Below are 71622 nucleotides of genomic sequence, written 5' to 3' on the forward strand. Positions count from 1 at the left end.
GCCCTAATGAAGTACTCTTTGAAGCACTGTTGAGATGTATTAGCATATCCAAACACAAAAGGATCATTTAGGGCCAGACTATTTGTATTCCTCAATTTAGTATTACAAAACAGACTTGGCAAGTGGCCATGTTCTGTGGGTTGTCAATTGCCTCTTGACCAGGTTCATTGCCTTGCATTTTGGAACTCTTATTTTTCATTGGTGACTCTCATTAATTGAGTAGTCACTCTTAAAAAATATACAGAATCTTCCATCAGCCAGGATTTGCTCATCAGCTCCCTTCATCGTTGAGTGAAATGGTTCTCACAAGTCGCGCATGGCCTATAAGAGCCATTTTCTGAGGAGGAAGGTGGAGACAAGCTTTGATACACTCATGGTTATATATTGAACCCCAGAATGCAAGTCCCAGATCTGGTCTCGCAGCTTGCCCTAAGGTATCTGATCTTTGCCAGGCTGGAAGGAGGGGTCCTATAATAGGCCTTGGGTTGGCATGAAGGAGGGGATGTTCACTCCCCGTCATGTTGTCTGCTGCAAAGTGCACATGAACTTGTGCATATTCATGAGAATTGGACTGGTCCCACACATCCCTGGTTATGTCCCTCACACAATCAATTAACTTTCCAATATACTCACTGCCCAGGCAAATTGAGGCAATGTCGCCACTGGTGACTATTGCCCCTGGAAGGCAGCACAATTGGGAGGGGGGGGGGGGGTCATCAGTTGAGAAGAATCCAATGTGGGACCCTAAGGTTTATACTGCCATGGTCTGCCCAATTTATGTTTTATTCATTCACAGGATGTGGGCATCGCTGGCTGGGTCAGCATTTATTGCCCATCCCTAATTGCCCTTGAGAAGGTGGTGGTGAGCTGCCTTCTTGAACCGCTGCAGTCCATGTGGTGTAGGTACACCCACAGTGCTGTTAGGGAGGGAGTTCCAGGATTTTGACCCAGTGACAGTGAAGGAACGGTGATATATTTCCAAGTCAGGATAATGAGTGACTTGGAGGGGAACTTCCAGGTGGTGGTGTTCCCATGTGTCTGCTGCCCTTGTCCTTCCAAATGGTAGCAATTGTGTGTTTGGAAGGTGCTGCCTAAGGACCCTTGGTGAGTTCCTGCAGTTTATCTTGTAGATGGTACACATTTCTGCTACTGTGCATCAGTGGTGAAGGGAGTGAATGTTTGTGGAAGGGGTGCCAATCAAGCGGGCTGCTGTGTTCTAGACGGTGTCAAGTATCTTGAGTGTTGCTGGAGCTGCACTCATCCAGTGGGGCAAGTGGGGAGTATTCCATCACACTCCTGACTTGTGCCTTGGAGATGGTGGACAGGCTTTGGGGAGTCAGGAGGTGAGTTACTCGCTGCAGGATTCCTGGCCTCTGCTCTTGTAGCCACAGTATTTATATGGCTAGTCCAGTTCAGTTTCTGGTCAATGGTAACCCCCAGGATGTTGATAGTGGGGGATTCAGTGATGGTAATGCCTTTGAATGTCAAGTGGCGATGGTTAGATTCTCTCTTGTTGGAGATGGTCATTGCCTGGCACTTGTGTGGCATGAATTTTTCTTGCCACTTGTCAGCCCAAGGATATTGTTCAGGTCTTGCTGTATTTGGACATGAACTGTCTTGTCTTTAAGGGGCGTTCGAGGGGGTGAAAGTGGAGAGGCAGTGGCTGTGTGTAATCTCTACTGTAATGACATTTATTGCACTCAATGTGATGAAATGGCCCCATGCAATAATGCACTTCACAAATGGGCCAGAAAAACAGAGATCGGGAGGTGGAGTCTCGTTTTGGTGTCGAAGGTCTCTTGCTGGCTGGCTGGGAAGCCTGCCAAACCACAAGCCAATCAGGGAGTGCCAAGACCACCAGTGGGCTTTCCCCTGGAAGTCTCACTTACTGACAGCTACCGGCCAATCAGAGACTGGCAGCTCTTGTGTTCAGCAGCATCACCCTGGAGGCCGATGCTGCTGCTAGAACAACAGGCACCAGAGGCCCAGGATCGCGGAAGTGACTCAGGCAAGTAATGGGGGAGGGGGAAAATTTGCAGGGTGGGGGTCACAAGGAGAAGGGTACGGGGAGGATGGCAGCAAAGGCAGGGAATGGCTCCTTTCCCATGTTCAGTCTTTTGATCAGGCACTGTGTCCCTGTGATTGAGAGGCTCCCCTCTCCCAGGAGGTGATAAGATGGTCACACAGTTTTACCTGTCATGCCCACCACATGGCGACAGGCCAGCCTGCAGCTGTGTTAATACCAGGGGCAGTGGGATGAGGCCTTTAACTGGACATTAATTGGCCACTTAATGGCCTCAATAGGTGGAGGGGTGGGAAGGTCGACCATGGGCCTTCTTGCCCAGAATTTAATTCTGGCAGAGGCAGGAAAGCAATGGGGTTCAGGTATGGCACCATCCCACCTAGGTCAATGTCTATGCCTCCAAACTCACCACCAGGGACAGTAGAAGGGAAATCATTCAGCTCATCTTACTTCATCCATCCTTAAGTAAAATCTACAGTCCCCCACACCTCCTCCCCTGAATCACACTGACTCCTATTGCCTCCTTCTTCAGTCTGTCACTCCAGTCCGTGTGTTGACCACTGTCAGTTTGAACCCATGACTTCCGTCCCACCCCCACAAGGTCTGCTGCAGATGAATCTCTTCCGTACTATTTAGTATTTGCACATTTGTATGTCGTCCTCCATCAGGTTCCTTTTTAGCCACACAATTGTTTATCTCGCTCTCCTGACTGCTTCTCCACCTCTCTTCTAAGGGGCTGGACTATTGGCGTGGTTTGAAGCTTTTTTTTTAACGTGTAAGCTCTGCCCCTTTTACGTAGAAATCGCAGTGGTTTTGACGTCAAATTACTCGCCTGTGCTTCAGTGTGGTAGTCTTTCTGTAACAGAGTGTTAGGATTTGAGGTAGGTCTGGCTTTTAATTCTGTTTAGTCTCGATATTCGCTGATTTTTTTTCGTTTAAGAGTGTCTGCTCGACACTCACTACTGGTTCCCGACTGTTGGGAAACATGGCTGGCCTTGGGGTCCCCCACCCCCACCAAAAAGCCACGTCCTTAAGTCATGGTGCTGGCCCCTGTTGTTTCTTCCCCAGACTTGCTTTTAAATGTTAACGATTTTTTTGAAAAAATTGAACATATGTATGTTTTTCCCCCTTTCAGAGAACCCCACTCGAGTGAAAAATGGCTGTAGAAGGAGGAATGAAGTGCGTCAAGTATCTGATATTCATATTTAACTTCTTGTTTTGGGTGAGTGAGTTTTATGTCACTTTCGCCGTTAATTTCCCCGAGTGTCTTTTTCAGTGTGTGGAAATAAGCAGGAATGGCGCGGTCTCGAAGGGGGTAAGTATCAGTAATCGATGCAACCGGACTACAGTTAAATTATTCTGTCAAAGTAGCAGGTTTGGCAAATGTCAGTCTATACTAGTGTTGGAACCGCGCAGAGAAAAGTTAATTAATATTGTTTCCCACTCCATTTGTAACAAAAGTGCAGCTATCGTCCTCGTTTTTAGAATGTTGGTTCGGCTTTTTTCTATTTGAAAAGTCTTATTTACTGCCACATGCAATTTTTTTTTGTCTCGATTAGCGCTTTCCTTGATTAATGTTAAACTCCGATGCACAATATTGAGTCCTTGAACAAAACATCGCTCGCCTGCCAAAACTGAGGCTCCCTTTAACCGAGGGACCAGCTACGTGGACAGTGATTTTTTAGTTTGGAAAGCACCCTGTGTGTGACTTTGGAAATCCAAGATATGTTAGAGGGCTTCGTCATCTAGTTGAGTTAGGGAGAGAGGAAGGAAATGAAGCGTGTGTAAAAGGTCGGGGAGGGGGTGGTGGGTTAGGAAATTGTGTGTGTGAGAGAGAACCAGATTGTGTGTGCCGAGATTGGAAAAACAGTTGTTTTGGGCGGAGAATTGGGTTTTTTGTCTGTGTTTTGTTTTTTTCTTGGTTGGGGGGTGGGGGGGGGGGGGGTGTCGAGAAAGGTAAAACAGGTAAAAAAAAAAAAATCTTTTCCTTGAGGAAAACTAGGATGATCTGTATGGAAGGATTAGGATTGTTTTGAGCCGAGAGCGGCTTTTTGAGCCGCTGAAGATTCCATGACTGAATTGAGTGGGAGTTGACTGATTTATTTGTACAAGCGAGATGTGTTGGGTTGCGGTAACCTTGCTTTATTTTCCGTGTCTCTTTCTCCTACCCCCCCCTCCCCCGCCCCGCCCGCAACTCCCAGTCCCACTTCCTGCACTACCCTTTTTTCAAAATTGAATGTTTACAAACAGGAATTTCAAGTTTTTCAAGCTGAAAATTCTCTGCAAGGGCCCGGAGGGGAGGGTAGTGGATTTGTTAATGCGGCTGATTGTTAAACTAATGCTAGAAATCCTTAGATCTGGCAGGATCTGTGGAGAGAATAATCAGAGTTAGCCTTTCGGGTCAATGACCGTTCATCAGAACTGTCTGGGGTTAGCCCCACTCCAACTGAGATGAATACGAAGCATAAAAATGACTCACTTTTTACATATATTTTGTAGCGTTGGGGTCCTGGGCTAGTATCACTTGATTATTCCATCACGCTGCTCAAGCAGTTCCTAGTTTGTTTTAATGTTGCTATTTAATCTCTCTCGCTGGTGAAATGTTTGTCATGTTGATAGTGAGAAGCATTATTTTCTCTCAAATGGATGCTTCTAGAATTGTGGTTGTGGGGGGAGGGAAGCCACAGGGATTGAGAGTTTAACTTTAAATCAGACAGCTTTTGGGTAAGGGGACAGTCCACTGTTTTACTGAGAGTCCCACGTGCTTACTCAAGTTTTGCCCTACTTGGCTCCAGAACCCCTCAAGGAAATGCTTCTTGAATGAGATCATGGGCTGTACCCTGATGTGGGAGGGACAGGGTGGAAATTGGGGGATGTACTGAGAAGAAATTTTTTTCTTTTTCATGGGATGCAGGTGTCGCTGGCAGGGCCAGCATTTGTTGCCCACCCCTAATTGCCCTTGAACAGAATGGCTTGCTAGACCATAGAGGGCTATGCAGGGTCAACTACATTGCTGTGGGTCTGGAGCCCCATGTTGGCCAGACCAGGTAAGGAGGGAAGATTTCCTTAATTGATCATAGTTGTCACAGTCACCATTACTGAGACTAGCTTTATATTCCAGATTTATTAATTTGAATTTAAATTCCACTGGCTGCCATGTTGGGATTTGAGTCAGAGGCCCTAAAAGTATAGCCTGGGCCTCTGGACTACTGGTCTACTGACATTACCACTACACTACCATCTCCCCAGTGTATCTGGGTGTAATGACTGCTAACTGGGAGGATTCTTAAATGTTTACTGTTATTGTGCCTGTGACGGGACACTTTTTGGCTATTATATATTGATCAATCTACAGCTACTGAGTATAATATATAATTGTTTGATAATACAGAACTTGAGTTGCTGGGGAAAAAAAAGGAGACTTTTTTTGTCAAAGCTTTTTGCCTTGCACTCATCAGGACAATTGCAAGAATACCAAAGGCAGGGGAAACAGCAATTTTTATACTATTCTATATGAGAAGAGAGTGTTGATTGGTTGGCAAGTGGACTCTGGTGGAGGCGTCGCCATGGCGAATGCACCAGTTGATGGTGATTGACAGTTAACTGCTAAGCATGGTTTGAAATCTGAGCCAGGCAGCTTGACTCTGGTTGAGACATTGCCCTAGGGAAGGGCAGGGAAACCACAAGGGTTGAGGGGAGGGAAACAACAGGGGTTGGTATAAATTTGTTGCTTTCCCCTGACACTGGTATTTTCTTATGAATTGTCCTGATGAGTGCAAGACAAAAATCTTTGACAAAAAAAAGTCTCTCTCCTTCAGCAATAAATTGTTTCCCCAGTTTACAGTTGGAAAATTCTTGCGAGCTATCCCGATGAGTGCCAGACGAATAGCTTTGATAGCATGCCTTTGTAACATGTATAACCCCACTCAGATGGTCTTGTGTTGAAAGATGGCCTCGTGACTTTTGACATCCTGTCTACTATGAAGTGTACCCACTGCCTTGCCAGACCCTGATTGAGAATGCATCAAATGACAACTTGCTTTACATTAAAGGCATGATTATAAATGCATTTCAAAGACTTTCACAGGAATGTTAGCAAACAAAATTTGACACTGGTCCATGTAATGAGATATTAGGACAGTTGCACAAAAGCTTGGTAGGTTTTTAAGAGGGGCAAGGTTTAGTGAGAGAATTCTTGAGTTTTTTTGTTCTCAACTTTGGCTGAACCAGCAATGGTGAAGGGGTTCAAAATTTGGGGTGCTCAAGGCCACAACTTGAAGTAGAGAGATCTAAGAGAGTTGTAGAGCTGAAGGAGTTTGGGATGGGGAGAACAAGGCCATGGAGGGATTTGAAAATGATGCCAAGGTTTTTAAAATCTAGGTGCTGCTTAATGTCGGTCAGCAAACACCGGGGTGATAGGTGAATGGGACTTAGTGTGAGTAAAGGTAGACAGAGTTTTGGATGAGCTGGGTTTTGAGAGTAGAATGTGGGCAATTGGCCTTGGAACAGAGTTGATGCATCTTTGTTTTCCACTTTCTCTCAAACCTCACCCTCTTAATACTCAAAAGATGGCATCTGGATTTTTAAGAGCGAACCATAAAGTTTCATTGTGCTCCGTCATCTTCAGATGAGTGCAGATGCTTATAGATTGGTGATCCATATGGCCAGCATTCGTTGAGATTGCCCAAGGCAGTTCAGTAGCACCTGCAATATAGTTTTTGCTTTGTGACTTAGCAAAGTAATGTAGAGCAACAACAAGGCAAAGGTGTGACATCGAGGCCCGTGCTTCGGGTTTAGCTAGTGTGAAGTTAACTCTTTAGTCAGCCGGTCTGCTGGGCAGCCTGTGTTAGTGAAGTGCAACTAGAACAGTTTGGTCTGACTGCAGCATATTTTTAAACTAAAAGTGCTAACTGAACTTGTGGTGAGTGCTACCAAAATAGTGAAAATGAGGCAATAGTGAAATCTGTTCTTCACACACAAGGGTGGTAGAGGTTTGGAACACACTTCAGCAAAAAGCAGTTGATGCTAAATTAATTGATTTTAACTCTGAAATGGATAGGATTTTAGTCACCGGTATTGAGGGGTATGGGCTAAGGGGTGTGTATATGGAGTTAGGTTGCAGATCGATCATGAGCTCATTAAATGGCAGAACAGGTTCGAGGAGCTAAATAGCCACTTCCTGTTCCTGCGTTCCACACCACCTGAGGCAGGCATTGCACTCTTCTGGGGTGAAGTTTGTGACTGGCTACTGGGGAAAGTTTCATCAAATTGAGAACCATTTTTTTTTTCTTTTGGAGGCTGCTTGCCACCCAGAAAGTCTGAACTGCAAGATTTTTGATACCTTGTAGCCTTGAGCCAGATGATTGAAGGCTGTAGTTCATTGCACCACATGGTGCTCTGTACTTTTTTTCTTCTTCCCCACTCCATCCATTCTGGTTATTCTCTCTCTTCTTTCCCCCCCCCCCCTCCCCAATTATTAATGCCAGCATTTGTAACACCAAAATGGAGCTCCCGAGGCCCTACCTGCACCACTTTTGGGCAGGTTGTTTCAGTGTACGTGCTTTAAGTATGTCAAGGCTCTTCCTTCGTGGGTAGGTTGACATTTTCCCGTAAGACGTTGCAGCATAGCTTCCCACCCTGTGTCATGGACCACTCTGCATGATGGGAAATGGGCTGCCATGTTCTTGCTGCCAGCCTAACTGTACATTGTTGAAATTGGTAGTTCTTATTAAAGCACTTTTTTAAACTCTTATATTTTTCTTTTACTTCCCTCCTGGCCCCCAGGCAATGATACTAGGCTTGTTAACTTTGATTTAAAGCTTCATCACATGACCTCCAACTGCCCCACCCAGTCATAGCATTCTTTTTCATCATCTCATTTTTCTAATTAATACAGAAGAATTTAGTGAGAAAAACATGACTTTTTAAATGCCACTATGCTGTTTAACCTGTATTGCTTACAGCCGTGTCCAGAAGATTAATCTCTCTGGAGGGTTGGCAACCTTGGGGCTGTTAAAGGGAGTATTTTTCCTGTGCTATTTTTTTTTAACTTGCATCAGCTTACTGAGAGAGACTTTTTAAAATCATTCATTCAAGGGACGTGGGCTTCGCTGGCTGGGCCAGCATTTATTGCCTATCCCTAGCTGCCCTTGAGAAGGTGGTGGTGAGCTGCCTTCTTGAACCGCTGCAGTCCATGGGGTGTAGGTACACCCACAGTGCTGTTAGGGAGGGAGTTCCAGGATTTTGATCCAGCGACAGTGAAGGAACAGCTGATATTTCCAAGTCTATTAAGCGCTGCCACTGTTTGTGGAATACTTCTTTCCGATTTCTCTTCGCAGAGATGATCGGAACAGCGATTAACTCGTTTTTATTTTTAATATTCTCATGGGGGCCAGGCCAGTGATTTTAATTAATGGAATTAATGTTTTTTTCTTGCTACTAAATAGTGCTTTATTTAAGATTGGCCACATTCTGAATGGTAGCCCAATTTTGCAATCTTGTAACTACTTTTCAAGCAATACCAACCCTCCCCCGACCCAACCTAATGAATTTGTGCGGTATTTCTTCATCTTCTTTCCTGTACTTGAGTTCTCTTCTATTTAGAAAATAACTGTCAATCATGAAGTGCCACATGCTGTACTGCTATATCATACCAGAAATGTCACAACAAGCATGCAAACCTATCACAACTATTAGTGTGGCTGCCAGAATGTGGTCTTGCACATGACCGACAGTGTCTTTTTAAAAAAATTTATTTATTCATGATATGTGCTGGCTAGGCCAGCATTTATTGCCCATCCCTAATTACCCTTGAGAAGGTGGTGGTGAACTGCCACCTTGAACTGCTGCAGTCCATGTGGTGTAGGTACACCCACAGTGCTGTTAGGGAATTCCAGGATTTTGAACCAGTGACAGTGAGGGAACGGCGCTATATTTCCAAGTCAGGATGGTGAGTGGCTTAGAGGGGAACTTGCAGGTGGTGGTGTTCCCATATAGCTTCTGCCCCTTGTCCTTCTAGGTGATGGAGGTTGCAGGTTTAGAAGGTCAAAGGAGCTTTGGTGAGTTCCTGCAGTGCATTTTGTAGATGGTACACACTGCTGCTACAGTGTGTCGGTGATGGAGGGAGTGAATGTTTAAGCTGGTGGGTGGGAGTCAGAAGGTGAGTTGCACTCTGCAGAATTCCCAGCCTCTGACCTGCTATTGCAGCCACAGTATTTATATGGCTAGTCCAGTTCAGTTTCTGGTCAATGCTAACCCCCAGGATGTTGATAGTTGGGGATTCAGTGATGGTAATACAATTGAATGTCAAGGGGCGAAGGTTAGATTCTCTTATTGGAGACGGTCATTGCCTGGCACTTGTGTGGCATGAATGTTACTTGCTGTTTATTGGCCTACGCCTGATTGTTGTCCAGGTCTGAAGATGGTAGCAAATGCTTCAGCCTAGTCTTTTGTACTGATTTGCTGGGCTCCTCCATCATTCAGGATGGGGATATTTGTGGAGCCTCCTCCTCCAGTGAGTTGTTTAATTGTCCACCACCGCTCACGACTGGATGTGGTAGTACTGCAGTGCTTAGATCTGATCTGTTGGTTGTGGGATCACTTAGCTCTGTCAGTGGTATGCTGCTTCCTCTGTTTAACATGCAAGTAGTCCCGAGTTGTAGTGTCACCAAGTTGACACCTCATTTTTGGGTATGCCTGCCCTCTTCTTTGAAGCAGGGCTGATCCCCTCGCTTGATAGTAATGGTAGAATGGGGGATATGCTGGGCCATGAGGCTACGGATTGTGGTTGAATACAGTTCTGCTGCTGCTGATGGCCCACAGTCCCTCATGGATGCCCAGTTTTGAATTGCTAGATCTGTTTGAAATCCATCCATTTAGCACGATGGGTATCCTCAATGTGAAGACGGGACTTTATCTCCACAAGGACTGTCTGTTGGTCATTCCTTCCAATACTGACATGGACAGATGCATTTATGGCAGGCAGGTTGGTGAGAACAATGTCAAGTAGATTTTTCCCTCATCATTCCCTTGCCACCTGCTGCAGACCCAGTCTGGCAAATATGTCCATTAGGGCTGGTCAGTAGTGGTGATGGATATTGAAGTCTCCCGCCCAGAGTACATTCTGTGCCTTTACCACCCTCAGTGCTTCCTCCAGCTACATCCAGCTTTGGTGAAGTTATTGCATGAACTGCCTTGAGCTCGCAATTTTATGTTGGTTGAGAGTAGGTGCTTTGAAGTCTAACCTGACTGCAATATTACTCTGGTAGCATTCTTTCCATGTTCTACCTCTTCCTGGGTTTGGCTAGAATCGTACAGCACAGAAGGAGGCCACTCAGCCCATTGAGTCTGCACTGGCTCTTATGAAGAGCTGGGCTGGTACCTTGCCCAGTGCTGCTTCACACGTAAAGCATTGGCTGGTGCCTGCAGTCTATTCGACTATAGAGGCCTGGCAATGCATTCCAGCTTTGCACTTGCTCTGAGGTGAGTGGCTAGCAATTGGGAGTGGGAATCCTGGCTATACCACCCCGAAAGCTCAGCCCCAATTGAAACTGCTGCACAACCCTACTTTGCACTGAGGTAGAAATGAAGGTGAAGTAATTGGGGAAGTGGGAGGGAGAGGGCAATGAGGGGTGAGGAAAAAGGAAGCAAGCCAGGGTGGTGTATGACAAGTGGGTGGGGAGGAGGTAAGCAAAGAAGAGGGTGCAGACGGAGAGCTAACTAGGAAATGGGATGATGGAGGAAGAGAGTCTGACAAACCAGTGGGTTTGGGGCAAAGAAACACAAGATGGGAAGAGTAGGATGCAAGCTAGTGTAAATAAATACAGACGTGGGGGAAGAGAGAGAAAGTAATAACCTCTATAGAGACAAAGGAAGTAGAGGTGAAATGGCAGGAAGGAAGAGTCTGTGTGAGAAGGAAATGGGACAAGAGCTCTTTTTAAGGATACAAATCAGTGTTTGGAGCATACGAGTGTTGGTTTGGGGGGAGCTACTGAATTGTTGTCAATTGGATCTATTGATCTGCTGGGGTTTGTAAGCTGTGAGCAAATGCAGGCTTAATTTATTTTTAACCACTCTCCTCCAGGGAAATTTGAGGTCATTTTGTGTGCATTAGAGCATTGGTGCCAAGGAATAGTTCAAAAGTGGATCTCTGCTTGTTTCTTAAAACTAAATCCTCCATTTCAAGGTGTTCAGAAGTGTAGAATCATCCCTGCTCTGTTTTTTAACCTTGTATTTTAAGAACTGGATGTTTTAACTCTTTGCCCTTTCTCAAACCTGTTCATTTTTTTGTTTATTGGCACTCTTTGGGGCACCAGTTATTCTAAATGGAGGCATGTGATCTCTGGGCCTTGCCCTTGTGTTGCCAACTCTCGAGGATTGCCCTGAAGTCTCCAGGCATTGAAGATTTTATCTCCTGGGCACTGCTATGAGCAGCTTGAGAGAAATCGTAGAGGTATTAAGTTTTTATTTCTGCCACTTAGTTGTTAAAACAAAATAGAGATGAGGTGAGAGTTTATGTGATGAAATTACCAGGTTTATGTCCAGCCAGAGTTGGCAACCCTACTTGCCCTAAGTTGAATGCTACTTGTGTGCCTGCAACTGCCCCCAACACCAAATTGGAGGGCACTTAAAAGGGGTGCTGTTTTCCACCCTACCCATCTTCATAATCATAATATGAAGCATTGGTTCCCAAATGTTTGTTTTGAATGTAAGTTTGTTGCTTTATATTTATGCCATTGAATATGGTGAGAGTTTTAATCACTGCCAATGTCCACCTGTTGGAAGAAATTTGAAGTTGGGGGTGAAATGAGAATCCGAAACGGGCAACTCTTGATGCACAAAGTTCATCAAGAAATCTTCCTGTTTTGGGAAAAATCCTTTGGGTCTCAACTAACAATGTGAACCAGGCCTTTTTGTCTTCTGATGCTCATGGAGCTGTGTATTTATTTTTCTGTTTTTATTTATTTTTTTCTTACTAGCTACTTAAATTACCCTGAAGCCTGTTGGGATGATAACACATGCCTGGTTTTCGGTGCAGAGGCTGCCATGAGTTGGCTCTCCGAAATGAATGTAATCTGGCCATTATCTTGCTGTGCCTAAAGAGGCTCAGCAATATTTTTGGGGAGGGGATTAGGGTCCGATTAATGTGAGTAGAAAACCGCCTTTCATGTCCATGGACAAGCTGGAAGAGTGCTGCTCGGTCATTGTGGGGAGATGTGAACAGTCCACAAGAACTTGGTTTCTTTCATTGAGTTACCTATTAAGACAAAGTGATGTTCACACTAGGTTTGCAGTCAATTGTGTGAGAAGGGGTTTCCATTTGAACTGTGGCAAATACTAGCGTTACAGTGATGGGCTGTGCTATTTTTGCCTTTGTGTGATTATAAAGTAAGCATCCCACAGCATTAAATTGCAACTTCACAGCCTTAATGTACAGCCAGAACTTGACATTGTGCCTACTTTGTGTCTCAGGAATAGGTCCCAAGAGATTTCAATTTTTTTTAATAAAAGGGATGCCAATTAACCAATGGAAGAGTTATTAGTACATGGTGAAAAGGTCAGTTGAAGTGGTGGGTTCTAGGGAGGAGAGGGAGTTGGAGAGGTTGAGGGGTTTGGGATGGGGTGGGGGTATAAAAATGAAAGACTTCACAAATTTGTGTTGGGACAATGTGCAAAGTAAGCCAAGTGATGGCACCTCATTATCTCCTCTCCCCACCCACCCAAATATTCTGGGAACAGAATTCAGCCAGCTCCCAGAGTTGAGGATGTAAATCCAGCTCGACAACCATCCTCAATGAGAGTCTTTGCCTGTCTTGAGAAACGTAGACAGACATCTGTCTCAGTCATCTGGAATATATTTTTTAGAATCCCTTGAAGTTTTCATTCTTCCACTTCATTCCCATTTGGTATAGATAGCTGGCGGGGGCTGTGGAAATGTCGTGTAACAAAAGTAAATGTAACTTCTGAAGCTGCTTTAGTTGGGTCTGTTAGAACTCTTGATACAGCTGCCAAATGTTTTTTGAGGAGTGAATTGCTAGTATGTCACTCCCCTGTATGTCACTCAAACTCTCTGTATAGTTGGACGATAGGTTAATCTTTAAAGTCTACAGTGTAGAAATAACTAGCCCCTTAGTGGGGTGGGGGGGAGTCCAGAACAAGAGTATAGCCTAAAATTAGAGCTAGCCCGTTCAGGGGTGATGTTAGGAAATGCTTCTTCACAGACAGGATAGTGGAAATCTGGAACACTTGTCCCAACGAGGCTGAGAGTCGATTGGAAATGTCAAAACTGCGATTGTTTTTTGTTTGGTTTAAGGATATTAAAGTATATGGAACCAAGGCAGGCAGATGGAGTTAAGATACAGTTCAGTCATGATCCAGTGGAATGGGGAATGGGCTCAAGGCTGAATGGTCTCCCTGTTCGTACCTGTACACCTTTTTGGCAGCCAGTGTCCGGCTGGTCATTGGTTCTCTGAGAAAAGGCCTGTGTAGCCCCCTCTTATGTTTTGGTGTTGGGGTTGGGGGTTGGAATGAGCAAGAGAGGGAATGCTGCTCACTTGCAAAACAACAAATACAGAGGCCAGTTGTTTCACAAATTTGGCCTTTCCACTTTCTTCACCTGAAAGTAATGCCCACATGGTGTGCTGTCAAGTAGCTGCCCAATAGGCAGGGAGTGGTGAGGATTGTAATTAATGAATTAATTCCAGCCTTCTAAATTAAATACATAGATGCGCCACTTCTTGTGTCACCTGTGGCCATTATCTGATTTCCCCTGGCATGTTTGGAAAGGTAACTCTTTTGAGTACAAACACGTTTCCATCTGTTTTTTCAGATGAAGTTACATTGTTTCATAGTTTGCCATTGTGAGATTTGAACTCTTGATAATCTTTTAAATGAAAACCAAATCAACAAAATTGGGATAAATCAGGCACAGCCCCTAATTCAGGTCAGCTGTAAAACCAAGAACAAAGTTTAAAGGAAACTTACAAACTTTAAATCAAAATGTGATTAAAGGGGTCAACAAAACACCCCAGTCCCCGCGGTGCCCACCGAGCACGGAAGGCCTCGAGAGTGCCAGCAGACACCGCGTGCTCCTTCTCCAGGGACATCTGGCAGCGAACGTAGCCGCGGAAGAGGGACATTAACATGTTTCCATCTGTTCCTATTCAGATGAAGTTACATTGTTTCATAGTCTGCCATTGTGAGATTTGAGCTCTTGATCTTGGGGTTACAAGCCCAGTACCATAACCACTTGGCTATTTAGGCATTTTTAAAGGATGTTCGTGAACCAGATTGGTTTTTACAACAAGCATCTCACGGTCATCATCAGACTTTTAATTGCAGGTTTTTATTGAATTCAAATTTCACCATCTGCCATGGTGGGATTTGAACCCTGGCCCCCAGAGCATTACCCTGGGTCTCTGGGATACCAGTCCAGTGATAATACCACTATGCCACCAGCTGCCCCCTTATCAGTGTAACTCTTTCGAGTACAAACACGTTTCCATCTGTTCCTATTCAGATGAAGTTACATTGTTTCATAGTTTGCCATTGTGAGATTTGAACTCTTGATCTTGGGGTTACAAACCCAGTACCATAACCACTTGGCTATTTAGGCCAAGCATGTTTGGAAAGGTACTGATCCAGGCAGACCTAGAGATTCCATGTTGAATTCCTCATTTTTTAGTTTGGACTTCACACCCCTTGCCTAATTCCAGAGAGGGGAAAGTCAGCAACAGATTTGAACTTGTGTTGCAATATTCACACTTTCTACCAGCTGCCATTTTGAGGAAGATATTGAACCTGCTCTAAATGCTAACTTTGCTTATCTTTCAACTCCTCCAATAAGGAACAGATTTGCAGTTCTATATAATGCCTTTCCTGGCCTCTGGATGTCCCAAAGTGCTTTACAGCCAATGAGTACTTTTTCAATTGTATTCACTGTTGTAATGTAGAAACACAGCAAGCTCCCACAAACAGCAATGTGATAATGACCAAATTGTTGGTTGGTTGACTGATTGAGGGTTAAATCATGGCAAGGAGATGCAGGGAACTCTCCTACCTTTCTTTGAAATCTCTAACCTCCATGAGCAGACAGGGCCTTGTTTAATGTCTGATCTGAAAGACTGCAGCTTTGACAGTGCAGAATATCCCTTAGCACCTGGTGTGTTAGCCTGGCTATCTAGTTACTAAAAAACCGGAAACGCTGGAAAAACGCAGCAGTATCTAGTTACTCACGTTAGAAGGTGCTCGTGCTCTGGCTGGGAGGGTGCAGTCCTGACACTGATACTCCCAGCCCACCATAGAGCTATTCCTCAGGATGAATTGGCACACTCAGCAATTGGGGGAGGAAACTGGGGTGAGGGGGTAGAAAAGTGGCCAAGTCACCTTGCCCTCCCACAGACTACTGGATTACAGTAATTGTTCTGTTTACTTTGGGAGCTGCCAGTCACAAGGGTGTGTCGGGACCACTGGCGCCTGTGGCCATGGCCCATCCCCCAGTCCATTGTGATGTCCATTTTTTTCTTCAAGCGCTGTACTGTTGTCTCAGCAGTCCAGATGTTTTAGCAATATTTTTATTTCTCTGAAGCCAGTTATAACTCCCCACCAACTAAAGCAGTATAGATCAAAGAGTTTGGAATTTGCTTGGTTTCTGTGGCTCAATACTGTAGACAGCCATGTGTGGGCATTGAGAGAGTCATGGGCGGAAATGAGTGTATCCCTCTCTTTTCCCCCTCAAAACTGGCCTCGGACATGTAACTGGTTTGGGATGATGCTGTATAATGCATGACTGGCAAAACAACAAGGCCCATGATAGCACTGCTAAGCCATTGACAGTGATGCCATTACGAAAGCTGATTGCCTCCAATTCTAACTGACTTGTGAAGTGATGTCAGTGGCATCAAAAGTGCACAACACCTCTTTGAGGGTGGGGTGGGGAGGAGGAAAGTGCTGAATAGTTGACATCTATGTAATGGGTGTGTTGCTCTTGGGTTTGCCATGAATAATCTGATACTCCCCAGTGTAGTACGAGGGCACGCTGCACTGTTGGAGGTACAGTCTTTCGCATGAGATGTTAAATTGAGGTCCTGTTTGCTCTTTTGGGTGTTTTATACTTTGAAGAAGAGCAGAGGCGTTTTCCCTGATCCTTGTCAATGTTGTCTGGTCATCTCTTTTCTGTTTGTGGGAACTTGTTGCATGAGATGATGGTCACAAGTCAGCTATGCTTTTAAAAAAGGGCTTCATTGCTTTTAAAGTGCTTTTAAGGTGTCTTGAGGTCATGACATGCATTTTAAATAGAGCTTTTCATCTTCAGATTGCCTGAGCAATCTGATTTTTGATGCTGCATGCATATTGAACTCTAGACTCCGGGTCCTGACACCACCCCCCCGCCCCCCCCCCCCCCCCCCCCCCCCCAACAGGTCAGCAGTACTCTGTGGGATTTGTTAAAATTGAAGAACCAAATTGGTGCTGTGAGTTGGTGAGAATAGGTCATAACAGAAGATTGGTGCTTGAATACTCGTGCCTCTGTATCTGCTAGTTCCGTCCTGGAATTGGCTTTGAACAGGGCTGAAATTGGGAGTGGGAAGAGGATTCTGTGTTTTATATTTCACCTATCTACTGTATAGTGTAAATACATTAAGGTTTGGGTGTTGACATGCACAGAAATTTCCTTTCTCTAGGTAGAGGATTTCTCCCTTGTGTCAGTCTTGTGTTCTCTTTTAGAGGAAGCAACCTGACTTAAAAAGTTGATTTGTGTGGTGGGGTGTGGTGTACTTCCACATTGGCGCATGTCGATATTATCGAGGAAGGACAGATAAATCATCAGAAGACTTTGGGAGGTTTCTGGCACACTATTCACTGCCTTGTGACTGTGTGTCGTTGCGGATGCTTTTTGATTTTTAACCCTCTGAGGTTAAACATACATTTGCTTCCAGTTCACCAGGGCGATATTTCTATTGTAGTATAGGTCAAGTACATCCAGAGAAATGGATGCCTTTTTTAAAACCATGATATAAGCTTTGCTCTGTTTATTCTGTGGAGTACAAGTGGCATCCAGAGGCAAAGATGGGCAGAAAGGACTGTCTTTAGTGCCAAAATCTGCTGGCTACCAAGCTCTGCACCTCACCACACCTCCGTGTGCAGACCAGCATTTGTAATTTACAATTTTTTTTGCTATCACTGGCTTGTATTGGACTTTCCTTTTTAAAGCTTCACTCATGACTTCTGAAGAGCGTTTTGTTTGGGATCGGCCCTGAGCTGCAGCACACAAGTCAGATTCAGAACAGCGGAAGCCTGCGCATAATAAAAAACTGGGCTGCCTGCGCAAAAGCACCACCCAAAGTCTGCGCATAAGCAACTGGACAACAGCAAAGCCAGCAGCCCTTGCTACACTAGAGAAATGTTGGCCATTCTCATTCCAGAGGACGTTGAATAGTAGTCCAGGAGGTGCCTTCTCCCTGGATTATAAATTGGCATTAGGGAAGTTGCTGTTCACTTAATTTGCAGTTCAGATTCTTTTTGCTTGTTGGCTCCTGTTCAGCTGGAAGCAGGCAAGTGTGTGTCAGTCTCCAAGTCTCGTAAAAGCCAGTGAGGAATCTCCCAAGTTCACCTAGCTGCAGGCAGCACTAACACTGCTGTTGCTATACACAATCAGTGCCTGTGTGTCTTTTTTTCCCAAAACCAGACTTCAGGGGTGGGTTACCTCTTGATTTCTTTGAACATGATGCGTTGAATGATGCTGCTTTCCAATGTTCACTGTAAAAAGTCAAACCACAATCACCTTCTGAAATCAACCCTCATCCAGTGACCAATTTACACGAGTGCTTTTTTAAAAAAAAAATACATAAAGGTTTTTTTTTTTTACTTTGCAGCTGGGGTGGAGCCTTTAGCTCAGTGGTCCTCTTCTCTCCTCCTGAGCCAGAAGGTGCAGGGTCTGAATCCTGCCAAGTCTTACAAGTGGAGACCAGAGCTCCGATTCTGAATTCTGGGTTGCTGTCCAGTGGCCGCTTTGTATCCAATAGGTGAGAATATCGCCTGCCCCTCACCAAACCCTCATAATATGGGCAGTTGGAGCCCATGGAACCTTCCTGCAATCTAGTACTAACCTCCCTATCAAAGTGGATATGATCATGAAAGAAGTGTTCGTGTCATGGACTGTTAATCAGCCCGAGAGTCCTTCCATTACTATGTTTTGTGGGAAGATAAACCAACTTGATGGCTCTTGATTTTTGAATGATTTGTTCCTTTTCCTCTCCCCTGCCACTATCCTTCTGTCACAAGTCAAGCCAGGAAGTCTAGCTAGCAAAGCTGACTAAGCAAAGAGGGCATTTGGAGCATGTACCTCCACTATGCTGTGCTAACTCAATGTTATTAGAATTTACACAGCTCTTTGCTGCCTAGTTGATACTCAGTAACTATAAAGCTGGGGGAAAAAATCTTTGAGGAGCTTCGATTTCACTGAGGCGGCTTCAGGCCAGTCCACATCTAACAACTTGCTCTGAAAACTCTGCTCACATTTTGACAGCTGTGATAAATTGCACCACTGCAGCAGAGGTGATCAACATTCTAAATAAGACAACCTGTAACATTTTGAAAAGAAAAAAATCTAATGTTAATGGACCCTTTTTTTAAAGAAAAGAATTCTAGAATCTGGATCCACATCATTGCTAAAAGCTGATCAGTTCTTCCTTGGGCCACACCCTATCTGTATACCAAATTTTGTTGAAATCCATCCAGTAGTTTTTGATATATTGTTTACAGACTAACAAACGGGTGAAAACGTGACCTCGCCATTGAAGGCAGGTAAAAAGAAAAATTGGCCTGTGATGTGGTGCAAGGCGCATGGGCCCTTTTTTCTTTCCCAGTGTAACTGATGGCAGGGGAATCGTGTCCGTGCTGGCTGTTGCTCTGTGGTACTTGAATCACATGGCAAGAAACTCCCACAAGACAGGTTTGCGCAGGGAGTATTTTGAGCTGCGTCAGGCCTTTTGTGTGTAGGCCAAGCACACGCAAGTTTCAAATGAATGTTTCCATTACCGCTATCTTGCACTGTGGATACTAACAATTGATATTTTTATTTAGGATTGATGCAACTATGAGGCGACAGCGCTAAGACCAGCCCCTTTTCGCAAACTCATGACATTCTAATGTGACAAAGCAGCAGGGGGAAAAATCTTGTGCGCAAGCAGGATTGGGCTTCTTGGACTAGGTTGGGGGTCTCTGGCTATAGCTTGATCTGGTCGCGCTGACCTGCGTTGGCTCATGTTCCTGCTGTATCTGGTTCTAATTTTTGAACAATTCTCCTCATTTTTAAAGTCCTCTGCAGTCTTACCCTTCCCCCTTCTCTAGGTCCTACAACCTTGCAGTTCTCTAATTGTGCCCTTGTACACATCCAAGAGCTGAATCACTCTGCCAATGGCAGCCATGTCTTCAGCTTCCTGGGTCCTAAGTTTTTTTAAAATTCATCCATGGGATGTGGGTGTTGCTGGCTAGGCCAGCATTTAGTGCCCTTGAGAAGGTGGTAGTGAGCTGCCTCCTTGAACCGCTGCAGTCCCTGTGGTGTAGGTACACCCACAGTGCTATTCAGGGAGGGAGTTCAGCTACAGTGAAGGAACATTGATATATTTCCAAGTCAGGATGGTGAGTGACTTGGAGGGGAACTTCCAGGTGGTGGTGTTCCCATGTGTCTGCTGCCCTTGTCCTTCTAGACGGTAGTGCTTGTGGGTTTGGAAGGTGCTGTCAAAGGAGCCTTAGTGAGTTGCTGCAGTGCATCTTGTAGATGGTATACACTGCTGCCACTGTGTTGTTGGTGGAGGGAGTGAATGTTTGTGGATGGGGTGCCAATCAAGCAGACTGCTTTGTCCTAGATGGTGTTGAGCTTCTTGAGTGTTGGAGCTGCACTCACCCAGACAAGTGGAGAGTATTCCATCACACTGCTGACTTGTGCCTTGTAGATGGTGGAGAGGCTTTGGGGAGTCAGGAGGTGACTTACTCACAGCAGGATTCCCAGCCTTTGACCTGCTGTTGAATACTGTGGCTAGATATGGCTCGTCCAGTTCAGTTTCTGTGGAATTACCTCCCTAAATCTCGCCCTCCCCTCTTTGAGATGCTCCTACCTCTGACCAAGCTTTTGGTCACCCATCCGAACCTCCTTATGTGGCTCAGTGTCAAATTTTGTTCATTAACCACTTCTGTGAGGTTCTTTTGGGATGCTTTCACTGGATGACTGGCACTATATAAATGCAAGTAGTTGTTGTTTGAGCTTCCTTCACTCCTGGTATAAGGAGTTTCTGTACAATCGCAAGAAATGTCCCCAATTTACCAAAGAATAAAACCCAGCTCTGATAGGAATCCAGGGTGTTGGCTGGCTTCTAAACTTTATCATATTTTAACAACTGCATTTTTAATTTTCAATTTGCAGGTTAACCATCCTTCTCTTTGCCCTTCATGTCCTTGCAGGCTGAACTTCGAGCAGTTGCTGACCCAGTTCGATGGATTTGTCTGTCCCGTGATGCGCAACCAACCTGCCTTCCACGCTTCTTAAAAATTATTCTCTATATTTGTCAGGGCTGGTGTGAGGGAGAGATGGCAGCACTTGAACAGAAGTGCGACGTCTTCCGCTGTGCCTATCGCCCAGTGCTGCCACTGTTGGAAACTGCAAGCCCGTGGTTGCCAGTTTGAGGGTGGGAGGAGGAAATTGGGCACTTGGTGTATTTCCATTGGGGGCGGTTGGCCAGATCAGTGTGAGGTGTGGAACTCTTGGTCCCCTCTGAGTAGCACAAGTCGAGTTGCTTGTGTGTCCAAGTGCAGTTGATGAGGGATAAGCTGTCCTTTTTACTGTTCCCCATGGCCCATGATGCACACGTGCCTTTTAGAGCCAGTCTGTAGGGAGTGGATGAAGGCAGTAAGTGGAGCAAGACCCTACGGGAGCTTTCAGAAATGACATCAAATGGCCAGGAGCTCCATCTTCTGGGAGTATTAACATGTCCTCATTTCTGCTATTTTCTATGCCATCCCTCTCTTTGGCAGACCCTGCTCGGCATTCTAACACCACCAAACTGTCCAGCACAGCTCAGTTGGCTGCTGCTTGGTCAGAAGGTTGTGGGCTTAAGCCACACTCTAAGGACTTGAGCTTGGCCAATAATCCCAGGGCAGCATTGAGGGAGTGTTTGTGTCATCTTTCACATGCTATGTTAAGCTAAGGCACTGTGGGGTAGAGATTTAAAAGCAAAATATGGAACCATTTTGAAGAAGAGCAGGGGAGCTCTCCCTGGTGTCCTGGTCAATATTTATCCCTCAATCAACATCATATTTAAAAAAATAAATAAATAAAAATCTGGTCATTATCACATTGCTGTTTGTGGGAGCTTGCTGTGCGCAAATTGGCTGCTGCATTTCCAACATTGCAACAGTGACTAAGTGCTTTGTGATGTCCTCAGGGCTGTGAAAGGTTCTACATAAAATGCCAGGCTCTTTTATTTTCTTTTAATATATATGCACGCTTGTAAAACCCTACATGCCCATCCCTTACACTTCATGCCACAATTGGCAGTGGGGTGGGAGGGGGCAAAACCTGCCATTGGAAGGTTGCTGAATGTGTCAGTCCTCCAGAGGTTACTTGCTTGACACGCAGAGGTGCATCTGAGGAAGGGATATACTGGGGTTCCTGCTCCTGATGTTGTTGCCTAGTGATTGCTGTGGAAAAAGCAGCCTGATAGATCTTGGGAGAAGAACCAGCCCAGCAGCCATTCAGAGGTCAAGAGGTTGAGCAAGTCCTGATTTACTTGACTCGAATCTTACCCCCGCACAAGTTGAGTGGTGAGGAGGAGCAGCTTCTCCTGAAGCTTGCAGACTTTCAATTGTGGTCATATGGTTGCAAGACTGCTGAGCTTTCTAGCTGCATGGAAAATAGTTTGCTGCACTAACTCATGCAGGGCTTGGCCCTGATCGCTGTATTCACTGAAACCCCCTAGGCTTGCTTGGAGTTTGCCAAAGGAGGGGCTGGTGCCAGCATATCTAGTGCCATTTAAAGGCTGCAGCTACCATTTCTAACTTGGAACATATTAGTTAAAGGGAAGCGATGCCTGCAGAAACATTCTGGCAGTCCCAATAAAAGAACTCTCTCTAGGTACTCTTAATGTTTATGGAGGAGATGGAGAAGAGGAAGTCTCTGGACAAATGGAGTGGCACAGCATAGGACCCGAAACCTGTTTAGCGGATGACAAAATGGAGGCCTTGCTGCATGAGGTGTATGTTGAGAGGGGGTTGCTCTGTTCAGCACTTCAAGGCAACCCCCTCTGAGGGTAGCAGTGCAGCATGGTTGACAGCCATGGTGAAAGGTGTGTGCACGATCTGCAGAAACTTGGAACCGATCTGGAAGAAGATAGCCCATCTTGAGGAAACTGCCAAGGTACGGCTGCACAACAGTACCACATACTGGGTAGTTGGCACATGTATGCATGTTGCAAATTTTTGTCTTATCTATGTATTGCATATTTACTGCTGGTCTATGCCATGTCTTCAGACACTCTTGAACCTCCGTTTAAGCATTGCTTTTACCAAGCATACTCATATTCCAGGAGGGCGCATATCTAAGCTGCAGCTTGCAATTGAAAGTTATAGCACGCCAACATCTTCAAAAGGCTTCCCGCAGTACAGCACAGTCTCTCAACCTAGCTGCGTGGCCAGTTACTAACATGGGTTGAGGGCATTACTCTCCTTTGTTCCTTTGGCAACTTTTGAAGACTAAATTTAAATGCTGGCAATTTAATATGCCATAGAACAGATGTATAGACCCAAACCAAAGGAGGACTTGAGATGAGGCCTCAACTCCTTTAGAGGAGGCAATTGTGCATATCTGCCATAGAGCGAGAGGTGACAGTCGAGCTCCCACCAAGCTTGGGACGAGCCCTATCCTGTTTTTGTTTTTTGCTGTCTTATTTAACCTCCTTGTTCACTCTCTGGCATGCACCCAAATGGACATTATATGCCAATCTGTTGGCAATGTGAACTTTAAGGTATGTCCTGATGCTTTTTCTTTGAGGTGTGGCTTAGTGCAAACTTGTGTCTGAAGTGTGATTTTAATTGTAAGTAAAGGTGTGTCTGGGAACCAATGTTCTAATGAGCCTTTTTTTTCTATCATTGTAGGCCTGGAAGAACAGGCTGTTAATGCCCCAGAACAAGACAGCACCCTGTGTCCCTCTCAGCACCGTTTGCAAGCACCAGCACAGCTACACATTTCCAGGAGGATACAGTTGGTGAGCTTGATGAGGTAGCACTGGGTGAGTCACATTGCATGGCTGAGAAGGAGCATGAATATGGTACCCAGTTGGCACTATGGCTGCCATTGATGATTTTTTTTTCTCCTTTAGTTTTGGGGAAGGCTTGAGTGCAGTGAAATGGGTTGACTGTGTTATGGCTGGCAAGGGTATGGCATGTGTTAGCCAGCGGATCGTCAACTCACTGCATGTGAGCCGGCTACTATTGCGTCCGATGCCCACCTGGAGGGAGAAAGGCTGCAGATTCCTGGTATTTCGCTCCAGCTGGCTTGTGAATCTGTTTGTAGTTTGCACTGAGCAGCCTTGCTTCACCCTCTTCAGCTCTGGTGAAAGGCTGTACTGGAAATGTGCCGCCCCCCCCCCCCCCCCCCCCCCCCCCCCCCCCCCCCCCCTCTTTTTAATGCCCCCCCCCCCCCCCCCCCCCCCCCCCCCCCCCCCCCCAACTCCTTCCTCACCCACATGGCCATTTGTATGCTGAGGAAGAGAAGTTGTCTGTCTGTGCTTCACTACTGAGTTTATCTAAACAATAATGGGCTTTTTTTTTATGTTTGATCAGGGAGATGTGGGCGCTGCTGGCTAGGCCAGCATTTATTGCCCATTCCTAATTTCCCCTTGAGAAGGTGGTGGTGAGCTGCCTTCTTGAACCGCTGCAGTCCATGTGGTGTAGGTACACCCACAGTGCTGTTAGGGAGGGAGTTCCAGGATTTTGACCCAGTGACAATGAAGGAACGTTGATATATTTCCAAGTCAGGATGGTGAGTGACTTGGAGGGGAACTTCCAGGTGGTGGTACTCCCATGTGTCTGCTGCCCTAGTTTGAGGCAGTAGAGGTGGTAGGTTTGGAAGGTGCTGTCGAAGGAGCCTTGGTGAGTTATTGCAGTGTGTCTTGTAGATGGTACATACTGCTGCCACTGCTTTGATGTAGTGAGCAAATGGGCAATTGGGATGGTGTCAAGCTTCTTGTTGGAGCTGCACTCATCCAGGCAAGTGGACAGTATTCCATCACACTCCTAACTTGTGCCTTGTAGATGGTGGACAGGCTTTGGGGACTCAGGAGGTGAGTTACTCTCGGCAGGATTCCCAGCCTCTGACCTGCTCTTGTAGCCACAGTATTTATGAATTGAACCTGGAAGGACCCTGGCCTCTAGGTCACTATGGAGCTTGTTGTAGTAGGCCTACATTCTTTCATTCCTGGTTAAATGGAGGAGGGGGGGAAAACGATGCACGTTTGTAAGCAATAAATAGCAAATAAAATCTTCCGGCAAAAGATGAACGGATGGCTCTTGCCATTTTAAGTCTGTGTCACTAAAATGTGAGTCATTTGGGTTATGCTCTACCATATAATCAGTTTAAAAATAACTTCTGACTTCAGGTTTAACTCAGTGTGTTTGTTGCTGGTTTTGTTAACAGACTTGAGTCACTGGCTTGAGGTGTTCCCGAAGGCCATAGCTACATTGGGAGAGAGTTAGTCGCTGTGTCTGTTTTTGGGTTTTAAGTTTGAATGATGTGTACATTCTTTCTGCCGTACGATGGCGCAAGGGGTGATATAAGTTCAGACAGTCGCTGTTTAATGCAGCCTGTGTCACCATTTTTTAAAAAAAAAATAATTTTGGGCATTGGTAACAACGATCACTCCAACCTACTCGGGAAAACAATCAGTTGTCTGTACAAATAATGTAGGCTCTTTCCTAACAAAAGTAACCTTGTTTAAAACGTCTTGGAATAGGTTCCTACGTTGTATTTCCCAGATAAATAAAGAACGATTGAATTTGTATGTTTTTTTTTCAAGACCTCTGGGAAAGCACTTCACAGTGACCAGTCACTGTAATGTAGGAAACACAGCCAATTGTGCACAGGAAGCTCCCACAAACAGCAATGTGATAATGACCAGATAATTTGTTTTAGTGATGTTGAGGGATAAATATTAGTCTTGGGACTCTGGGGAGCGTCCCCTGCTTGTGTAATAGGTCAGTCCCCTGACCTATTACATCCACCTGAGAGACAGGGACTCGGTTGGCACGAAAGAGGAGTTGAGGCCTGCGGCTGATCAGCCATGATCTTATTGAATGGCGGGACAGGCTTGAGGGGCCGAATGGCCTACTCATCCTATTTCTTATGTTCTTATGGTTCTTCAAAATAGTGGTGTGGGGTCTTGGTTATTTGTCTTATTTAATAACACTGTTAGCTCGCTCTCTTTTTACGCTTGTTTGTACACTCATTTGGAAGAATGGACAACAATGTTTGTCAACCAGGGATTTAACTTGGTGTTTTCTTTTAGCAATTAAAATGTTCATTGAGTGAGAGATTAGGATGTTCTGGTAAAGTCTCTATTGATGCAGTTTAGGGTTGTAATTCCTTGGTGTTATTTTCGATGCGAAGTAACCTGTTTTAGTATCGAATCCTCCTGCACGTGGTTCTGTTGCAGTTGTTCATGTTTAAAATGGTGGCATAACTTTTTTTTTCTTGGAGTAGTGCTGGAATTTGGCACAGACATGTTCCAACAGTGCATTGATTTTAAAAAAGTGTATATATATATATATATATATATATATATATAGAATTTTAACCCCTTTTTTCCTTAGGGCAACATCACAGTTCAGAGGGAGAATTCCACCCACCCATTCAACCGAGGAACCAGTCTGATTTTAATTTTCAATTCATCTGTGTGGTGACTTAATTTCCCAAACTGCTTCATTGCTAATGAATTGGTGAAATAATTGGGATAAGTTTGAACTGGATGAGTGTACAACTTTCCAACCTGAGTTGCACTTGTCACCAAGATGGTTTTTCCTTGCATCATCTGGACAGCCAAGTTTTCTTTTTTAGTTTACTTCCCCAATTGTCCTCGTCCTTGCTCTTGCTACCTCCTCTCCCGAAAGATTTGAACTCATTGGCTATATGATGGGTTGGAGCAATCTTTGAGCTCCGCCACTAGGCTGAACTCTTTTGGCCGTGAGGAGTTCAATGGGTGAGCTCAGCCCCTGCCACTTCCTGACAAATGAGAAGGGGCTCACTGGGCAGTGGGCAGAATCCTGGCTTGTTTTATTCAGCAACGCTGATGTGCCTTTCACCGCAATGCAAGATTCGCTAACTCGGCAGAGCCTGGCCTAATGTCAGTGGCTACGTGCTATTTACAGCAGCTGACGATTATTGGGTCTCTTGAGTAGCTATTTTGTTTGCAGGCAGGTCTGCAAGGTCAGGATAGTAATTCAATTTTCACATTATCCAGGGATTGAAAAGCAATCCATGCGTGCTCCATATGCAACCCAGAGGGAAAGTCATGGGAAGTGTTTTTTTTTTAAAAGAAACTTAATTATTTTCTTTTTAGTTGAACACTTCCCCTTCACATCCAATGCTTTTATCCAAGTTAAAAATCATGTGATGAAACGTCCAAGAATGCGTCCAACCAGAGTTGGCAACCCGCTTCATATCTGAAACAGGATATATTCATGCCAGGCCCAATAATAGAAACGTACTTTAGCTGATCTAGATAGTGCTGTACAGGTGTTTACTTACCAACATGAGAAGCAGGCGCACCATCTCGCTTGGGAGTCTGCCTATTCTTGGCTGAAGTACAGGTTGGCGCAATAGCTCCAAGCACGAGTGAAGGTGGGGTGGAGAGCACCACTCACTCTTGACCATGGTGCCCTGGGCAGATGCCCATCTGTAGGTTGGTTCTGTGCTGCTTTGGCCCAGTGAAAAATCCCTACGCCCACAGTACTTTATATGTCAAACATCATTGGTGAGAAGAAGAGCAGGATGTTTGCCTGGTGTCTGATCTAACAATGCTCCCACGAAACAATGGGCAACTAATTGCTTGCTTATTTCTGTTGAATGTGTATTCATCTTGATTTTCGTGGCGTCTTTTGAGAATGGCTGACGTTTGCCCAAGTCATACAAAATCATTGCATGAGGAAGTGTTATGAGACAATTGAGTGATAAGGTTGTGCTCTAATTCAAGTCCCTCCCACCCCCCGCCAGCCCATATTTCCAAGATTGCTTTGCTTGAATTACAGATCACTCAACAGGCTAAAGAGTTTCTCTAGAGGTTTTGTTTTGGGGTGGTGGGGGGAATGCTGGCAGTGAGGAAAATCCTCTTTGTGAGCTATCATTTTTAAAATGCTTTTTTGGCACTTGGCTAAATGCAGCATTGTGAAGTCTGAGCTCAAATATGAGTGAGTCTAGACTGGTGTCTGTCAGCTCTGCAGTTTTAACTCTCGTTGATTTGCTTGTCCCTGTGAAGTTAAATCATGTTCGTGTTTTTCTAAGGGCTGGTGATTAGGCTTGTAAGTCTGATTCCCTATTTGTGCTTCTGGGCATTTTCCTGTGTGCAGATTTAGTGCTGATTTTTAAAGATGCACTGTCGTGAAATGGAGAGTGATTATGTTTGGGCCCAGGGAGAGGAGAGAAATCTGTTCCAACCATTATAATAAACCCCCTGCCTCTCTTCCTAAACTAGATATTGAGTTTAGCATTTTATCCAGACTCCCTGTGGTGTCAGTCGACAGTCCCTGCTGAGTAAGTTAATTGAGACTAGTATGATGGTACAGGCAGTACAATTGCTTTCCCATTACCTGAGGTAGGGAGAGAATGATCAGGCTAATTTTTCTCCTGTTGTGCCACAGTTTCATCTCCGAGCTCTAAATTTTTCCAGCTTTACACATCTCTATAAACCTTGTGTACCAACTCGTGCCCTGAACTTGTCTGCCTCGAGTCTCCTTTTGATCAACCCTGCCTTTGATCAAAAAACCTAAAATGCTCTGACAATCCTCCTCCACCAACTTTGACCATGCCTCCTGCCTACCACTGCCCAATTTTTAGGCTCTTATGATATTTCATTACATTTTAAAGGGTGCCATGTGACCTGAGGTTGTGCTTTGCCATCCAGAAACCCTTGAGAAAGTTATAATGTGTTGGTAGAATTTGACTCCATTGTAACTGTCTTCCTAATTTTCCCCTTGCCCAAGTGAAATAGTTAATATTCTTTCTACGCTCGCATATGAAAGCTGGCCACTTGACCAGGTAGTGGGGAGCAACTGCCCATAGAAGCTTACTACTGTGCAGCCCTTGACTAGTGGAGCAAAGTGCAAACTTGCTGGAGGCCATTTTTCACTTTGGTACAAACCTAGCAGTAGCGAATTGGTCCCCTGTTTATACACCTGGCCTGTTTTTGTTTCTCTTTCTCTCTCTCTCCCATTGGGAAGAAACATTGGGCTAAGTGCAGCATACTTCTGTTTAGATTCAGAGACGTAGAACACAGATCTAAGGAATAAAAACAAAAAAACTGCGGGTGCTGGAAATCCAAAACAAAAACGGAATTACCTGGAAAAACTCAGCAGGTCTGGCAGCATCGGCGGAGAAGAAAAGAGTTGACGTTTTGACTCCTCATGACCCTTCGACAGGACTTGAATTCGAGTCCAAGAAAGAGTTGAAATATAAGCTGGTTTAAGGTGTGTGTGTGGGGGCGGAGAGATAGAGAGAGAGAGAGAGAGGTGGGGGGGTGTGGTTGTAGGGACAAACAAGCAGTGATAGAAGCAGATCATCAAAAGATGTCAACAACAATAGTACAATAGAACACATAGGTGTTAAAGTTAAAGTTGGTGATATTATCTAAACGAATGTGCTAATTAAGAATGGATGGTAGGGCACTCAAGGTATAGCTCTAGTGGGGTGTTTTTTTTTAAATAATGGAAATAGGTGGGAAAAGGAAAATCTTTATAATTTATTGGAAAAAAAAAGGAAGGGGGAAACAGAAAGGGGGTGGGGATGGGGGAGGGAGCTCACGACCTAAAGTTGTTGAATTCAATATTCAGTCCGGAAGGCTGTAAAGTGCCCAGTCGGAAGATGAGGTGTTGTTCCTCCAGTTTGCGTTGGGCTTCACTGGAACAATGCAGCAAGCCAAGGACAGACATGTGGGCAAGAGAGCAGGGTGGAGTGTTAAAATGGCAAGCGACAGGGAGGTTTGGGTCATTCTTGCGGACAGACCGCAGGTGTTCTGCAAAGCGGTCGCCCAGTTTACATTTGGTCTCTCCAATGTAGAGGAGACCACATTGGGAGCAACGAATGCAGTAGACTAAGTTGGGGGAAATGCAAGTGAAATGCTGCTTCACTTGAAAGGAGTGTTTGGGTCCTTGGACGGTGAGGAGAGAGGAAGTGAAGGGGCAGGTGTTGCATCTTTTGCGTGGGCATGGGGTGGTGCCATAGGAGGGGGTTGAGGAGTAGGGGGTGATGGAGGAGTGGACCAGGGTGTCCCGGAGGGAGCGATCCCTACGGAATGCCGATAGGGGGGGTGAAGGGAAGATGTGTTTGGTGGTGGCATCATGCTGGAGTTGGCGGAAATGGCGGAGGATGATCCTTTGAATGCGGAGGCTGGTGGGGTGATAAGTGAGGACAAGGGGGACCCTATCATGTTTCTGGGAGGGAGGAGAAGGCGTGAGGGCGGATGCGCGGGAGATGGGCCGGACACGGTTGAGGGCCCTGTCAACGACCGTGGGTGGAAAACCTCGGTTAAGGAAGAAGGAGGACATGTCAGAGGAACTGTTTTTGAAGGTAGCGTCATCGTAACAGATGCGACGGAGGCGAAGGAACTGAGAGAATAGGATGGAGTCCTTACAGGAAGCGAGGTGTGAGGAGCTGTAGTCGAGGTAGCTGTGGGAGTTGGTGGGTTTGAAATGGATATTGGTGGACAGTCTATCACCAGAGATTGAGACAGAGAGGTCAAGGAAGGGAAGGGAAGTGTCAGAGATGGACCATGTGAAAATGATGGAGGGGTGGAGATTGGAAGCAAAATTAATAAATTTTTCCAAGTCCCGACGAGAGCATGAAGCGGCACCGAAGTAATCATCGATGTACCGGAGAAAGAGTTGTGGAAGGGGCCCGGAGTAGGACTGCAACAAGGAATGTTCCACATACCCCATAAAGAGACAGGCATAGCTGGGGCCCATGCGGGTACCCATAGCCACACCTTTTATTTGGAGGAAGTGAGAGGAGTTGAAGGAGAAATTGTTCAGCGTGAGAACAAGTTCAGCCAGACGGAGGAGAGTAGTGGTGGATGGGGATTGTTCGGGCCTCTGTTCGAGGAAGAAGCTAAGGGCCCTCAGACCATCCTGGTGGGGGATGGAGGTGTAGAGGGATTGGACGTCCATGGTGAAGAGGAAGCGGTTGGGGCCAGGGAACTGGAAATTGTTGATGTGACGTAAGGTGTCAGAGGAATCACGGATGTAGGTGGGAAGGGACTGGACAAGGGGAGAGAGAAGGGAGTCAAGATAACGAGAAATGAGTTCTGTGGGGCAGGAGCAAGCTGAGACGATCGGTCTACTGGGGCAGTTCTGTTTGTGGATTTTGGGTAGGAGATAGAAGCGGGCCGTCCGAGGTTGGGCGACTATCAGGTTGGAAGCTGTGGGAGGGAGATCCCCAGAGGATATGAGGTCAGTGACAGTCCTGGAAACAATGGCTTGATGTTCAGTGGTGGGGTCATGGTCCAGGGAGAGGTAGGAGGAAGTGTCTGTGAGTTGACGCTCAGCCTCCGCGAGGTAGAGGTCAGTGCGCCAGACAACAACAGCACCACCCTTGTCAGCGGGTTTGATGACAATGTCAGGGTTGGACCTGAGAGAATGGAGTGCAGTAAGTTCAGAGAGACAGGTTAGAATGGGTGAGAGGAGCAGAGAAATTGAGACGACTAATGTTGCGCCGACAGTTCTCAATGAAAAGATCGAGAGAAGGTAAGAATCCAGAGGGAGGGGTCCAGGTGGAGGGAGAATATTGGAGATGGGTAAAAGGATCCGTTGAACTGGGAGAGGACTCCTGCCCAAAGAAGTGAGCCCGGAGACGAAGACGGCGGAAGAAGAGTTAAGTATCATGCCGAGCCCAAAATTCATTGAGGTGAGGGCGTAAGGGTATGAAACTAAGTCCTTTGCTGAGCACTGAACGTTCATCATCGGAGAGGGGAAGGTCAGGGGGTATAGTGAATACACGGTTGGGATTGGAAGAAAGGGTGGGGACGGAGGGACAGGCAGGGGTGGAGGGTCCTAGATGGGTGTTGGTGTCAATGAGTTGTTGGAGCTTGCGTTCCTTAGCACTTGAGAGAAAGAGAAAAAGTTTCTTGTTGAGGCGTCGGATGAGCCGAAGGATAAAATGAAACTGGGGGCACGCGCAGCTTTGAAAAAGGGTACGGCGGTGGTGCTGGAGGGAGAGGTCGAGTGTGTTCATATGGCGGCGCATGGCACTGAGTGTGGATTTCAGAATGTGACGGGAACAGCAGTCCAAGAAACGTTTTATGTCCCGGAGATACCTAAGAACTAAGGAAGTTAGGCTGCACCTTTTACAATGCAGTGGCTAGGCCTCAGCTGGTGTTTTGCAGCCAATTCAAGCTACTACACCTAAGGAAGGATGTCAAGGCCTGGGTGAAGGTGCAGAGAAGATTTATTAGAACAATACCAGGGACACTGCCTTTTTAGTTATGTGAAAAGTTGAAGTTTGGGCTACCCTCCTTGGAGCTGAGAAGCTTAAGGGGAAGATTTGGTAGGTGCCCAAGATCGTGAAGGGTTTTGCTCGAGTAAACACAGGAAAAACTGTTTCCACTGGCAGAAGGGTCAGTGACCAGAGGTCGCAGATTTAAGATGATTAATAAAAGAACCAGAGAAGAGATGAGTGTGTCACAGTGAGGAGTGATCTAGAATGCATTACCTGAAAGGATGATTGAACTCAATCAGTAATAACTTTCAAAAGGGACTTTGGGAGTGGGGTGGGAATACTTGAAGAGTCACGGGAAAAGAACAGGGGAATGAGACCAGCTGGAGAACTCTTTCAAAGAACTGGCACAGGCATGATGGGCTGAATGGCCTCTTGTGATGCAAATGCTGCCCTAAGGAAAGCCCCTTCTATCAACCTCCCCACCCCAAAATTGGGGGCGGGGGGGGGGGGGTGTGCAGAAACCAATCCCAATTTGGCTCGGACACTGCCCCGATAAGGTTAATTAATCCAGCTTGCTGTGCAGGCCGTGACTGTCGATTCTGAACTGCTAACCAACAGTTAAGACTGCATGTTTATTACCAGCTATGTCTTATCAAGACCAGAGTTGCTTTCTTTCCGAACAGCTTGTGTTTTTCCCATTGCTGCTGTTTTCAATTCAGCCTGAGTTGTAACGTACTTGGTGTTGCCACTGTTTCTGATGAATCATTAGGGTATGGGGTAAAATTACTGTGACTTTGTGCAAGAAAAGCACATTAAGGTATTTAATTTCAGTCGTAAGTACTCTTAATTCAACCTGTAACACGGCGCTCAATTTGGTGGAACCTCGATAATCCTCAAGAATGTTCAGGGAAAATGGGAGACCAGTGGGGGTTGGACACGGTTAGCAATGTTCTTGTTTCTTTTAAAATGGTGGGGTGGCAATGGCAAAGTGGCTTTGCCAAAGAATTCTCAAGCCAGAGTGCTGAGAGCAATGCCTATCCCATTATTTCTATCCAAGAGCAAAATACTGTGGATGCAGGAAATGCTGGAGGTATGCAACAGCATCTGGCAGGGGCAGCATTAATGTTTCGGGTTGATAAACCTAATGTTGGTCTTGTATGCTTGTGTTCTTCTTAAATCCAAGATGACGACTCCCAAAATGCTGTTTCATTGCCATTTAGAAGGGCAATTGGGAAACACTTTTTTTTGTTTTCACCACCTAGTATTGGAAATCTGGAATTCTAACCACCACCAGCACCAGCACCCGCCCCCCCCCCCCCAAGTGTGCTTGGCACGCTCGGAACTTTCAAGATTGAGTTGAAGGGGTATGGGACCACTGCAGGTAGATGGAGCTCCAATTCGGATCAGCCATGGTCTAACTGGTAGAACAGGTTCAAGGGGCTGAATGGCCTCCTCCTGTGATCCTATTGGCCATTAGTTGAGGAGATGTGGCATGCCAACTGAAGCCATACTAGCATTTTTATTTTTACTTGGGGGCGATTTTTTTTCTCCCAGTCTACAACAGCAGATTGCCTATTCATCTTTGCTCTTGCACCGTTGAGCAAATTAGTTGATTGGTGTCACTCTCTCCATCTGTATTGTGTGCGTTTTCTAGACTAGGAATGAATGCTGTTTTGCCCCCAGCACTCTACAAATATCTTAATTCCCTCTAAAATGTTTTGATTGACCTTCAGTCGTGTCTCTTAATGCATTAGCTCCTTGCAAACCCCATGGAAGGAAATGAAATTTTGCTCTCTCCTTTATCTTGAGCGCTAGTTGAGTTCAACTTAGCAATTGATGAAATGCTAGTCAGTGAATCTGTTCAAAACATTGTATTCAAAGCCTGTTTGTTGGAACTGCAAGGTACTGCCATGTGCTGTTGAATCATTGAACTACGATGAGTGTAAGCTTTGTTCTTCTCCCCAGACACTAAGTTACTGTTAGGAAATGAATGTTGTGAGTGTCGTAATTCATCCAGATTATAGAGTTCAAATGCATTTATTAGTTTTCAAAAATTAAGCATGCAATAAAGAGCACACTTGTGACAAAATGAGTTACTGATAATTTGATGTTGTTGCAGTTCTCAAACTCGGCTGTCCCTCAATTTGAGGGTGACGTCTACTTAGGGTCACGAGTTTCTGCCATGAGTTGTCTTGTGATTGAACAGGTCGATTCTCCAACGACAGATCTTTGGGCACATGGGGCAGGACATCCCATGAGGCAGTGGGATCCGGGGTGTTTGTTATTTGTTCATAGGATGTGGGCATCACAAGCTAGGCCAGCATTTGCCCATCCCTAATTCCCTTAGAGAACTGAGTGACTTGCTAGGGCATTTAAGAGTCAACCACAGGGTACAGGATTTGCTTTCCATGTCTTTCCTTCCTTGCCTCAACTTGAAGACTTGGTGACTTGTGTTGTAACTCAATGGACAAGTTGCTGCCATTCTGAACGACTGGTAGTAAGCTCCTCCCAGTCATTAATGTCAATGCTCCTGCACTTCAAGGAGAGCTTCAGTGTGTCTTTAAGTGTTTTCTTTGTTTTCCCCTGGAACGCTAGCCATTTGAGAGTTGAACAAACAGGACCTGGCACAGGAGATTCTTTCCAGTCGTCTAGACAGTGTCCAGTCCACGTGGGGAACAGCTGACTGGGCTTTGTCAAAATTCTGACGATTATTTGAATAACCCATTTCTTAAACCTTCACTCTGCGTGCATGAGGAAATCTGCATGTTTCCAGCTTTCTGGCATCCTGTGCATCCACCATTGGCAGATTTGCCTTTGGCTGACTAGGTCCTTGGCTTTGAAATCCATCCCCCCCCACCCCTCTCGCCCAAAGCTTACTTGTCTTCCTCTTTGGCCCAGTGTTTTGTTTTTATCTGTGTGCCTGTGAAGCCCCTTGAGACATTCTACTATGTTAAAGGCACTATAGCAATACAAATTGATTTTTTTTTTTAATACATTCTTTTTCATGAGGTGTGGGTGTCATTGGCAAGTCCGGCATTTGTTGCCCATCCCTAATTACCCTTGAACTAAATGGCTTGCTTGACCATTTCGAATTACTGTAGATTACAAACTTATTACACGAATTGAGCTGTTTGGTATCAGCCACATTAAAGCGGAGTCGAGACTTAAGTGTCCTGAGGACATTAGGTTGCTCAAAATAATCCAGCACAGACTATAGGAATCCACGGTGCAGGACGTCACTGAAGTTCAATGAGTTTGTTTGATGGGACAAGTAGTAATTAGATGATGCCTTGGTCTCAAAGGCCTCTTTAAATTGAGGGTGACAGGCTGGCATCTGTGAATATTCATGCCTTGAATCTAGTTTATCGATGGGCAGCACACTTGTGTAAAACTGAACTAATAGCTGCTTTAGTATTGTGCTGATGCAGCTGCATTCCTGATAAATGACTTGATAATCTGGGCCGTCAACTTGTCAAACCAGAGTTGACAGCATAAGGCGAGCCATTCAAAGCTCCATTGACTTTGGGACCGTACAATTGCGCCTCATATTTTTGTGAAGAAGCGCTTCTTCCATGGGAAGGCTTCCTACAGAGGAAGCAATAGCGTGACATTTTGATGAATCAAATGACAGACAAGTTGGTGGAGTGGTCAGATAGGTGGCAGATGAAGTTCAATGTGGAGAAGGGAGGTGATGCATTTTGGTAGGAAGAACATGGACAGACAATATAAAATAAGGGGTACAATTCTTAAGGGTGTGCATGAGCACGGGATCTGGGTGTATATGTGCATAGATCATTGAAGGTGTTAGGACAGGTGGAGAGAGTAGTTAATAAAGCATATAGTATCCTGGGCTGCTTTAATAGGGGCATAGAGTACAAGAGCAAGGAGGTTATGCTGAATTTATATAAGACGCTCAGACCTCAGCTGGAATATTGTGTACAGTTTTTGGTGCTACATTATAGGAAGGATGTGAACACGTTGGAGAGAGTGCAAAAGAGGTGTATAAGAATGGTTCCAGGGATGAGGAACTTCAGCTATGAGGATAGATTGGAGAGGTTGGGACTGATTTCCTGAGAGAGGAGACCACAAGACATAGCAGCAGAAATTAGGCCATTCAGCCCATCGAGTCTGCTCCACCATTCAGTCATGGCTGATAAGTTTCTCAACCCCATTCTCCCGCCTTCTCCCCGTAACCTTTGATCCCCTTACCAGTCAAGAACCTATCTATCTCGGTCTTAAATACACTCAATGACCTGGCCTCCACAGCCTTCTGTGGCAATGAATTCCATAGATTCACCACTCTGGCTAAAGAAGTTTCTCCTCATCTCTGTTCTGAAAGGTCTTCCCTTTACTCTGAGGCTGTGCCCTCGGGTCCTAGTCTCTCCTACTCAGGGAAACATCTTCCCCACGTCCACTCTATCCAGGCCTTTCAGTATTCTGTAAGTTTCAATCAGATCTCCCCCCCCCCCCCCCCCCCCCCCCCCCCCCCCCCAATCCTTCTAAACTCCATCGAGTATAGACCCAGAGTCCTCAAACCTTCCTCATATGTTAAGCCTTTCATTCCTGGGATCATTCTCGTGAACCTCATCTGGACCCTCTCCAGGGACAGCACATCCTTCCTGAGATACGGGGCTCACAATATTCTACATGTGGTCTGACCAGAGCCTTATAAAGCCTCAGCAGCACATCCCTGCTTTTAGATTCTAGTCCTCTCGAAATAAATGCCAACATTGCATTTGCCTTCCGAACTACCGACTCAACCTGCAAGTTAACCTTAAGAGAATCCTGGACTAGGACTCCCAAGTCTCTTTGCACTCCAGATTTCTGAATTCTCTCCGCATTTAGAAAATAGTCTATACCTCTATTCTTCCTACCAAAGTGCATGACCTCACACTTGCCCACGTTGTATTCCATCTGCCACTTCTTTGCCCATTCTCCTAACCTGTCCAAATCCTTCTGCAGCCTCCCCGCCTCCTTAATACTTCTTGTCCCTCCACCTATCTTTGTATCATCTGCAAACTTAGCCAGGATGCCCTCAGTTCCTTCATCTAGATCATTAATGTATAAAGTGAAAAGTTGTGGTCCCAACACTGACCCCTGCGGAACTCCACGAGTCACCGGCCACCATCCTGAGAAGAACCCCCTTATCCCCACTCTCTGCCTCCTGCCAGACAGCCAATCTTCTAGAAGGCTAAGAGGAGATGTGATAGAGATGCTCAAAATCATGAGGGGGTTGGATAGAGCAGATAGGGAGAAACTATTCCCGTTCGTAAAAGGATCAAGAACGAGAGGGCACAGATCTAAAGTGATTTGCAACGGAAACAAATGTGATGTGAGAGAGAACTTAGTTTCATGCAGAGTGGTTTGAGTCTGGAATGCACAGCCTGGAAGTGTGGTGGAGGCAGGTTCAATCGAGGTACTTGAGGGCATTGGATGATTGTTTATTCAAATAAAGTGCAAGGGTACAAAGAAAAGGCAGGAAATGGCACTAAGTCATAATACTCATTTGGAGAGCTGATGCAGATGGGCTGAATGGCCTCCTGCACCATAATGATTCTGAGATTACATTTTTAACACTCATACTGTATCCCAAAGTGCTAGTAATTTGTAACAGGCTGGGGAGATGGCTTTTCACCTAATAGTTACTACTGGTGGGGTGGGCTCCTAGATTAATCATGATTAGTCAACAACTTGTCATTCTCTCATGTGAGTAGCAGGATGGTGGAAGGTGAGCTAGATTGGCTGCAGTCTTTTAATCCAGAAATTCCTCTGTTCTTCAGTGTCGGTTTTGCCAGCTGTGAGGTAAACATTTTGGTTTGTCCTGGCAGCTTTTCCACTTTTATGAGCAGCTGGCTGTAAATCGCTCTCCCTTATGAGTCCAGTGCCAGAGAAACAGCACCTTTTTGAAGCTGGAGGTGAAGAGCTTGCACCTAGTCCCCCTCAAATTGGTACAATAAATGCAAACCACCGCTGTGACTTTTTTTTTCTGGTTTTGATTGACCCTTTGCTAACAGCAGTGTTCCTCTTTCCCGGTTCTATTGTGGCACGGGAGTCCTGTGTAGGCAGCTGTCATTTGGCTGTTCTTTTAGCTCCAATAGGGGGAAATCATCTAGAATGCGGGAAGGGATGCTGGAGCTATTTGTCAGCCACACCCTTAGTGAGCAGGTGGGTTATAAAATAAGGTCAAGGCTGCAGGAGTGTGTGGAGATTTGGACCGTGTCAGCGAAATGTAGTGGGAAGATTGGGCTCTGCAGGCAGTGTCTTGGATTGTAAGGCCTGCCAGAGTGGGGCTGTATTGCATGTTCTCATATCGTTGTGTATGCACGTCCCGGTTGAACTCGGTACCTCTGATCGTACTCGTTGCTATGCCTCGCCTTTTACTTTGGAATAAAGCCGCTTTACAATGAAGTTCAGTCCAAATTTTTTTGTTGATTTTCTTCCAATCCCTCTGGGAGTGGAATGAGTGTGTGTCCTTAAAATGCCGATTTGGCTCCGATACACGGGAGCATCATTGTTGTGTTCCTGGGTGCACAAATAGCCGTAGAAGAGTGCAAGTTGACACCCATAAAAGAACAACATTCAAAAGCCTTGTAGGAGTGACTGACGCTACTTTAAAACCCAAGAAGATATCTATAATGTGGGCCTGAATCTGCAACAATTGGTTAGGCAGTGAGAAATATTGCGAGTTGTGTTGTCTAACGACGTTAAAGCTGTAATGCGGAACCCCAAGGATGAGGCCAATGATGGGAAAACTAATTTTGAGGGGGAATGTTAGGCTCTGTGATTTTATTTTAAGATTGGATTAGGTTTTGATGGTCAATAAGGAAACGCGATTTCCTCTAGCTTGGTATGTCAGTAAAGAGTTCTGTCGAAGGGTCATGAGGACTCGAAACGTCAACTCTTTTCTTCTCCGCTGATGCTGCCAGACCTGCTGAGTTTTTCCAGGTAATTCTGTTTTTGTTTTAGATTTCCAGCATCCGCAGTTTTTTTGTTTTTAAGTCAGTAAAGGGTTGATTTAAAAATAATCTCAAAGGGGGGAAGGCTTAGGAGAAATTTCTTAACACAGTGTTGGAGCGTAGAATACAAGTATTTGAGATTGAAGTAATTGTAAATGTTTTTGAGGACGATACACGATTGTGGGGAAAGAACGCAGAAATGGGATTTATTTTTAATCGTTGCAGGCATTAAAGACAAAGGACTTCCTTCTGTGTATATTTCTATAGGATAGGAACTCTTCCTTCCTTCCCCCACTCGCCCACCCCCAATCAATTCCCTGATTGTTTGGAGGGGCAAGGTGGATTGAAGAGTATAACTTGTGTGTGGTGTGTCTCCCTGATCTTCCAATAGTGCCATGTCTTTCTGCAAGTGCAGACAGGGCTTCTGAAAGACAGTACCTCTGATCACTGCAGCACTCCCTCAGTGTTGCATTGGGAGTATCTGCCTGGATTTTATGCTCAAGTCTCTGGAGCGGGACTTGAACCCACAACCTTCAAGAAAGCACATGGGATGCTAGCCTTTATTAGCCAAGGCATAGGAATAAGAGCTGGGAAGTCGAAGTTGGAACAGTATAAAACAGTAGTTGAGCCATAGCTGGAGTGCTGCATGCAGTTCTGTTCACCACACTATGGGAAAGATATGGTTGTACTAGAGGGTATTTAAGGAGGTTGCCTGGGTTGGAGATTTTTTTCTTTTGAGGAAAGATTGGATCGGCTGGGGTTGTTTTCTTTTGCAAGTGAGGAAGCTGAGGGGAGATCTAAATGGGTATGTAAACTTGAGCGGTTGAGACCACGAATAGGAAGGTCCTATTCCCCTTGGTTGAGGGGCCCATAATGGGGGTGGGTAGGCGGGCATGGATTTGAGGTAAGTAGAAGATTGGAGGGAAAATGAACTCGCTGCCTGAAAGGGTCATGGAGGAAGATGCTCTCCATGTTTAACAAAAGTACTTGTAGGTTACAAAGTGCATGTCCAAGGTTACAAACCAAGAATTGGAAAGTGGGATTAGACTGGTTAGCTAGCATAGACATGATGGGCTGAACAACCTCCTTTCTATGCTGTGAATTTCTAAGATTCCACAATTCTTGACTCTGGCAAGAGTGCTACTCTACCAATGAAATCCTCTCCAATATCTCAATGTGGAAAGCTGTTCTGAGAAAGACTACCGAATCCTTTTTTTTTTTAAAAGCTGCCTTTCTGCCCCCATGAAATGTTACATTTAAATGAAGCTGCTTCACCTTCCTGCATTATCTGCATTTGAATAGTTTTGTGTGGAGCATTGCACATAATGGTTGATCTTGCTGGGGGTGGGGGGGGTGGGCGCGGGGTGTGCTGTTTTGCAGGAGCTTTTCGGTCCAAACCCTAATGAACTTGTGATATGGCGTTTTCCTCAAAATTCAGTAAATCCTGGAGTGCCCTGAATGAAAAAGCTAAAAAGCAATTTCCAAAGTTGATTTGGGAACTTTATTTAGCCTTTTGCTCATCTGATAATGTGGCTTCATTGTTGCCTTCAATCTCACTGAGCATGAGTAACTGTTTAATGAAGTGTTTTTTTTTTATCTTGTGCTTCTCCACTGAATGTCTTCCATCGAGGATAAGTGTGTTTGTGGGTGTGACTCAAGGCAATTAAGTTTTGAATGCTGTAAAGGCTGCTCTTGCCTGAATATCAGACCACTCGATGGCCAAATGGCTTCTGTTGCTGACTAGTCGTATGTTACCTTGCATCATCGAAAGAGGTAACCAGCTGTGTTTCTGACATCCTGAAACAGACCTTGTCCCTTCATCCAAAGAGCAGCTATTGAGTGGTGGAACGTAATGTTCTCTTCCCTATTGGATTGCTACAACTGTCCCAGTGTTGTCTAGGAATAAAGCAAACTAATCCAAGAAATCCACGGTGGGTGTCTTGCTGCCACTTGGTAACTTGCATGAAGAATGACCATTTGAGAATGAGTCTGGTTAGTGTTTAGCAGCAGAGTTAACCATGCGGAGTAATTTATCCAGCACAGGACCATTGGATAATCAGTAGGAATTTTGAGATTTCCCCTTTCTTGTGCTCTTTGGGGAAGAGGTCAACTGTATTTACCACCCAAATGGTATCAACTATCTCAAACGTAGATGAGGAATTGAGCCTGGGTGCCTCAAGTTTATTTTGAATGTTGGTAGTATGCTCACTTTTGGGACTGCTTTTCCTCTTCAACATATTACAAATAGTTTTTTTAAAATGTTGGTGTGTTCTGCTGTTGACTCTTTTTCTGATATTCATTTTTTCACTCGCTAGCAGTTGTGTTGTAACTCCTCTGGGTTAACTATCGGGCAGTGAAGTCTTGGCCTGCTCCTCGCAGTAGTTCAGCCGGTAAATGCATAGTCTGGAAGGTCTTAGCTTGCTTTGCTGATTTGTGTTGGCTGGTTTAAGCTGGAGTAATGGCCCCACAGTTGGACTTGTGGGTTTTGAGATTGGTGGTGGGGCTGCAGTGTGAAAAGAAATCAACGTGGCCTGATTTCTTGGTCATCCAATGGTTGCTGCTTTGTGTGTGGACGTGAGGTGCAAATGGAATTAGACCTGGTTGAGTTGCTACCCCTCTATCTTTTACCCTTAACCTAAGGTGCATTGGTCATCAATTTGAAAGACATAGAGCAGTAGACATACAAGCACAAACGTGGAGGCATATATTGATCAGTTGCCTTCTAAGAGCAAAGAGAATTGGAAAACGCTACCTGTTGTGGATATTTTTCCAGTGAGGCTCCTTGCTGTCTGGGCACACTCTGTTTGACCTTTTTACTTGAAGGGTCCTGATTGGCTCCAAGCCAATCTCTGACTATAATGTGGTGACCATGCCTAAAGATGAGCACTTGTGAAACTTGAAAGCTGTTCCCATTAGCTGATGGTGCAAGGACTGGGGGCAGGCGGGTGCACAGATTTAAGGTTTCAGGTAAGATATGCAAGAGGGATGTGAGGAAGAACTTTTTACACAGCAAGTGGTAATGACTAACTTGCTGCCTACGAGGGTGGTGGAAGTGGAGACGATGAATGATTTCAAAAGGAAATTGGATGGGCACTTGAGGGAAATAAACTTGCAGGGCTATGGGGTTAGAGTGGGGGGAATGAGACTGACTGACTAGGTTGCCCCCCTACCCCAAGAGCTAGTATGAACTTGATGGACTGAATTGCTGGCTCCTGTGCTGTAATATGACTCAATGATGTGCCGCTTTATTGATCAATGAATGTATTGTATGATTTGTCTTATGTGCTCGAGTGTAGTTATACCCCAGTTTGATCATTGTAAATGTTTCTTGTACTACTCACCAATGTTTATAATACTGTAAATTCCTGAAGGAGTAAGTGTTCTAAATATGTTGTAACATTTTTTCTGTATTCTTCCCCCTCCACCCCAATATTAACTGTTGCTCTTTCTCTGCCTCATTCCAGATCTCTGGCATTGCCCTCATTGTGGTTGGTATTCTGGTCCAGACCAAAATGAATGGCACCCTACATATCACCAGTGTCGCTGCCTCCGGAGCTCCCATTGTAATCATCATAGTTGGAGTAGTCATCAACTTTGTTGCCTTCTTTGGTTGCTGTGGTGCCTGGAAGGAAAACTACTGCATGGTGACCACGGTAAGAGATCTGTCTGGACTGTTTAAATCATCAGCAACTGCAATTCAGAGAGGGTCATTCACCAGTCTGTAAATCCGATGTGGCTTAGAGGAGGTTTTTTTAAAAAAAAAAATCTAGAGTAAAGCTTTACATCATTGCTTTTCCACTTGCTGCCTGCCCAAATAGCCCTGGTCTTGTGTAGCAATGGACTAGTGCACTTGCAGCACTTTCTAACGTGGGATTTGGGGCAACTGCCCATGGGAAGGCTACACATTACTCATTGACTAGTTAGGCCGCTTGACTGCTTTGACATTGTTTCTATGCCAGCAGGGAAAAACTGGTAAGTGAGCTTCACCTTGGCACTGCCACAGTGCAAATTGGCAATCCAGGTGTGCAGGTCAACACTGTATCTGCATTCCAGTGAGATTTGCATCAGACTTGTAGGATAAGTGTTAAAAATGGAAGGCTCCTCCCCATATTCACTGTCCTACTTGGCACCTGGGCACACTGAATTTATCTGTGTTCTTGTATTCCTGGTGGGTATTGAGCTGTCTGTAGCTATGCTTATGTTTTTGGGGGGGTGTATGGCAATGTTAGTCCAGTAATGGAAGAGAACTTCATTAAGTCCTTGGTCAAAATTTCCAACTTGCTCTCAGAATGCTAATGGCTCTAATAAGGCCAGTATGTGTTTGTAGTCCATACCGAATTGCCCTTGACAGTAGCTCATCATCACCTCCTCCTCTTGAACCACGGCAGTCTGTGTAGTGTAGGGAGTTCCAGGATTTTGACCCAGTGACAGTGAAAGAATGGAGATATATTTCCAAGTCAGGATGGTGAGTGGCTTGGAGGGGAACTTCCAGGTGGTGGTGTTCCCATCTATCTGCTGCCCTTGTCCTTCTAGGTGGTAGAGGTTGTGGGTTTGGAAGGTGCTGTCTAAGGAACCTTGGCGAGTTGCTGTAGTGCATTTTGTAGATGGTACACACTGCTGCTACTGTGTGTCGGTGATGGAGGGAGTGAATGTTTATTGTGGTGGATTGGATGCCAATCAAGCGGGCTGTTTTGTCCAAATGTTTTGCTGATGGTAAAATGAACTTTTTGTCTTTAGTTTGCAGTTCTGCTCCTCCTGATTTTCATTGTGGAAATTGCTGCTGCCATTGCTGGTTATGTTTTCAAGGACCAGGTGCGTAGTGCATTGTCCAAGCTCTGGGGAAAACTGTGCGCGCGAGCTGAGGGAAGCAGGGCTGTTGTCCTTGACGACTGAGAAGCCAGATTGGACTGTCTAAGGTCACAAGATAACTAGATTGAAAGGCAATTTATTGACTTGTAGAACTTGAGCACACAGTAACATAGTTTGGCCTAACTCAAGAATTTGCCACGTCATGGGCTTAGAGCTTGAGGGTATGACCTGCTTTGATCAGGTGTTCCTCAAGATGCCATTCTTCTGACAAAACAAAACCTTTCCATTGCTCTGGCTGTATGAGCAAATACAAGTTTCAAAGTATTACTTCATCCAATTTGCTTGGACTTCTATTTTGTAGCCTCATCAACTAAAAACATTGCCTTTTACTAACTGGATATTGCTAACAAATTTTACACACTAGCTTTAACTTTCAAGTTTCCTTTTTGGTCCGGGCAGTGGAACTTAAGTGGCATTGTTGACCTTTTCCTATTTCTGCTCGCATTCCGACTTGGTAACCCTCCTTATTTTAAACCCTCTCTCCAATTGGATAACCCAGGTTAAAGACTTCAAAAGCCCATAGATTTCTTCATCTCCATAACCTAGAAAACCCAAACTGAAGCTTCATAGTTTTAATGTTGCAGTGAAAAGAAGCCTTTTGTGACATTCAAATCAGATTTTTAGCAGATTAATTTGTATTAGAATCTTTGGGGGAGGGTGGAGGTTAATGCTCTGACACAATCTGCTTTATTGAAGAGGGGTGTATTCCATAAAGAACGGCCAAGGAATTCTAGGGGAGCACTACGATGCATTGTCTCCTTAGACAGCAGTAGAGAGCCTGTGAGCATCAAACTCTTGTTCACTGTCCATAAATGCCTGAAATTTGAGGGATTACATCTATTTGTGCATTTTAAAGTTTGTTTCCTGTGTAGTACTGATTTCTTTGGAAATTACTTTCATCCATTAACAGATTCGTGGTGTCTTTGAGAAGTCGTTTAATGCCACTATGCAGCATTACAACACATCGGACAATGCCCGCAACATTGACAGCTTACAGGAACAGGTGGGTTCATAGCTCTTGAACCTGTTTGACCTAAATTTCATTAAGTGGGGGAAATTGGCAGCAAATATTAAGTGATCATTAATTTTTGTTTTGTTGGGGGGGGGGGGGCGGCAAGAAGCAAGTACCTTTTTTTTTGATTTGAGAGATTTCTCCAGTGTGATGTTAAATTAGGGAGAAAGGGCGGGGGGAAGGTCAGCAGTTCCAGACAAACACACGTTTAAAATCTTCCTTGGACTGTTCAATTATGGCAAAGATGCAATCTGGGGAGCGAGTGAAGATGAACACTGGCAACCATACCTCCTTCAGTGATGCTGCTGCCTTTTTTAATGTATTTTTGAAGTTGTCTTCACAATAGTATCAAGTCCCTTCAGATTTCCTGCCAAAACTGCAACTTTCTGATGTCTCTGAAGTTTTGAACCTGAGGTATGAAGCTGGAGTTCACTTGCTTGACGAGAGAATGTAATTCAAATGTGCAAGTTGTTATTGGACTGGTCACCCTGGGTCTAGATTAATAAGCCAGAGAACATGAGTTCAAATTGCACTGACTGCTTGAGAATTATTCCCTGCAGACACCCCCGCCCCACCACCAAAAAATAAAAATTGACGAATTCAACCAGCCTTGTGGTACAGGGTTGGCATACTTGACCTTCCATGCAGCCATGATTGTACTCAGATCAGCAGCATAATGCGCATTAGCTCACTTGAATGTGTATCCTGTTCCCTTTTCAGTTTCACTGCTGTGGAAGTGCCTATTACACAGACTGGTTTCCCCATAAAGTTCCTGATTCCTGTTGTAAGATTCGCACACACAACTGTGGGTTCAACGTGACTGCTGGCAATATATACCAAGAGGTGAGTATCCATTCATGACTACTCGTCTTTCACGTAATTGTGTAGGTGCCCACAAGATGGGAACGGGAGGCTTTTGGAGGAGGAGTGCCTCCTGCCCCAAATCTGTTATGGTCACTGAGACAGCCCAAGTAGAGAAACATGGTGGAGAATTTGATCCTTTGGATTGTTGCCATCACTGTGCCTGTCCTGCTGCGCAGGTTTGATAGAGTTGATGTGCTAGGGGAGTTTAACATCCATTTGCAGCACTTCAGCAAGGGGAACCTTGCCACACGTCAGAACATGCCTTGCTTCCGGCTGATTGTTCTTTCTGATATCATGCGAATCTATGCACGCTGTAAAATGCTGAGGCCAGCCTTGTTGCTAGAAATGACCTGCCATTTTGCCATAGTGGGGATCCATTGAGAAGGCACACATTTGGGAGCTAAGTGATTGATGGAGCAGGTTGAGTACTTGGGCAGTGATGTGGTTATATAACTGGATTAGGAATCTAGATATCGGCCCTAATAACCCAGAGAACACGAGTTCATATTCTGCCGTCAGCTCTAAAAAGCTGGTCAGTGAAAGTGACCATGAAGCTGTTGGATTGTGTTGTAAAAACCCAACTGGTTTACTAATCCCCTTTAAGAAAAGGAAACCTGCTGTCCTTCTGCAGATGCCTTTTTCCTAACTCCAGAGCTACCTCAGCCACCCCACTGTGTCCGGGTATTTGGGGATGGGCAATAAATGCCAACCTTGCCAGCAGTTCCCACACCCTGAAGCTTTTAAAGTTGAACAATATGGCAGATGCTCTCACAAGTGGACTTTGTTCTGTTGTGATGAAGCCCAGAAAGATGAGAGCACCGAGCTTCCCTGTCACCCCTCCAGCAGGTTCAACAAGTCCTGGCAGGGTGCAGGTTGGGTAGACTGAAGGTTGGTGCAGCATATAGAGCTGACTCTTGCCCTTGAGCGAGTTGTTGTCTACCTGAAGGCACGAGCAGTACAAAATTTGGATTGCATGGTGAAGCTGCCCTGCACTATCTCTGCGATGCACTGCTGTCTATAACCCTTTCAATAGAGCATTTTGGAGATCTTGTCTTGAGGTTGGGGAGAAGCTTAAAAATTGCCCATGTACCCTAGGGCAAGTTGGGTTTACCTTGTGTTGAGTTATGTGTCCTGCAGCCTTGCTAATAATGGGTAATGTGATAATTATCTCTTTTTCTTGCTCGTTCTCATGCGCGTTCGCACTCTACTGTTTTAATGGTCTTTTATTCTCCCCACCTTTCCATAGGGTTGTGTGAACGTTATTAATGATTGGCTTAAAAACAACATTGTGATTGTTGCAGGCGTAGCTCTGGGCATTGCCTTATTCCAGGTAAGAGAAATTCTACAGTTGCTATGTGGCACAGAAATGTAAGGCAAAATTTAACAGCCTGCACGATTGTAGACCCCTACCTGGCTGTTTTCAGTTAGTTATTTCATCTAACTGGAGTGGCGAAGCTAAAGGTCTCCTCCACATTACTTGGTTTAGTCAAAATGTAGCTGGTATAAACTTTGCCCTATCCACTGTGCAATTATCTCCCTTCCCTTCTCAAACAACTAGCCAAGCAAGAGCCTGCAATGGTCAGAAATGGGCGACCACACCTAGATGAGTGGGACTGATCATTAGGAAGGGAGGATGCCCTCTGTTGCATTGTAATCCATTTTTTTTCCAGAAGATGGGTTTATGATTTTGCTATGTAGTGCACAAAAGGAAACAACCTTTGGAATTGGGTTGTTTCCAAAATTGGACCATTTTTTTAAGCTGCTTACTCGTGTCTTTTTGTTGGGTTCCCTTTGGGCAGGGCACCTCCTGTGATAAGCGAAAATGGTCCTGAGGGGATAGGTTCAAGATGTGAGGACTATTTTCACTAGAGCAAAAAAGCCAAAGGATTTAGGATTTTTAAAAAATGTTGAAGCACTTGTTACAGCAAGCTCCGAAAGACTACCTCTTCTGGAGAGCCAAGGTGTCACCATTTTAAAAACCGCAGTGAGGAGGGAAGATTGGTTTGTGGAATGGGGTTTGGGTGGGGGGTGGGGTGGGGGGGAAGCTCTCTACAGCAGACTGTTATCAGAAAAGTATCAATTGCCCCATGGAACAGTTGAGGGATGTTGCGTCCTGGAAAGGAGAATTTGGGCAGAGAGGAAGGTACAGGGCGGGGGGCAAGGGAGCAGCATGTTAGAGACTCATGAAGGGCCAACTGACCTGTGTTGTCATTTTCTGTGGCATGATGTGCTGAAGGCTACATGCTGTCTCATTGTAGGAGTTGGGGGGGGTGCCCAATTTCTAGACTGGCACTAATTGACACTGGCTAGTTCCAAAAGGCATACAGGATAACTATATAACTGACCAATGCTTCTGGGAATGGATACTTCAGAGGTGTGAATGCATGAGGTAGGTAGCGTTTAAACAAAGTGCCAGTTTTCCTGCCACTTTGGCAGCTGGGAAATTCTTACTTGGAGCTCTGACTGACCCTTTCACTCCGGTGCAACAGTTCAGTAGAATGCACCTAGATCTTATGATATGACATACTGGCTACCTAGGAACATAGGACTTGGGGGCAGGAGTAGGCCATTTGGCCCTTTTTGAGCCTGCTCCACCATTCAACAAGATCCTGGTTGATCTGGCTGTGGCCTCAACTCCACATTCTCTTTTGCGTTCCTTCCGCCACCCCCCCCCCCACCCCTCTCCACAATAACCTTTGATTCCCTTGTCAATCAAAAATCTACTCCGCCTTGAATAAATTCAATGATCCAGCCTCCACTGCTCTGTGGTGAAGAGAATTCCACAGACTAACAACCCTCAGAGGGAAAAAAATTCTTCTCATCTCAGTCTTCAGCAGTAGACCTCTTATCTGTGTCCCCTGATTCTGGGGTCTCCCACGAGTCGAAACATCCTCCTGGTATATAACCTATCCAATCCCCTCAGGATCTTGTTTCAATAATATCACTGCTGTCTTCTGCACGAGTTATACATTGATGTGACAGCTGAGACCTGCAATGACCATCTCATGTCAGACTCTTCTGCAGACCAGTCCTGTCAGTGTTTCACTTGACCGTCAACCTATTGAGGAAGCCACATTTTACTTTTAAATTGTATTTGTGAAAACTGTACCCCTGAGCCCAACCACCAAGGTTGAGAAGATGCGGGACTGGGAGAACAAGCTTCAACCAAACGGTTTGGTTACACTGACCTTGGAATTTAGTCTGTAAAGGAGGAGAAAGTCCCTTGCTTTAGTGAACCTTGGGAAAGTGAGTTAAAATAAGAGGCTCAAAATCACTCTCTTGATGGTATCCTCTTGTTCCATTGTCTGTAACTGTTAGTGATCTTGTAAATGCTGGGAAGGGTCTTGCAAATCTCCCTTCCAACAAAAAGCTGGTTTTCAAGTGGACAGTAAAGCTTGAACTTCTTTGTTGACATTGTTCTTAATTGGTTTAATAATGAGCCTCCTACTTCTAGTGAGGATACCCTCCCAAAGCGGCCTTGGCCTAAATAGCCAAGTGGTTATGGTACTGGGTTTGTAACCCCAAGATCAAGAGTTCAATTCTCACAATGGCAAACTATGAAACAATGTAACTTCATCTGAAACAGATGGAAACGGGTTTGTACTCGAAAGAGTTACCCTCCCAAAGCAGTTCTGGTATGATAGCCAAGTGGTTATGGTACTGGGCTTGTAACCCCAAGATCAAGAGTTCAAATCTCAATGGCAAACTATGAAACAATGTAACTTCATCTGAATAGGAACAGATGGAAACGTGTTTGTACTCGAAAGAGTTACAGATGGATTCATAGGCTTGGCCTAAATAGCCAAGTGGTTATGGTACTGGGCTTGTAACCCCAAGATCAAGAGTTCAAATCTCAATGGCAAACTATGAAACAATGTAACTTCATCTGAATAGGAACAGATGGAAACGTGTTTGTACTCGAAAGAGTTACAGATGGATTCATAGGCTTGGCCTAAATAGCCAAGTGGTTATGGTACTGGGCTTGTAACCCCAAGATCAAGAGTTCAAATCTCACAATGGCAAACTATGAAACAATGTAACTTCATCTGAATAGGAACAGATGGAAACGTGTTTGTACTCGAAAGAGTTACAGATGGATTCATAGGCTTGGCCTAAATAGCCAAGTGGTTATGGTACTGGGCTTGTAACCCCAAGATCAAGAGTTCAAATCTCACAATGGCAAACTATGAAACAATGTAACTTCATCTGAAAACAGATGGAAACGTGTTTGTACTCGAAAGAGTTATCCTCCCAAAGCAGTTCTGGTGTGATAGCCAAGTGGTTATGGTACTGAGCTTGTAACCCCAAGATCAAGAGTTCAAATCTCATCATGGCAAATTATGAAACAATGTAATTTCATCTGAATAGGAACAGATGGAAACGTGTTTGTACTTGAAAGAGTTACCCTCCCAGAACAGAATTTGGAGAAGGCTGACTTCCATTTAGATTTTTTCTTTTGCATCTCAGCCATCTTGATGCTTCTTGAGCAGTAAATCACTTTGAAGTGGAGTGGTATATTTCCTGATGGCACTGTTTGGAGCTAATGCCAGCAATTAAAATGGTGTGGGCTGGAATTTGTGCGTGGTAGAGATTGGAAAATATACTGGTAAGGTGTTGTTTTGAGGTGGCCATTTTGTATGCTCCAAGATCTGTCAAATAGTAATGAGAGAAATGATCAATTTTCATGTTATAAAATATCTTCGTTTTGTTTTAAAATCTTTCAGCTCCTTGGAATCATCTTCGCATGCGTGCTGATGAAAGGCATCCGAAGTGGCTATGAAGTGATGTAGTCTCCATCTTAAATGCAGACTTTTGTCGATATATATTTTTTTTGTCTGTATTTTTTGCCACAACTGTGAATGTTAATCGCGATGAAAATTCTTTCCTTAAAAGGAAATTAATGTCTGTACCTTTTTTTTCTATCCTGCTTTTGATGTTTTTTAAATGAATGAATACTAAAATGTAAATGATCGACTTGCCAAATGCAGCTCATCTGCGGCTTCTTTCGGGCATCCTCAGTTCCCCTGAGAGGACCACAAAGATTCAGCGCCCTCTGAAGAAAAGCACCTTCTGCGGGGCACCCTCATTAGCCTTAGTAGGAGCCTTGCAGAAAATGCTGACAGGCCATGATCTAGCGTGAGGCCTATCCCCTTGTTCTAGGGAACCTTTTGTATTAGGGGTTTGAGTTGGACAGCACATATGTTTGCCTTAACTGAGATAACCAAACGTTCAGCATGTTCCACAGCTTGGTTCAGCTGAGAAGCTTCTGTAACTTCTGACAATGTTAAGTTTTTGTGAGCAGATGCAAAATCTCTGGAAAAAGGGTGGGGTGGAGGGAAAGAGGCTTAATAAAAGGTTTGAGGACATTGCCATCAATTTTATGGCTTGGAGGTCAAAAATGCCTCTTCTTTACCTTTCCCCTACAGCTTTTAGGTAGAGTCCAAAGGAATTGAAGCAATGTGCCATAGGCATGGTGTAAATCATTTCACTGGTCCAGGAACCTTGGTGATCAGGGTACACTTGCCATTCTTCTATTTGAAATGCACTCTTGCCTGTGCCACTACCTTCTCCTGTGCCCACACCATCCCAATTGGGTTTGTGTACTGGTCAGGATTCTCTAGTTGTTTTTATCACAAAAGTGAAGATTCACAATTTTGCCACCTTCAGCCTGTCTTTGGGAAAATGCTCTTTCAAAAGGGTTATTGAGTGCCCAGTTAAAGCTGGTTCTATGATACTTGTGAAAATGTATGTTCTTAAAATTTATATTTGGGTTATTTGATCAAGATCCTTTTTGTCCTTGAACCCTTTTTAATTCTGTGTAGATGGTAACCCTTTTTTTTTTTTGTATCTTAACTCTGGTGCATTTAAACACTCACACTTCTCCGATATTAGGGGCATGAACATGTATTTCTTCCCTTGTGAAGGCTTTGCATCACTGTCCTGGTGCGATTTTGTAAGTTACATTGACGAACAACATTGAGGAATAAAGGGTGGATAGGATCCCTCTGCTAGTATCCTGTATGTTGATACGTATTAGGCAGCTCCCACTGTGGAGTCTGAAATGTGTTTTGGGCCATCTGTTTGTGTCGTCTTCATGGCATGTGGCACTTGAAGCTCCTTTAGAAGATTGTGCGTGCCAACATGTGACATCTGGTTAACTGCAGCAGTGATCGATTGTTGCACACCCCAGTGTCACAGCCTGAAGCCTTCCAAAGCATGGCCTGTCTGTCCGATGTTATTAGCAAGTTATTTAACTTCCTTTCCTCCATTTCTTCACTGGTTTATTTGGGCTGATGGGTGCATGTACTCTAGTGGAGATGTGGGAGAGATGTCTTGTGTTGTGGGGATAAAATGGATTTTTTACCCCCTGCCCCATATCCACCTCTTTCCAGAGGTTGTGGCCTAATAAGAAAATAATGCAACTATCCAGTGTGCCACCAGACTTGGTCAATGCCAGCTCTGCTTTTCTGCTATAGTTGCTTTCTTAATCTTCAGGAGGCCATGTTTTCTCCAAAGAACACTTGAGAAAAAGCTGGGACCCGAGTATGTTTGATTTTTTTTTGGGGGGGGGTGCAAGGGGGAGGTGGTGGCAAGGCCCTGGGTTCCTTCCTGGCCACCTGACGCCCAAAATGCTCAAGATCCCATTTTTAGAGTTTCCCAATGTCAAAAATACTTTGTTTATTTAAAAATGCAGGAAGAATGGTGGAATTTCCCCAAGATTGAAGGAGGGGCAGTCTTGTGCCTTGGGAGAGGCATAACAGACTTCCAAGGATTAAGCCTGCAAGCAATGGCTATTCTGTAATTTTGTTAACACCCCCGACAGTAATGTGGGGGGGTTTGGTAGAATTTGAAGTTGGTATTTTTCCAATCTCTTTAGCATGAAAAATCTGACCGCATGCTACTTTGGCTTCTCATATATTCAAGTGTAGAGAGATTTTTGGTGTTCTAAATGTGGCAAAATAAACATTTTCTAGGTTGTGTGCCATCTCACTCATGTGCCTTTTATTATTTAAGGACTATTCTGCAGCTATCACTACTCAATGCGGTCTGCCTTTTTAAGGGAGCGGCAGCTATTTTCAGTAGTCTTTTAGCTTGTTATTTCAGTTGGATTTTTTGGGGGGTTGGGGGGGAGGTGGAGGTGGGTGAGTGGGAAATTTTGGATCAGAACTGTTTTAAGTCTCGTGTCCCAAAGCACATTGCGTCTAACTAATTATCCAGAAGCACTTATGTGGGCAAGCCATGCCTGCTAATCGAAGACTGCAGCAATGAGAAATGATCAGATCATCATCCAGTGTTGGTGGCTGGATGAATGTTGGTCAGGAAACAAAGTAGCCTCTGCTATTATTGGACAATATCATGGGATCTTTAACATCCACTTAAGGCGGTGTTTTTAAACATCTCTGAAAAGTGGCAACTATGTTAATACAGCACTGAAGTGTCAGTCCAGATGTCCATATTCTCCACTGGGTCTGGAACCCATAACTACCTGCAGTAGGAGTAAAACTGGCTGATTTGCTGACTCTTTATAAAACAGGATAATTCTACATTTCTGTAGCCGCAGGGTGGAATAGGTTTTCAATATTGTATTCCAGCCTCTGACCTATGCTCCCTGATGTGACTTCCCCACTGGGAGTGTGAAATTACCTTTTGTTTTAAAGCTAAATGGATTCCCCTGCATTTTTAGACAGCAGCTTAGTCCCTAAGCTGGAGAATATCCTACATGTCATTTATGGTGCTGCTGAAGCTTAGGGATAAGTGGATGTCCTTCATCTTGCAACAGATGATAGCAAAGCCATGCTTTCTAATTACAAACCAGATGCCGAGAGAAGCTTACGTGTTGGTTAACATCAACGTGCCAACTTTCACTTGTGTACATGCAGCGTTCCAAGTTCTTGATGGTATCATGCAGATTGCATGCATGTCCTTTGTACTAATGTGAAAGTGGGGTAAAAGGAGAGTCGCCCCTTCGAGTGTGATGACAATAATGGAGTCTAAACTTTTCCAATTGCATCTGCCTGGTTTGCAAGCATTAGTTTGGGCAGCTGCATATAAGCAATGCTGTGAACCTCTTCCTCCATCTCCTCTCAAATAAATTGAAAGCATTCAAGAGGCAATTACTGTTATCTGAAAAGGAAGAATGTCCAGGGTTACAGGGTGAAGGGGGGTGGAATGGTGCTAGGTGAGTTGCTCATTCAGAGAGCTGGTACAGCCACAATGGGCCAAACAGCAGCCTTCTGCGCTGTAACAATTCATTGATTCTGTGAAATGGTTGTCCAGGGTTTTTTGGCACATGGCAGAAAATGGAAGCGCATTTGAAGTATGTGTTGCATTGCTTTGAAACCTAATTGTGACTTTTTACTGTTGCCAACTACTTTGTGCTATTTGTATAGAGTTACCATTTTTGCAAGCACTATGGGTTTCCCATGGGGAATTCGCTTGTCTTTTTTTTTTATATAAAGAGTGGGTGCACTCCTGCACCAAAACATGCAGGAAGTGCACATGATGCACTTATCTGCATATTGAGAAGGTTGCTGTTTAAAGTTGTGCAACCTGACTGAAACCCAACTGTCAGTGGGTTTTGAGGTCACATCTGCTCTTGATTAAGCTGTGTGGAGCAATTCCAGCCATTGGTGACTATTTGATGGAGCTAGCAACTTCATCCACTTCCTCAGACCATCAGGAGCCGTAATTTTAGTGTGGTGGTGTTCCCAAGGTTGGTTTACACCCACCTGCCCAAATGTGCTTCCTTGCTTAATGCTACAGCCTGTCAACAGAGAAGGATTCCATGTCCAAGCATGTTGGTGTTCACTGACTGAAACTAGTGCTCTTTTGCAGCCTCAATGCTTCTTTGAGTTTCCCCCAGGACAATTCCCACAAAGTTGTGCACCAGAGTCATTGCAAAGTTCCTTACTTGTGCAAAAACCAAAGATTTGTGTACTTCCCCAAAGGTTAGGGGAACCCATGTCCAGTATAGCCTCAGCTCAGTGTGGCAGCATAAAATGACCTGATACAGAGGTGAGTGTTGCCACTGAGCCAAGGCTGACATTCCCTTGAGTCGATATTCCAGGTGCAGGTTCTAGTCCAACTCCAGAGACTTGAGCACATAATTCAGGCTGACACCAGATCTAGTACAAAGGTCGGAGGTGCCGTCTCTCAAGATGTGACAGTAAACCGAGGTCCTGCCTTCCCTTTTGGATAGATATAAAAGATCCCATGGCACTATTTCAAAGAAGAGCAGGAGAGTTATTGCTGGTACAAAAACAAAAATACCTGGAAAAACTCAGCAGGTCTGGCAGCATTGGTGGAGAGGAGCACAGTTAACGTTTTGAGTCCGTATGACCCTTCAACAGGACTAAGTAAAAATAGAAGAGATGTGAAATATAAACTGGTTTAAGGGTGGGGGGACAAGTAGAGCTGGATAAAGGGCCAGTGATAGGTGGAGATTACCAAAAGATGTCACAGACAAAAGGACAAAGAGGTGTTGAAGGTGGTGATATTATCTAAAGGAATGTGCTAATTAAGGGTAGAAAGCAGGACAAGCAAGGTACAGATAGCCCTAGTGGGGGTGGGGTGGGGTGAAGGAATCAAAAAAGGCTAAAAGGTAGAGATAAAACAATGGAAACACATTCAAAAATAAAGGAAGTAGGTTGAAAAGAAAAATCTATATAAATTATTGGAAAAAATGGGGGTGGAAATCGGAAAGGGGATGGAGGAGAGAGTTCATGATCTAAAATTGTTGAACTCAGTCCGGAAGGCTGTAAAGTGCCTAGTCGGAAGATGAGGTGCTGTTCCTCCAGTTTGCGTTGAGCTTCACTGGAACAATGCAGCAGGCCAAGGACAGACATGTGGGCATGAGAGCAGGGTGGAGTGTTGAAATGGCCATCGACAGGGTAATGCTTGCGGACAGACCGAAGGTGTTCCCCAAAGCTATCAGCCAGTCTGCGTTTGGTCTCTCCAATGGAGAGGAAACCGCATTGGGGGCAACGAATGCAGTAGACTAAATTGAGGGAAGTGCAAGTGAAATGCTGCTTCACTTGAAAGGAGTGTTTGGGTCCTTGGAAGGTGAGGAGAGGGGAAGTAAAGGGGCAGGTGTTGCACCTTCTGCGGTTGCGTGGGAGGGGGTTGAGGTGTAGGGGGTGATGGAGGAGTGGACCAGGGTGTCCCGGAGGGAACGATCCCTGTGGAATGCCACCAGGGGAGTGAAGGGAAGATGTGTTTGCTGGTGGCATCATGCTGGAGTTGGCAGAAATGGTGGAGGATGATCCTTTGAATGCGGAGACTGGTGGGGTGATAAGTGAGGACAAGGGGGAACTCTATCATGTTTCTGGAAGGGAGAAGAAGGTGTGAGAGCGGATGCGTGGGAGATGGGCTGGACACGGTTGAGGGCCCTGTCAACCACCGTGGGTGGAAAACCTCGGTTAAGGAAGAAGGAGGACATGTCAGAGGAACTGTTTTTGAAAATGGCATCATCAGAACAGATGCGACGGAGGCGAAGGAACTGAGAGAATGGGATGGAGTGTCCTGCCAATACTTATCACTCAACCAGCGTCACTTTTTTTAAAAATCAGATGTTCTGGGTCATTATTTCACTGCACAGTAAGCTCCCACAAATGGCATAGATTGGCAGCCGTGTTTCCTACATTTCAACAGTAGCTATGCTGCAAAGGTACTTTGCAAAGCACTTCGTGGTCCATGATGTTCTGAAGTGCTGATATGAGTGCAAGTCTCTCTGTTATTACCAAATCTTCCTCTGACTTTCCTTAACCACAGTATGTCATTCTTCCTGTGCTCTTGTCTTATCTTACTGAAACTTTTATCCATTTCTCTATCTAGCCTCTTAACTCGTGGTTTTCTTTTCTGTGTCTTTTATAGGCCAGTTTTTCTGTCGTTTCACATCTTGGCTAAGACTTGACAAGCACTCATCTCTCCTCCTTCCTGCCATGAGCTCTCTGCTTGCACCTAGCTACTTTTTTTGAAGGCCTGGTGGCCTGCCATGTTTTGTTAAATTAGGTTATGATCAGTCAGGAAATGAGATTTCAGCTTCATGCACCCTTTGCTTTCATGTCATATTCCCTGGAATTGACCTGCCAGAGTAACACTCTAGGTAATTCAAGTCAGTGTGAGTGGCAGACTATATAACTGAGTATAGTTTCTTTAATGTTGCCTCTTCACAAAGCAATTCTCAACCCATCCCAGCCTCAAGTGATGCAATTGAGATCAGGGCTTACGGTGAGCTTTTTGAAAGTAGACAACTTGTGTTCAGAATTGTTTATACCACTGTAGTGACAGCATCAGTATTTCTCAAAACAGCATCCTTTGAATTTCCACAGTGACTCACCACTGTAATAATGCATAGGTGCATCTAGAGCTAGTTGGTGACTTGCCTACGATACCCAATGCTTTGCTTTGCTTAAAACATGTGCCAGTTCTGGAGCTACATTGCACACCATCTTTAAAAAGGAAGAAAGAGTTCTGAAGAGTCTTACAGACTCAAATGTTAACTGTTTCTCTGGCATTTTCTGTTTTTATTTCAGATTTCCAGCACCTGCAGTATTTTGCTTTTACCTTTGAAATGTAGTTACTGTTCTAAAGAGGGTAATATGGAAGTAGTAGTGTAGTGACAATGTTACTAGACTAGTAAGCCTGAGGTCTGGACTAATGAGTGGAAGTTGTGAGTTTAAATCCCACCATGACAGCTGGGGAGCTTAGATTCAATTTTTTAATCGTCATTGCCATCATTGGCTCTCCCTCGATTCATGGACGGCATCTACTCAGGGTTGTGAGTTTCTGTTGTGGGTCTTCATGTGACTGAAAAAGGCCGCTTCTCAAGCTGCAGACCTTGAGCCACCTGGGGCTAGGATGCCCCATGAGATAGTGGGATCCTGAGTGCAGGATTTGTTTCCTTTTTGCTGTCACTCTGCCTCATTAAGCCTTTGGGACTCCAAGCATGATACAGCTTGATGGTAATGTTGTTGCCATTTTGATCGAGTGGTAGCAAGCTCCTCCCAATCATTAATGTCAATGCTATCCCACGCTTTATGGAGAACTTCAGAATAAATCTGGAATGAACTCCTAGTCTTAATAATGATCGTGAAATGGCCAATTTGTCATAAAACCCCATCTAGTTCACTAATGTCCTTTTGGGAAGGAAATCTGCTGTCCTTACCTGGTCTGGTTATGTGACTCCAGATCCACAACAATGTTGTTGACTCTTAACTGCCCTCTGAAATGGTCCAGCAAACCACTCAGTTGTATCAAAAATCAAAATCACTGCAGAAAAATTGAATAAGAAAACTAGGTGGATCACCTGACATTGACTTAGTGGGTTTTGCAAGACAGACCCCAGTACAAAAGTAGGGAGGTCATGTTGGAGTTGTATAGAACCTTGGTGAGGCCACAGCTGGAGTACTATGTGCGGTTCTGGTCACCACATTATAGGAAGGATGTGATTGCACTGGAGGGGGTGCAGAGGAGATTCACCAGGATGTTGCCTGGGATGAAACATTTAAGTTATGAAGAGACATTGGATAGACTTGGGTTGTTTGTGTTGGAGCAGAGAAGACTGAGGGGCGACCTGATCGAGGTGTACAAGATTGAGGGGCATGGTCAGGGTGGATAGGGAGCAGCTGTTCCCCTTAGTTGAAGGGTCAGTCACGAGGGGATATAAGTTCAAGGTGAGGGGCAGGAGGTTTAGAGGGGATGTGAAGAAAAGCTTTTTTTACCCAGAGGGTGGTGATGGTCTGGAATGTGCTGCCTGGGAGGGTGGTGGAGGCAGGTTGCCTCACATCCTTTAAAAAGTATCTGGATAAGCACTTGGCACATCATAACATTCAAGGCTATGGGCCAAGTGCTGGTAAATGGGATTAGGTAGGTAGGTCAGGTGTTTCTCACATGTCGTTGCAGACTCGATGGGCCAAAGGGCCTCTTCTGCACTCAGAGATTCTGTGATATGTGCACCCAGCAGCCAAGGCTTCTTGCCAGGCAAACCAATTCCTGCAATTACCTAACACAGTGAATTGCCTTCTAACATGGCACCTCTGCAACAGGCAAGTTTAGCCAATCATTAAACTGCTTAATGCTGGACAAGTATCAGTGTGTACTCAGCCTTTACTGAGTTATTTAATAATTGACAGCTTTGGGCTAGCTTCCAAGCACTCAAAAGAATCCTGAGTGAGTCATTTTACACAGTCCATCTATTGTACTGCACACAATGCAAATGAAGCTCATTTCCTGGAACAGTTGTGAGCAACCTGCAAAGAAACAACAACCACTTGCATTTATGTAGCACCTTTTAACAGTCAAAATGTCCCATAGGCATATCACAGGAGTGTAATCGGGCAATAATTTGACACCAATCCACATAATGAGATATCTGGACAGGTGACAAAAACTTCCTCAAAGGGTAGGTTTTAAGAAGCATTTTAAAGGCAGAGAGGTTTAGGGAGGGAATTCCAGAGCTTAGGGCCCGGGCAGCGGAAAACAAGCTACCAGTGGTGGAGAGATGAAAATTGGAGTTGCTCAAGAGACCAGAATTGGAGGAGGGCTGGGATCTTAGAGTGTTGTCGGACTGGAGGATGTTAGTTATGTCACCATGTTGGTCACAAGTGAAGGTGTGCCTTCCAGCAGAGGCTAGGAGAACAATTCCTGTGTACACTATTTGTGGAAAAACGATAAACTCCTTTATGGAGAATTGATTTAGGGTTTCATAACAAAAAATTCACCAAGGAAATCTTGCTCACTAGCAGCCTACACTGTTGGTGATGTAGTGGTAATGTCACTGGACTGATAATCTCATGACCCAGGCTAATGCTCTGGGGACATGGGTTCAAATCCCATCATAGCAGCAGGAAGAATTTAAATTTAATTAATAAATCTTGAAAATTAAAAAAGGAGTGGTGACCCAGGCTGACTCTTAACTGCCCTCTGAAATGGCTGAGCAAGCCACTCAGTTCAAGGGCAATTAAGGATGGGCAACAAATGCTGGCCTTGCCAGTAACACCCACTTCCCATGAAAGAGTAAAGAAAAAATATATTTTGTGTATATATGATATATAGACACACTGTATTTTTTATTGGGGTGGGGGCTATAATGTTTATATAATATAATCTTTACATATTAATACTCTTTACATATTAAATCTCAAGTAACAGGAAGCTTTAACCCATTTGCTTCCAATATTATTTAAAATGCAGGTAGGCAAATGGGTTGTTATAATGCAGCCATAAACTTATGTGTGGGTTCAGTGTCTGTGGGAGGACAGTCATTTCTGTCTTACGATCTTGCCATGTGTAAGATGCAAACTTTGACTGCACCAGCCATAATGGAACTGTCTGGTCCACTCCCAGCATACACAACTCAGAGCCTTATTGTTCCCAAAGCAAATGACTTTGTCAATTAAACCCTATAACGTTGATTCACCATGCCTCACAGAGTGATTGATGGCTTACCAAATGAGCTGTGAGGCTTCATGCCAAGTCATTTATGATCACACATGAGCTGCTGTTCATGAGGTAGATGAGGCAACTCTAGAATACACAGCTATTATATTACATTATTGCTTAAACTGGGTTCACAATCTTTAATTTAATGTAATTAGCACAGTTAGTTATAAAATGTTTCTGTATAAAAAAATTATAACTTGGGCTTTGCAGTTTTTGTTTCCAGAATCCAGATGAGATTGAGAGAAATTGAAATCTTCGCATTCTCTAAAGAGCAGTGTGAAGGTGACTGAGTAACATTGAGGGTCATGCATTAAGAATGGGCAATCGAGGGACTCTAGCATCCTTCCTGGCCAGGTATAGTGATGGGTGCAATAAGCCTGCATCTCCCTGTCAAACATGCTGGTGGGACAAATGTGACCGATTCACCCATGTCACACACTTACATTGACCTGTCCCATTGTCTAGAGTGTGGAGGTTCCTCAAAAACATCTTAAGTATAGCTGGACAGCCTTTCATCTCTAGAGGGAATTTTCCCAGCATCGTAGAGGTGGGCTTCAAGACAGCCGGGTGGGGCAAATCGGGAAAAATGGCAACGGGCCTGTTCTCCAAGAAGTTCCTGCCTCTTCCTGCTTTTCCCAGAGTTCTCGCCAAGCTGCCCAGCAGTGGTGGGAGACAAATGGACTTGCTATCGAGGTGGCTAACAAACATTTTCCCGGAGCAATGGTGTTTTACCAGAGGTGCATTGAACCCAAGCATAGTCTGGACTTCAGCAACTCAGAATGAAGTGAGAACACAGTAGGAACCCACTGAGGTCTGATAGTGACAGGCACTCAGTACGATCAAGGGAGAAAGAGGCACGGCTGAGGTCAGCTGTAGGCAGAGGCAATGCCGTTACAGTACAGGCTCATTGATAACGGTGGCTACTGATAGTGTTTGGGAGAAAGACATTGCCGAAGCCTCCTGTAGCATATTCTGCCAATACAACAAGGTGACAGAACCGTGTGTATTTGAGGCTCCACAGGGACATGGGTTCCACCTATTCAGAGGTTGGGTGGATCACTGGTGGAGCAGCAGTGAGACCCACCTCAGCAGCCACAGGTGGAGGATCGGCAACAGGAGGAGGGGCGGCCGTTGCAGCAAGTAATGCGCCCATATGCAGCTGGATGGTGCAGAGGGATTGGCCATGGTCCAGGAGATAGAAGAAAGTGCTACCCTCAGCACAGGGTCGACAGGCGGAGGGCCGGGTTCCTGGATCCGTCACAGAACCAGTGTCTGAGTAGGTTGTGGCTTTCATGGCTGGTGATCACAGACTTCTGTGTCTTAATAGAAGAGTGCCTGAGGGCAGAAAGAGTGATTGGCCATCTATTTCCCTTGGCGGTCAAGGTAACCGTGGCAATGAATTTGTGTGTGTCTGGATAGGGTGTGGCTGCTGACACCTGCAGGGTCTCGCAATCAACCGCCCATAACTACATTGCACAGGGAACAGCTGTCTCGAAGCCAGAGCAGCAGATTACATCAGTTTCCAGTCAGATACAGCCAGTCGAGCCCAGAGGATTATCTGCTCTGCCTGCATGCAGGATTTTGTCAGATGCAGGGCTTGATAGACTGCAATCTACCCATGTGGCCAATGGGGGCGGGTGTGGGGTGGGGGTGCTAGTGGGAGATGATGGCATTGTGGTGATGTTATAGGGTTAGTAATCTAGAGGCCCAGGCTAATGCTCAGGGGACATGGGTTCAAATCCCACCACAGCAGCTGGTGGAATTTAAGTTCAATTAATAAAATCTGGAGTCAAAACTAGTCTCAGTAATGGTAACCATGAAACTATCATTGATTGTTGTAAAAAGCCATCTGGTTCACTAATGCCTGTTAGAGAAGGAAATCTGCTGTCCTTACCTGGTCTGGCCAACATGTGACTCCAGATCCACAGCAATGTGGTTGATCCTTTTGCAGGATGTGGGTGTCAGTGGCTGGGCCACCATTTGTTGCCCATCCCTAATTGCCCTTGAGAAGGTGATGGTGAGCTGCCTTCTTGAACTGCTGCAGTCCGTGTGGTGCAGGTACACCCTGTTAGTAAGGGAGTTCCAGAATTGTTTTTTTTTTGGTCAGTTTCTTTGAACATTTGTCTTTTTCAGAGATAAAAAGATTGAAAATAGGAAAAAAGGCTGTTTGGCTGACTGTCAAGCATCATCCAATTGGGTAATGAGTCTTTTTGCTTTCCAATTGGTGCAGGAAGGCAGTGCGTCACGAGGATGGATGTGTTGGCCAACTAATGGCTGGGAGTGTGGGGGCAAGTCATGTGATGGAACCTCCAGGAATACATTTAATCACGGTTGGTGACCCTAAATGGTCCTGACATCTGAAAAAGAAACTCAGTCAAGAAAATTCTGCCCCCTAGTTCTCTTCCTCTTCATCATATCCTTTCTTGTTTCCCACTCCCTTCAGTGTTGCTGCTGCCCTGCAGTGTAGGCCTCAGGCCTCACAGTACAGTTCTCAAGGAAAGTAAGTGGTTTGGTACTGCTTTCCATCAATTGGCTGATACTTATCAGGTTATGCTGTTTTTGAGTTTTGATTGGTCTATTCTGTACTGCAATAGATCCTTGATTGGATGAGATTTATTTTGTGTGGTACATCTCTGTAACAAGAAACTCCTAAAGACAGAAATGCTGACTGGTTTCATTGACAAAAATTTAATCTGCAATTTAGACAAGTTAATGCCTACCTAAAAATGGTGCACACGGGCATGGTGTATAAGTGCAGTTAGTGCTCGGATCTGAATTTGAAAGTAGGAACTTCTATCCTTCAGTTCCCCTTTGAACCACAAAAATAATTCCCTCTTGTGAATGACACTATTCACTAGTTATGGGATTACAATAGTTTTCTTAGTATAGTATAGTATAACTGGGCTTTTGTATTAAAAATGATAATTCCCTGGTGGTTTACTGGTTAACCACACTGCCAAATGCAGCATTGTGGTATATAAAGGTTTGCATTTATATAGTGGCTTTCACAAACTCAGGATGTTCCAAAGTGCTTTACAGCCAATGAAGTACTTCTGAAGTGTGGTCACTGCAGTAATGTAGGAACGCACCAACCAAGTTGCACACAGCAAGATCCCACAAACAGCAATGGAATAATGGTCAGGTAATTTGCTTTAGTGGTGTGGTTGAGGGATAAATATTGACCGGGGATAACTCCCCTGATCTCCTTTGCAATTGTGCCGTGGGACTTTTTACATCCACCTCAAAGAAAAGATGGGATTTTGTTGAAAGCTTCATCCAAAAGGCAGCACTTCCAACAATGCAGTACTCCCTCAGTGCTACACTGGAGATTCAACCTAGATTTTTGCACTCAAACCTTATGGAGTAGGACTTGAACTCAAGATGCTCTGAAATAAGAGGCAAGAGTGTAACCAACTGCACCACAGTTCATAGCAACCTTAAAAGCCCCAAGCTCAATTCCTGGTTTATCTGGCACAAACTGATCTCAGCTATGGCTTCTCTAGTTGGTTTTATTGTCTATGGGCCAGAGGGAAAGGGAATGAAATCAGCCAAGGTTCCTGTTTTGTGTACAGAGGTTGGGTGAGGACAGCATCAGTCTCTTGTTATGGCACAGCCGATGGTAAATGCTGAGTTGTTCGAATCTCAAAGGGAAACTTGAAACAACTGCCATAACTTGTTTTACAATTTGTATAAATTTTGAGATGCATGCCTTGAATTCAGCAGTAATAAGACCAAGTCTTATAGGTTTTTACAAACATTTATTTATTAAACATTTATTAACAAGAAACATGATTTTTAAGCACTTAGCCTCAGGGAGATGAGTGCGCTCTTTCATGCACATGCGCGAAAGAGCACATTCTCGATTTTAGGAATACCCCCGCCCGCACAGGGAGCGCATAGCACTTCCGTGCGGATGTCACGTTGGGCGGGCATTAATTGGCCCGCCCACGTAAAATGGCACCGCGCCTCTGATCGGGGGCGCCGATTGGAAACGCACCCGCACGCGGCCGGCCAACAACTTCCCCCCCCAAAGGGGGGAAAATTCAGCCCATAGGTTTGAAAATACCCAGGCAAAGAAACATGATACCCTGAACAAGTCAAATTCAAAGTGAATTTTCTTAACTTCAGTTCTTTGAAAACAGCAGCTTGAGGCTTGGATGCTGAAGGCTCTTCATAATTGTTAGATCTTAAAAATGCCTACCCTTACACACAGCCTTCACTCCTTTATACATATTTTCCCCATTGAATGCAAATCCCCATTTTTTCACTATGTCTTTGGACTTTACCCTTCTAATAATAAAAATCTCTCATAGTACTACATTTTGCCAGTAATCTTTGAGAAAAATAAACACACTGTTTCTAAACTTCACCTGGCTAGGTGACACATTTCACCCCTCCTTTGAAAACAAGCTAGTCTGGTTTACTTAAAATGCAATTGTTCTTTTACACCTACATTCTAAACATACCCCATGTTTACCATGTTTACATCAAAGCCTTCAGACCAGCTGCCTTTAATCCAATTAAGTCGCACACACACAGACACACAGACACACATATAGACACAGATACCACTATTTTACAATAAATTCCAATAACATTATGAGAATGATTATAACTTCTTGATACTTTGCTGCAATGCCCTAAGTTATCAAATGGCCTGCCAACACTCACCATCTAGGCACACGCATGAAGAACACCAGTTTGGATTGGGGCAGGGATGCAGTGGGCACCATAGCACCTGTCCCACAGCAAGAGTCTGTGCCTTCAGAGAGGAGGGGATTTCTTTTTTGAATGTAGACAGTACCTAAGTACAAAGCTGTAACGTAACTGTCACGACCACATAAAAGATGTTTCCTCAAAGTGGTCCATGAGCTAAGAATTTGTGTGTGTATGTAGCCCCCATTTAATTTATGAGTGGTACAATTTAAAAATAACCCAGCAGACAAGCTTTAGTCTTAAACAAAGTCAAGGTTAGTTTATTACAAAACTACTGCTGAAAGTTGCTTAAGTAAAAATGATAAAGTTATTAACTGAAATACAGTTACAAAAATTAAAATGCTGATAAAGAAAAAAAACATACTTAAAGATGAGATTTCAAATCAGTCTTTATGAGATATCGTTGCGTGCCTGTTGCTTGAGTTCCTTCTTTCTGAAGTGAAATGGTTGAAACTTGAGGTTTGGTTTAGCAGCTGCGATAGCTTCTTCAGTTATCTAGTCAGTGTTTGCCTTTTTCAGGTGGACTCAGCAAGTCAAGCAGGCTTTGGGAGAGAGAGAAGGTTTCTTGTTCTTCACTAGTTCTGCGGTTATGACATTTGAAGATTGCCTGGACTCTTCCAGCAGAACAGCAGTAGATCTCTTAATACCTTTCTCTTTTTACTCCCGGTGGCAGAGAGAAAACCCCTCTGATGATATCTCTCGGAGCTCTTCCTGGGGATTCTGCACCCTGCTCCCAAGGTGGCTTTTTACAGCCTCCTTTATAGAGTTCAAAAAACACAAAAATGGCTGCTAAGTTAATTTTCAGAGTCTTTATTTCACCAGGCAAAGAGCATTGTGTTCCTTTGAAGCCCCTTCCTGTCTCCTGTTCTCTCAGATGTAAAAGAGTTTTTCACACCTTTTAGAAGATTCAGTGGACAGTTTTTGTTTTGGATTTCCAGCATCCGCAGTTTTTTTTTGTTTTTAGCCCTGGAGGAGTCTTTTGCATTTTAATGACTCCTCGTAGCCAGCTCTAGAAATATGAGTCTGACAAGGTTTGAACAAACATAGAAAAGTGCATGTTGTCTATCTGTACTTCCATTTTGAAAAAGGCTTTTAAACTCAATGGAAAGAATTGAAAACAGACATGTACCTTTGAAACAGTTGTCCTTAAAATCTCTAATATCATAATTACACATTCATGACAATAATCACATCTCAGACTGCTTTGTTTACCTTACGTGTTGGATGCTCAGCTACAAGTGCTGCTCCTACCTTAAAATGCCCAGAGGGTAGGTTGCAATGATTGCGCTTGTATTCCTGTGAGTATTGAAGCCTAAGGAATGATCTAATTGATTAAGATGACTAAAGGGTTTGATAAGATAGATAGAGGGAAACGATTTCCTCTGGAAGACGGAGTCCTGAACAAGGGGGCAGAACCTTAAAATTGCAGCCAGGCCATTCAGGGGTGATGTCAGGAAGCACTTCTTCACACAAAGGGGAGTGGAAATCTAAAAGGTTTCTTCTTCAAAAGGCTGTGGAAGCTTAGGGATAATTGGAGCTTTCAAGATGAAGTCATTTAGATTTTTGATGTTACTAAGATGTTAAGGGATATGGAGCGAAGGTGGGTAATTAATATTGAGGCACACGTCAGCCATGATCTAACTGAACGACAGAAACATCTCAAAGGGCTGAATGGCCTCCCCCCATTCCTAAGTTCCTTCTTCATCTTCTCACACAGCTGGAGGCAGTTGTCAATGGCATCTCCAAACTGGTATTATCCTTGACCTCCATACTATTAAGAAGTCTTTAGATGAGCAATCGAAATGCCATAGCATACACGGCTATGGGCCAAGTGTTGGAAAATGGGATTAAAATAGATAGGTGCTTGATGACTGGCACAGACACGATAGGCCAAAGGGCCTGTTTCTGTGCTGCACAACTCTATGGGCAGAATTTTACGGTCCCGTTTCAGCGGGGACGGGGCCGTAAAATGCGGCGGGCCGTTATAAATCCCATTGACAACAGCGTGAACGTAAAATCCCGCTGTCGTAAAATTCTGCCCCATGACTCTTTGACCTCTGGAGGAATGGGAGGAAGGCTGGTCAAATATGGTTTGGGCATCACTTAAGGAAAGTTCCCAGCTATTTGAGGGAATGTCCTTGGTCAAAAATGAAGAAACTTCATATGCATACTTAGTTTCAAGTTAGAGTTTTGAGTTTTCCATGACATATATGGATCAGATTCCAGAGGCTGGGAGTCTGGGGTAGGGTTACAGGTAGGATGCATGGTGACAGGATGCTCCGGTCATCATGAGGTGTGGGAAGGGTTTGATGAACCAGCTGAAATTTACCTGCCTGTCCATTTCCAGGCATTCCTATTTCCAACACATAGCTGGGTTTTCCGATTTCTACATTGTTAGCATGGGTGCAAAAAAACGAGTGCAATCCACAACCAGTTAAAGCAGACAGAATAGAAGTTGCTCTACAATTAAGTGGAGCTCCCCTAAAATCATCAAATTACAGAGTCAGGACTGAAAGCATTCAAAGTGACATGCTGCACTGTCACCAGATAGATAAGCAGGAATGATATCATACACTGCTTTGAATTTTAACGTAACTCATGCTTTTTCAGCCTTGACCCAAAACAACTAAATCAGTATTTACAAAAGAAAAATTCTGAAGATAAGCAGTTGGGCTGGTGATTGGGCTGAAAAAGTATGTCATGCTGCTCCCAGCAAGGATGAAACTGGGATTACAGGAAACAATTTGGCTACAGCCTGGTGGCATTGCCGCGTTTTGTTTTGCTATCTGCTGAGGGGCTAGGGAAAACTCTAATGAGGCCCACAGTGTAGAATGAGAAGATAAAGTTCTTGAGGAAGTTCATGGTTAGATGGCAAATAGGGTTTTTTGACCCTGGTTATTGTCTCAGGAAATTCTGCTGCTCATTTCTTAACTCACAGCAAGTCACATTCCCCTATCACCTCTGTACTCGCTGGCCTACAATTTGGCTCCTGGTCAAGCAATGTCTTGATTTTAAAATTCTCATCTATGTTTTCAAATCCCTCCATGACCTCACCCCTCCCTATCTCTGTAATCTCCTCCAGCTCCACAACCCTCCGAGATCTTTGCACTCCTTTAATTCTGGCTTCTTGAGCACTCCTGATTTCCATCACTCCACCATTGGCAGCTGTGCTTTCTAGGGTTGCTAACTGTGATTGACTGAATTCCTGGAGGTTTCATCACATGACTTACCCCCACACTCCAGCCATTAGTCAGCCAACACATCCATCCTTGTGGTATACTGCTTTCCTACACCAACTGGAAAGCAAAAAGACTCTACCCAATTGGATGATGCTTGACTGTTAGCCAAACAGCCTTTTTCCCCCTGTTTTCAATCTTTTTATAAGTGGTAAAGAGAAATGTTCAAAGAAAATTACAAATTAACAATCTTTTTTAATATTCCTATGATTTTTCACCAGGATTGCACACAGCAGTGTCCTGGAGATCGATTTTCAATTTTTGGAGACTCCAGGATAATCCTGTAAGATTGGCAATCCTAGTGCTTTCAGCTGCTGAGGCCCCAAGCTCTGGAATACCCTCCCTATACCTCTCCGGCTCTCTACCCTGCTTTCCTCCTTCAAGACACTCCTTAAAACCTACCTCTTTGACCAAGCTTATGATCATCTAACCTAATATCTTCATCTGTAGGGCGGTGTCCTATTTTGATTTATAATGCCCCTATGAGGGTGCCTTGGGATGTTATCACATTAAAGGTGCTACATGAATATAAGTTGTTGTTGTTGGTGAAGGGAGGTAAGGAGGTTAACAGTCTAAAGGTCCTGGCAATGAATGATTTAGAGCAGCAGTGTGGAATTTTAGCTTCAAGTCAGAGAGAGAACAGGGAGGATGTAGGGCATTACCTGGAAAAACTCAGCAGGTCTGGCAGCATCGGCGGAGAAGAAAAGAGTTGATGTTTCGAGTCCTCATGACCCTTCAACAGTTCTGTTGAAGGGCCATGAGGACTTGAAATGTCAACTCTTTTCTTCTCCGCTGATGCTGCCAGACCTGCTGAGTTTTTCCAGGTAATTCTGTTTTTGTTTTGGATTTCCAGCATCCGCAGTTTTTTGTTTTTAAGGATGTAGGGCATGACTGGTTGGGCACCTAGCAGGTGCGAAAGCAGAAAACTTCAGAGAAGCTTAGTGACAGATAAAATATGAGCAAGAAGGGTTAGCAGGGAAACACCATGATCAAGAAGATGCTTCACTAAGGGCAAAGGCAGCCCATTGCTGATGCCTGCAGTGTGAGGTATTTACACCATGACAGACCTTCTGAATGCACACATACCTGGAGATCAGTGTGTCAGTAAGGTAACTTCAACCAACCAACCACCCTGTCATCCTTGGTTTCCAGGAGATAAGCTGGGGGGCGGGGGGGTAGAATGAACATCACCGCCTTGCAGTAGGCCAAGAAAAGATTTACACTGGGTGAAGACTGATTTGAAATAGATGGGGAATGAAATGTCTCATGTAGGTGTGTGAGATATGCAGATCAGTAGGAATTTTGTGGAGTAAACCAATGTAGGGTTGCGCTTTAGGATAACTGCTCTAGGTGAGCAGCAACATGCTACTTACAAGTTTGTAGTCAAAGATTAAAATTTCACATACCATAAGAAATTACTTGTTGAAAAAAAAAATTCAACCCTCAAGATTCAAGCACTCCATGTTCAAATTTGCTGTCACCAATCTAGCACAGGGCTAAGAGAGAACAGACATGGGTTCACTTTCAGTCACTGCAATACTTAGTTCCTCAAAATATCATTCTAACCTCCCCCAACCGGGAGTTACAGCAAACTGACTGAGGGTTTAAATGGAAGCTTTGTCCTGCCATTAGGTGCTCATTAGGCACAGTATAAAGTGGCCCCCAAACTGGGTTGGGAGACCTGCAGGATTTTTATGGATGGATTAGCTAAGAATGGTCTACATCATTGGTCCTGGTTTAAAGTTTGTGATTTGTAGAATGGACATGTTGCACTTTTGCATTCTGTGAGGTATTAATGTTTCCTGCAGAAATGTTTTAACTTCTTCCTCTTTCAGTCATTTTTTTTTTGAATGTTAGATTGTGGTACTTGCCCAGTCTCTATTTAAATGTTCTTTGTGATCAGTTGCTTTGAAGATTGCATCTTCTCGAGTTTTAGCCACTTCCTGTTTCATATACAGTTCAACTACCCTTGTATGTCAATGCATGTCTAAGTGTGATGTTGAGCTGTCCAGAGCAGACCTCAAGCTTTGTTACATATCGGGAGGCTCTTGCAAGAAAAATAGACACTAAATTGGCCAATTCACCTGCTTAATAATGTCCTTGCACACCACACATGCTCATAACATGTGAATACATTACATTGCTTTCCCCTTTTTAATAAACAATTTCCTGGCTCACTAACTATACAACTTCAACTGTGACAAGCAAATAAACAAATCTTGTTGAATATGCACAACTGACATGATTACAACTGACTTTTTTCCTCTAAACCATATCTACAAATCAAGTTTAGCAACTGGCTTATGAAGCCTTGCTGATCTATTTGCAGGTCACGGAGGAGAGTCAGACTTTGGACAGTTTGGTTTCGGGTCAGTACATACAGAAGACCTTGATTCCTTCTCGGAACTTGATCAGTTCAGACTTGTGTCCGAAGTACCAAATGGATCGTGCTCATGCTTTGGTTCATTCGATCGCTGGGATCATGTGATCTTTTCTCACCTTAGAATCAATTTCAACTAAGTGTCTTTTAGTTCTGCAAACCTCCACTACATTTCACACATTCTACTTGTTGACTTGTGAGCACAAACAAGCTCATTTTGCCTGAAACTGTTCTCTTTCATTTGTTTGTTTCAGACTGACATTTTTGACTGAATTGTTTGTGTTCAACTTTAACAGTCAAGTTTCTGGTAGGACCAGACTCAAACATGTCCTCGATCTTCCCTTCATCAAAAGCTCAGCATTGTAAACCCTGTAGTGGAATATAGAGCTGTTCCATACTTCAGCAGAAAATCAGCCAGCCAGCCTGTATCATACTGGAACTTAAACACCAGCATTTGTTTCTTGAGTGCTTCTTTAATTATCCTAACAGGTCTTTCATCTGCTCCATTTGATGCTGGATAGTAAGGAGGAGTGAGGGTTTGTCTGATACCCTTCATGACATTTTGGAAGCAAGCAGAACAAAACTGAAGGCCACTAAGATAAAAGCAAAATATTGCGGACGCTGGAAATCTGAAGAAGAGTCATACTGGATTTGAAACGTTAACTCTGTTTCTCGCTCCACGGATGCTGCCAGACCTGCTGAGTTTTTCAAGCATTTTCTGTTTTTTATTTCAAAATTGAGGGCCGTTAACTGAGACAAGCTCCTCTGGGAATCCATGGCAGGTAAAAATCAACCATAACTCACCTACTGTTCACTGAGTATTGGCGTTTTAACCCACTTCAATCCACTTTGAGTGACTATCGATGAGCTCCAAGAAATTTTCATTTCCCTTTTCACAAAAGTCTACATGATCTTTTGAAATGGACAATTCGACCATGACCATCATTATAAAGGAGTTTTTGACAGCTTATTTCTACAATTTGGCAGATGGTACATTTGCTTATCATTGATTGTAGATCATTGTCTAGACCACACCACTAATACTGACATGTTTGTGTTATATGAGTGCCATTACAGCAACAATAAGCCATTAAACTGCTATCATGAGTTTAAAGGAGACGATGGTGTAGTAGTAATGTCATCGAATGAGTAATTTGGAGGCTGAAGCTAATGTTCTGGGGGCAAGGGTTCAAATCCCACCCTGGTAGCTGGTGGAATTTAAATTTAGTTAATGAATCTGGAATCAGAAAGCTAGTTGCAGTATTAGTGGCTTTGAAACCATTGTCAATTGTCATAAAAACCATCTGCTTCACTAATGCCCTTTAGGGAAGGAAATCTGCCATACTTACCTGGTCTGGCCTACATGTGTCTCCAGCAAGGTTGTTGACTCTTAAATGCCCTCTGAAATGGCCTGGCAAGCCACTCAGTTGTATCAAAC

The 71622-nt window shown here is 44.5% G+C and overlaps 1 protein-coding gene across 2 annotated transcripts; it reads left to right on the top strand.

Moving 5' to 3' along the window:
* Positions 1-1985: 1985 nt before the first annotated feature.
* cd63 (CD63 molecule) lies at positions 1986-52400 on the top strand. 2 transcript variants are annotated; one of them, XM_041180349.1, is made up of 8 exons: positions 1986-2008; positions 3159-3245; positions 42130-42318; positions 43403-43477; positions 44445-44537; positions 45267-45389; positions 46657-46740; positions 50135-52400. In XM_041180349.1, the coding sequence occupies exons 2-8, from the start codon at positions 3180-3182 to the stop codon at positions 50198-50200; spliced, it is 696 nt and encodes a 231-aa protein (XP_041036283.1). In that variant the 5' UTR covers positions 1986-2008; positions 3159-3179; the 3' UTR covers positions 50201-52400. The 2 variants fall into 2 exon arrangements, with proteins under 2 accessions (XP_041036283.1, XP_041036282.1); XM_041180348.1 differs by lacking the exon at positions 1986-2008 and adding an exon at positions 2750-2904.
* The last annotated feature ends 19222 nt before the right edge of the window (positions 52401-71622 follow it).

The sequence above is a fragment of the Carcharodon carcharias genome, chromosome X (genome assembly GCF_017639515.1).
Source record: "Carcharodon carcharias isolate sCarCar2 chromosome X, sCarCar2.pri, whole genome shotgun sequence".
In the NCBI taxonomy this organism is placed as follows: Eukaryota; Metazoa; Chordata; class Chondrichthyes; order Lamniformes; family Lamnidae; genus Carcharodon; species Carcharodon carcharias.

Bases quoted from the DNA above. Each gene is read 5' to 3' on its own strand.
- cd63 (XM_041180349.1), top strand. From the start codon at position 3,180: ATGGCTGTAGAAGGAGGAATGAAGTGCGTCAAGTATCTGATATTCATA. The intron at 43,478-44,444 runs GTGCGTAGTGCA...ATCCATTAACAG, and splicing joins GTTATGTTTTCAAGGACCAG to ATTCGTGGTGTCTTTGAGAA. The intron at 46,741-50,134 runs GTAAGAGAAATT...AAAATCTTTCAG, and splicing joins TGGGCATTGCCTTATTCCAG to CTCCTTGGAATCATCTTCGC.